The sequence below is a fragment of the Bos javanicus genome, chromosome 9 (assembly GCF_032452875.1).
Source record: "Bos javanicus breed banteng chromosome 9, ARS-OSU_banteng_1.0, whole genome shotgun sequence".
Taxonomy (NCBI): Eukaryota; Metazoa; Chordata; class Mammalia; order Artiodactyla; family Bovidae; genus Bos; species Bos javanicus.
This window is the reverse complement of record NC_083876.1, coordinates 56563802-56635890: the sequence shown is the minus strand read 5'-3', so window position 1 is coordinate 56635890 and position 72089 is coordinate 56563802. Positions and strand designations below refer to the sequence as shown.

The following is a 72089-nucleotide window of genomic DNA, read 5'->3' as shown; positions in this document are numbered from 1 at the left end:
CTCATACTGTCTTGCATAGTGACTGTATCCATTTACATTCCCATCAACAATGGAAGAGGTTTCCCTTTTATCCATCCACACCCTCTGCAACATTTATTGTTTGTAGACTTTTTTGATCTTGGCCATTCTGACCACTATAAGGTGATATCTCATGGTGGTTTTGATCGGCATTTCTCTAATAATGAGTGATGTTGTGCATCTTTTAATATGTTTATTAGCCATCTGTGTGTATTCTTTGGAGAAATGTATGTTTAGGTCTTTTTCCCACTTTTTGATTGGTTGTTTCTGGTATTGAGTTGTATGAGCTGCTTTTATATTTTTGAAATTAATCCTTTGTCAGTTGTTTCATTTGCTATTATTTCCTTCTAATCTGAGGGTTGTCTTTTCACCTTGTTTATAGTTTCCTTTGCTGTGCAAAAGCTTTTAAGTTTAATTGGGTCCCACTTGTTTTTGTTTTTATTTCCATTACTCTAGGAGGTGGGTCATAGAGGATCTTGCTTTGATTTATGTCATCTAGTGTTCTGCCTATGTTTTCCTCTAAGAGTTTTATAGTTCCTGGTCTTACATTTAGGTCTTTAATCAATTTTGAGTTTATCTTTGTATATGGTATTAGGAAATGTTCTAATTTCATTCTTGTACATGTAGCTGTCCAGCTTTCCCAGCACCATTTGTTGAAGAGGCTGTCTTTGCCCCAATGTATATTCTTGCCTCCTTTCTCAAAAATAAGGTACCCATAGGTGCCTGGGCTTCTTTCTGTGCTTTCTATCTTGTTCCATTGGTTAATATTTCTGTTTTTGTGTCAGTACCATACTGTCTTGATGACTGTAGCTTTGTAGTATAATCTGAAGTCAGGAAGGTTGATTTTTCCAGCTCCATTCTTCTTTCTCAATACTGCTTTGGCTGTTTGGGGTCTTTCGTGTTTCCATATGAATTGTGATTTTTTTTTTTAATTTTTTTGTTCTAGTTCTATGGAAAATGCCATTGGAAATTTGATAGGGGTTGCACTGAATCTGTAGGTTGCATTTGGTAGTATAGTCATTTTCACAGTGTTGATTCTTCCTACCCAGGAACTTGGAATATCTCTTCATCTGCTTATGTCATTTTTGATTTTTTCCATTAGTGTCTTATAATTTTCTGTGTACAGTTTTTTTTTTGTCTCCTTAGGTAGGTTTATTCCTAGATATTTTATTTTTTTGTTGCAATGGTGAATGGGTTGATTTCTTAATTTCTTTTTCTGATTTTTCATAGTTAGTAATATAGGAATACAAGTGGTTTCTGTGTATTGATTTTGTATCCTGTGACTTTGCTAAATTCACTGATTAGTAATTTTCTGATACTATCTTTAGGGTTTTCTGTGTATAGTATCATGTCATCTGCAAACAGTGAGAGCTTTACTTCTTTTCTGGTCTGGATACATTTTTTTCTTTTTTCTTCTATGATTGCTGTAGCTAGGTCATCCAAAACTATGTTGAATAATAGTGGTGACAGTGGACACACTTGTCTTGTTCCTGATCTTAGGGGGAATGCTTTCAGTTTTTTACTATTGAGAATAATGTTTGCTGTGGGCTTATCCTATATGGCTTTTACTGTGTTGAGGTAGGTGCCTTTTATGCCCATTTTTTTGAAGAGTTTTCATCATAAATGGGAAATAGATGGGGAAACAGTGGAAACAGTGGCTGACTTTATTTTTCTGGGCTCCAAAATCACTGCAGATGGTGACTGCAGCCATGAAATTAAAAGACGCTTACTCCTTGGAAGGAAAGTTATGACCAACCTAGATAGCATATTCAAAAGCAGAGACATTACTTTACCAACAAAGGTCCGTCTAGTCAAGGCTATGGTTTTTCCAGTGGTCATGTATGGATGTGAGAGTTGGACTGTGAAGAAAGCTGAGCGCCGAAGAATTGATGCTTTTAAACTGTGGTGTTGAAGAAGACTCTTGAGGGTCCCTTGGACTGCAAGGAGATGCAACTGGTCCATTCTAAAGGAAATGAATCCTGGGTGTTCTTTAGAAGGACTGATGCTAAAGCTGAAACTCCAGTACTTTGGCCACCTCATGCGAAGAGTTGACTCATTGGAAAAGACTCTGATGCTGGAAGGGATTGGGGGCAGGAGGAGAAGGGGACGACAGAGGATGAAATGGCTGGATGGCATCACCAACTCAATGGACATGAGTTTGAGTGAACTCCGGGAGTTGGTGATGGACAGGGAGGCCTAGCGTGCTGCAATTCATGTGGTCGCCAAGAGTTGGACATGACTGAGTGACTGAACTGAACTGAACTGAATCATAAATGAGTGCCTTTGTCAAAGGCTTTTTCTGCATCTATTGAGATTATCATATGTTTTTTATTTTTCAATTTGTTAATATGGTGTATTGCACTGATTGATTTGTGTATATTGAAGAACACTTGCATAACTGGAATAAACCCAAATTGATCACAGTGTATGAACTTTTTAATGTGTTAGCTTTTTTATGTGTTCTTGAATTCTGTTTGGTAGAATTTTGCTGAGAATTTTTGAATCTATGTTCATCAGTGATATTGGCCTGTAGTTTTCTTTTTTTTGTGTTGTCTTTGGTTTTGGTATCAGGGTGATGATGGCCTTGTAGACTGAGTTTGGAAGTGTTCCTTTGTCTGCAACTTTTTGAGAGAGCTTTAGAAGGATATGCATTACCTCTCCCATAATTGTTTAATAGAATTCACTGGTGAAGCCATCTGGTCCAGGGCTTTTGTGTTTTGGGAGATTTTTGATCACAGTTTCAATGTCAGTGCTTGTAATTGGATTGTTCATAATTTCTTCCTGGTTTGGTATTGAACTTTTCTAATAATCTGTCCATTTCTTTCAGGTCCATCTGTCCATTTTTTCCATTTCTTCCAGGCATAAAGGCACTCAGCCTTCTTTATGGTCCAACTATCACATCCATACATGACTATTGGAAAAATCATAGCTTTGACTATACAGACAATTGTTGGCAAAGTAACGTCTCTGCTTTTTATCATGCTGTCTAGGTTTGTCATAGCTTTTCTTCCAAGGAGCAAGTACCTTTTAATTTAATGGCTGCAGTCACCATCCAAAGTGATTTTGGAGCCCAAGAAAATAAAGTCTGCACTGTTTCTATTTTTCCCCCATCTTTTTGCCTTGAAGTGATGGAACTGGATGCCATGGTCTTAGTTTTTTGAATGTTGAGTTTTAAGCCAGCTTTTTCACTCTCCTCTTTCACCTTCATCAAGAGGTTCTTACAGCTTAAGATAAATATCTTTGGGACTTTTCTTTGTTTATCTTCGAGAAGAGACTATAGGAGACATTAAAACACTCTTTGTATGGTATTTTTACTGTTTCTGTGCTTTTTTTCATTGACACTTGGAAATAATATAGATTAATTGTTGTTATCCTCTTCTTGAGACAAAGATACTAATTTGTTAGTATTAGTCACTGTTCTTGGTCATTTGTTCAAGGTAACAACACCAATAAGAATAATGAAGACAGGCTTAGAATCCAAATATTTCCAGCCTTGAAAACCTTTTTTCAGACTACCATGCATGACTAACATCTCAAATTGGATGACTTAAAGCAATATAAACACATTCACTTCCAAATCTGGAGGCCAACAATGTAAAATTAATGTGCCACACTCCTTCAGAAGGCTGTATGTGAGAACCAAGCCTTCTTTGCCTCTTCCAGCTTTTAGTAGTTTCACATATTCTTTGGTTAATGGCTACATAACTTGCAACTCTAATTCTGTCTCTATATGGCCACCTTCTCTTCTCTTTGTGTCTTTTAGGTGTGTTTCTTATAAGAATACTAACAATGAGATTTAGGGCCCACTTGGACAATCCAGATGATCTTGTCTTGAGCCTTAGTTAACATCTACAAAGACCACTTTTCAAGTCAGGTCACATGCAAAGGTTTCCGGTATTAGGAAGCAGATGGATCTTTTAGGGGACCCACTAGTGTCATTTACACAACACATTTATTGAGTATTTAAAGAATAATGTGCAGATAGTGGGCCACTAAGTAGAAAGCTGACAGAATCAATATACAATTTTATAATTTTCTTTATTAATTCAGCAATTACTTATTGAGAACCTCTAATATGCCAAGAATTCTGATAGTACAAGGGTTCTGTTTGAACTGACGTAAGAAAAAACAAAACAGTGTCCTGGTGTTCATACATGAATATTTTCAAATTTTCTTACATTATCTCCAGCTTTGTATTTCAGTGCAATTGTATAACATGATAACTTGTATGGCTTCTATTCATGCAAAATAGAGCTAGCTTATGAACATTTGTTTGAATTATAGAATATAATGTTGCACGTGACCTTAGTAGGTATTTTTTCCCTTCACCTGTTTAATAATTTGTTCTATAGTATTATTGAACCATGAGAAAGTATGACACCCTGCCATTTGTGACAACGTGGGGGGACCTTGAGCATATTATGCTAAGTGAGATAAGTCAGAAATAGAAGGAAGAGTATTATGCAGTATCATTTATATTTGGAATCTGAAAAAAGCCAGACTCATAAAAACAGAAAGTATCATGGTGATTTCCAGGAATCAGGGGTAGGGGAATAGGACAGATGTTTAAGAGTATAAACTTTCAACAAGTAATAAATAAGCCTAGAGATATAGATCACAGTACTGTATTATAATAATCAAATTGCTAAAAGATTAAGACTTAATGATTTCAAACACTTAAAACAGAGATCATTATATAATGTGACAGAGGTGCTAATTATTCCCACTTGGTAATCACATTACAGTATATGAACTTAGCAAATTAGCCTGTACATCATATATTTGCACAATGTTATATGTCAGACATCTTTCAATTTAAAAAATAATTTATTCTGTGGTATTTTTGACAAGTAAAAAGGAACTGACAGTTGGGCAAAAATGAGGACTTTGGATTACATATTTGTAAGATTTATTTTTAATCCTTGAGTTTATTTGCTTAATCATTAAACAGCAAAATTTATTGTAATGACTTCTTCACAGCTCAAATCACAATTTTAATTTATCAGTGATACATTTAATATCTGTTTTTGTTACTAATCTAGAGGAAGGAAGAGAGGTGGCAAAGAGGAGGAAGGGAGGGAATAGAAGATATCTGAAGAAAATACAGCAAACTGAAAACTGCTACATCTAGGTGCTGAGTTCTTGGACTTATTTTTTAATAGTCTTTAAAATAGTTTTTCATATCATTAAAATATTTTATGATAAATTTAATACAGTAACATTAGAATATATTACCCTTTGGTTTAAATATTTTTTACTAAAATACTGTATATTATGTTATTACATTAAAGGCCAAAACAGTATTAGAAATTGTCCTTAAAATGACTCTAATTCCATAAATAAATTTGTCACTGCTGCTGCTAAGCCTCTTCAGTCGTGTCCTACTCTGTACAACCCCATAGACAGCAGCCCACCAGGCTCCGCAGTCCCTGGGATTCTCTAGGCAAGAACACTGGAGTGGGTTGCCATTTCCTTCTCCAATGCATGAAAGTGAAAAGTGAAAGTGAAGTCGCTCAGTCATGTCTGATTCCTAGCGACCCCATGGACTGCAGCCCACCAGGCTCCTCCGTCCATGGGATTTTCCAGGCAAGAGTACTGGAGTGGGTTGCCATTGCCTTCTCTGAAATAAATTTGTTACTTTTAGTATTTTTAGAGTATATCTACCTTCTTTCAATTCTTAGTAAATGTGATTACTCTTGTATTTTGCCTGCTACCTAACAGGGAAGGTTTTGGAGTCTAAGCATTTTATTTATTACTGTATTTTAAAGAAGGATAGGTTCAGAAAGGGAGAGGACAGATCTGCTGGTTTATACTTTTCATTAGTCTGGAAATAATACTATTCTTTCACCTACTGGGACGGTCTTAGGATTTGGTTGAACTGGTGGATATAATGTGACAATGTAAGCAGTAGTATTTCTGAAATGCAATAAATTTTGGAAAGATCAAATGTACTTATAATTCAAATGTAAGTACTGGATTTTGTTCCAAAGTCTATGTTGTTGATATTGGTAATGGTATTCTATGTATAATACAGCACATTCCTCTTATTTTGATATTCTTTAATATGGGTATGTGGCTGGAGTTACATTGTGAGATTTGATTAGTTCTACTAACAATTCTTGCTTCATTTCCTCTCCCTCCATTACTCTAATTTGGTTTCTTTCCATAGGTGAATTACATTTGGGTCAATATACATCTGCATTTAGGATACTGTTTTTTTTTTTACAAATGTTATAAAGTGATCCCAAATAATTTGAAAGCAACATAGTATCTATTTAAATTTTATAAAATATGGTTACCAAAACAGTCCATAAAAGTAGTTCAACTTTGTTGTAATTGTCCGTCAGTAGAGCCGAGCACACTTCTTTAGTAGAGAGTTATCATATATCCTGTTTAGGTTAACTTGCATATTTTCTGCCATACATGCTGCCCTAGGAGGAGGCAGTAAGGAAGGGAAAGTATAGTGCTGCAAAAGAAAGGGACTCTTTCTACTTGCATTGTGTGCGTTTTTTTTTTTTTTTTAATGAATCCAGAACTGCATGGATCATTCTGATACTTTTACTTGGAAACTGAAGTGTAAACTTATTCTGCTCCTATTAAACCATTCAAAGATTAAAACATGTTCAGTCTACTTTTTAAGGTTTATATTGGGAGTATATAAATATAATACTGAAGTTACAATTAAAAAAAAAAACAAAACAAAACATGATGCTCATTACTTTCTTGTTGCTGCTGCTGAGTCACTTCAGTCATGTCCGACTCTGCGTGACCCCATAGATGGCAGCCCACCAGGCTCCCCCGTCCCTGGGATTCTCCAGGCAAGAACAATGGAGTGGGTTGCCATTTCCCTCTCCAGTGCATGAAAGTGAAAAGTGAAAGTGAAGTTGCTCAGTCGTGTCTGACTCAGAGACCCCATGGACTGCAGCCCACCAGGCTCCTCTGTCTATTGGATTTTCCAGGCAAGAATACTGGAGTGGGTTGCCATTGCCATTTTATGCAATTATGAATTCATTCGTAAGTCTGTATTTTATTTATTTTATTGTTGAAATAAGAGTAATACTGGTAAAGCAGTTTTAAAATAATTTAACATATACACTAATACATTGTTAGTTTATTTCACTTTCATCCTACATTACTTTATGTTTGTGAGAAAATCCAAAAGAAGCTTTTTGGCATTGAAGGACAAAATGTCTAACTGGCATGCACAATGAAAGTTTTCCTAGCTTTTATCCTTTAGTTTTTTTTTTTTTTATTCCTCTTGAGTCTCTCATTGTTGATAAAGTATCATTAAACCTTTTGCTTAGGATCTTACCTTGCAGCAGACTTGTAGGAAACCCTTTTAAATATAGATAGATAGATGGATAGATGTATACAGGTATGTATTACACATACTTATTTTTGCAGTAGATTTTCTTGCATAGTAAATACGGTTGATAAAAGACTTCCTGACAATTCATAAAAGAACAAGCCTTGGGGATCTTCATTAATTTTCTAATAGTTTCTGCTCTTGTCTGTCCCTAAAGTTTCTTGCCTTGTAAAGTATCTGTGGTAAAGCAGAAGCACTTGGGCTTTCCACTCAGCAGTGTCATCCAGCCAGATCTCTGCAAAATCTATATCTCTCTCTCAAGTAGTTTTAGCCTCAGCTATATTGTTGGCTGGTGTTCTGAGCCATGAAAGGGAGATGGTATTTGTTTAACTATGCTTCATAATACAAACAAGCCAAGAAAATACAACTCCTCTGGTCTTCTTTTGTGTCTCCTAATAGTAATATAGTTTTACTCTCAGTGACTGCAAAATTACTTGGCAGACAGATGTTCAGCATTTCTTTTGTTTGTAAGCATTTCTTTAAATATTGTACCTTAATAACATAATTGTGTTTAGAGTTATCAGATTAAGACAGTCTCTCATTGGTTACATTAAAAAATAACATGTCAAACAATCTGTGAAATGAGTTCCACATTATGTGACAACCATGAGTGGCTGTAACAAAATTTAATATGGAAAATAATTTCTTACTGGCTTTTACACTTTTTATACTATTAGCCAATAAACATTTTTAATTCTAAGATTAGGTTTATAGGGTAATCTTCCTTGAAAAAAGGGGTGGTATATCTAGCACCAAAATTTTTTTTCTCAAAACCTGATGGGAATCGTGCTGTGCAGAATTTGATTTACAATATTCTAAGTGTATTTTAAAAGTGTGTGTGCCGGCATGCATGCTCAGTTGCTCAGTCATGTCTGAGTCTTTGTGACCCCATGGACTGTAGCCTGCCAGGTTCCTCTGTCCATAGAATTTTCCATACGAAAATACTGGAGTGGATTGCCATTTCTTTCTCCAGGGGATCTAACTCACGTCTCTTGCATCTCTTGCTCTGGCAGGTGGATTCTTTAGCACTGTACCACCTGGGAAGCTCTATTAAAGAAGTGACTATTCTGTAAAAGAAAAAATCATGGGACTAATCTAGAACAGTACCTTGGTTACTTCATATGGTTTTGTATATACTGTGGAAAGCTACAATGATTATTCCATATAATATTATCCATTAAGATAGAAGATCAACTTGAAGCATATTACCAATCTATTAAATAAATGAAAAATTCTTTCGAGTAAAATCAACCACCTAAAACTGATGGTAACATAGGAAGATTTATATATGTGAAGATATCCCTTCACTAAATTCTACATTTTATTTATTTTTTTAAAGTTTCGAATTCAAGTAGCCAAAAGATAAATTTATATAGGGCAACTATGCTTGAAAAGGAAGGTATAGAATTTAAACATTACAACCAAATGTAAAGTATTAAATAATATTAGTTAGCTGTCAGGAAAAACAACTAAAGACATTAAAAATGTAATGCAAATCCAAATGGTTTGTGCTTGATTCTAAGACTCGTGTAGCACACACCAGTTTGTCTTCTCAAAGTGTGATCTCCCAACTGGCAGCCTCAACATCACTTGGGACATGTTAGAAATACAAATTCCTCAGCCCTATCTTAAGCCAACTGAACCTAAAAATTGGGGCTAGAGTCCCTAATAAACTGAATTTTAACAAACATCCAGTTGGTTCTGATACACAGTAATGTTTGAGAACTGCTGCTTCAGACAGCATGCAAAATTGGCAAGAACTAATTCAGAGCTGAGATCAATGCAGTGTTCTTAAATTGTAAGTCCAGAGGAAGTACAAGCCAAACCTTGACAACTTGGTAAAATGAAGATAAAGATCTCTTGCTTAATTATTTCTCTCATAGTTTTCAAGCAAGTGTGATTTTTTGGAAGTCACATGCAGAAAAGGCTTACTGTTCAAGGACAAGATGCTGTTTTGCAAATCTGAGGATGTGTGACTCCAGAACACCGAAGTAAACTCCAAACAGATCACTCCTTACAGGATCATTGTTTTTTTTCTTGTATATTGTTGATGTAAAAATACTACTGGATATTTCTCTAGCAAGGAGGAGTTGATACTGGATTGGCACAAAACTGCAATTTGGGGTCTACAATCAATGCAAGCCATTTGCAAGTCCCAGCAAAGCAAAGAACGGAGAATGTTTTTTTAGAGGGGAAAAAGGAGTTAGGAGGGTTACAGTAAACAGAACCCATGGCTTTTCAGGGACTGAGACCCTGCCAGGAAAGGAGTCTTTCTTCCTGTTGGGTTCTGCTTTTGTCACAGGGTGCAGGAGCTCCCCCTTCTGGTCTCCTGAGCCTATTTAATTGAGACTTCGGTTTATTAACTTTCTAAGATATCTAGCTTTCCTCACCCGCCAAGCCAAGTGCTCATAGAAAAATATCACCACTACAGAAATTAATCAGCCTCTTGAAGCCTCTGCACTATGTATAATTCTAGTAAAATAGCTATGACCTAAGAAGCAGACTATCAAATTTTAATCACAATTTTAGTTACTTTGTTAGGATTTAGTGGGAGTACATTGAGCCAGTGGTATACTTTGAGGAAAACTTGTGTGTGTGCATGCTCAGTCACTTAGTCGTGTTCGACTCTTTTGAGACCTCATGGATTGTAGCCTGCCAGGCTCTTCTGTCCATGAGATTTTCTCGGTAAGAATACTGGAGTAAAACTTGGTAGAGAAGGCAATGGCAACTCACTCCAGTACTCTTGCTTGGAAAATTCCATGGACGGAGGAGCCTGGTAGGCTGCAGTCCATGGGGTCGCGAAGAGTCGGACACGACTGAGCAACTTCACTTTCACTTTTCACTTTCATGCATTGGAGAAGGAAATGACAACCCATTCCAGTGTTCTTGCCTGGAGAATCCCAGGGATGGTGGAGCCTAGTGGGCTGCAGTCTATGGGGTCGCACAGAGTCGGACACGACTGAAGCAACTTAGCAGCAGCAGCAGCAGCAGCAGCAGTAGTCACACTCAGTCATGTCCGGCTCTTTGTGACCCCATGGATTGTTGCCCACCTCTGTTCATGGAATTCTCCAGGCAAGAATACTGGAGTGGGTAGCTATTTCCTTCTCCAGGGAATCTTCCCAACCCAGTGGTCGAACCCAGGTCTCCTGCCCTGCAGGCAGATTCTTTACCAAGTGAGTCACCAGGGAATAGATAGCCTTTCATTGCTATCTATATTTCTGGTAGCTAACAAACTGAATGGTAATCTAGTAGTAAGTACATTAAAAATCAACTAAGTTATCTTACTCTGTAGGTATACATATAAATATTTTCCATTCTGTTAGTCATCAAATGTTGCTATTAATGACCAACTATGGGGTCGCACAGAGTCGGACACGACTGAAGCGACTTAGCAGCAGCAGCAGCAGCAGCAAGAGTATGTTATTAATAAACCTTGAGTGAGTGAGTGAGTGAAGTCGCTGAGTTGTGTCCGACTCTTTGCAACCCCATGGACTGTAGCATACCAGGCTCCTCCGTCCATGGGATTTTCCAGGCAAGGGCACAGGGGTGGGTTGCCATTTCCTTCTCCAGAGGATCTTTCCGACCCAGGGATCGAACCCGGGTCTCCCACATTGCAGGCAGACGCTTTACAGTCTGAGCCACCAGGGAAGCCTTAATAAACCTTGAGAAGGCAAAATACTTAATATCTTTGTCTTTCAGTTTTCTCATCTAGAAATTGGGAGTAAACTTACCCCTAAAAATGTATTCCCTAATATGGGGGTAATTTTGAACAATAAATGAGATTTTGAAACATACAACACTTAAAGTAATGAGTGGAAAATAACAAGCACTCACTTAATATTAGCTATGGCTATTATTTTTTTTATCTTACCATTTCATAATTCCGAAGTCAGAAATTTTAAAATGTCCTAGGCTCATTTTGCTGTATATACAAATATCAAACCCATAATGTTGTACACCTGAAACTAATACAGTATTATATGTCAATATACCTCAAAAATAAATACTAAAATAGAATTAATTAAAACATTTTTGTGCTTGGTTCTCAGTATTGTAAGGAGTCCTTTTTAAATATTAGGAAGTAGAATTTTTGTTTGGAAAAGAGATTCACATACTAAGATTCATTATAGGTTATGAAATAATTGTATTGGGCATCTGCATCACTAGTTATTAATTTACTTTGTTTTCTAAGGTTGTCCCATTAATCCTGAAACAGAGCTCGGAAAAGCAATAGTTAAAGGATAACTGCACAAAATAGTCATTTCTCAAGAGATGCAATCCACACACCTACTGTACATTTTTGGAATGCGCTTTAAGTCACTCTTTGAAAGGAGTATAATAAAGTGCACATCAGGAATGGGAATGCGTCCATTCTTGCCATCTGTTCCTAATTTTTTTGAGCCAAGGACTCTGTATTATTAAACCACTGTGTAAAATGTTAAAATGGCATTAGAAATCTGAGTAAAATCCAGAAGGGTTCAGATAACTTAAGGTTATTTGAAAAGATATTGACAGTGGCATTACAGTGATGAATAAAAAAAAAAAAAAGCCAGCCCCTTATTCTCAGGTAACCCTGAACTTCATTTCTCAACTTCCTGCAAGTTGAAAGTCCTTCCAAATACATTGTTACCTCAAATTGCATATATATTTAATTTCTATATAAACATGTACGGTTCTGCACCCTGCTTTCTTTACCCTCATTTTAGCTAATAAGAATTTTAACATATCCTCTAGCCCCTAAGTTATACAATTTTGACAGCTTACATGATCCCATGACAGATCTTTGGTGACTTTCTGAAGCCTTAACAGTTTCAGACTGTTTCTCCACAAATAGTAAGTTATTTGACTTATTTTCCCCAGGAAATGTGGACAGTATTTATTGTGGTGTCCTTCACAACTCCTAGAAACTTCTATATATAAAACCTGCCAGTGTTGAACTCTCATCCTAGGCTCATCCCACATACCAATTTCCAGTAGGATTTGACAAGATACAAAAGACTTCTTGACTCCAAAATATCTCCATCCTTAGTTCTGTCAATGTACTAGAAACCCCTTCCATGAATCAGTACTCTCTATTTGGATTAAAATGTATTGTTAAAATGTAAATGTGCTCTGTTTTAGAAACAGGTCACATTTATTCAGCATTTATACTCAGACAAGCACTTCAGTAAGTGGGTTTCTATGATTGTAAGTGCTTCAGCATTTGAGAGGACCTGCATTATCTTTGCCCCAATCAGGTGGGTCAGATGGGCATTCAAGTATATAGATTTATTTTTACTTCTCTCTGAGATATCATCACCCACTTTTAAATAGTTCTCTACTTTTTCCTTTAAAGGAAAAGTCTATCAAAGAACAATTTTAAGAAAAGACTGTCTTAATTGTTTTTAAGGAAGTAGCAGTATACAATTGCATTTTTCTCATAGTAGTGTTCAGGTTTTTCTAGATCTCCATATTTATTTATTCCAGGATGTGCTGCTCATTTTCTTATGTGATAAAGGGCCAGTTAATTAATTTACTCATAAGATGTACTTGGAAACATTTCACTACCTGATTGGGTTACAAAGGTCTGTCTCAAAACTCTCCCTGGGAGATTAGGCTAATTACTTGATCCCATTCTTTTATGAGCTCATATCACACTGGTTCCTAAAGAATATTGGTGTCTTAGCCTCTTTTGACTGAGGTTATATTTCTCTCTTATTTTAACTTGATTCATTTTCCATGGACTGAACTGTGAACACTTTTTTGCTCATGGTCTCCTTCAATTTTCTGATGTGTCTCCTGGGATGACCCAAATCTCTTCTGAGTTCACTGTCTTTGCTTTTTCACTGAGTTACTGCTTTGCTACCATATTCCTGTCACTGAAGAATCATTTTCTCTTATACCCACCCTTCAATCTCAGGAGGTTGGCTTGGAACTAGCTTAATTATCTCTGCCCATTTCCAAGGTTATCCTCCACGAAGCTTCTGCTGTGCTTGGTATTCTGCACCATCTTGCTTTCCATCTGACTCATGTATTTTTGACTCTCAGGGTGAGATCAAACAAATACTGAACATATAACACATCCCTTTGCTCATAGATATGGGACCTCCCTTTTCCACTTCGTAGAATGTTTTTGTGTTTTTCATTTTCTTCATTCATCTGCTAACTCCTGTATGGAAACATTATTTTCTCTTCATCTCATCTCACACCACTGCATAATCCATCCAGTATTTCATTCTACCTTAGTGTCCCTCAAGGGTAAGGTCAATAATAAAAAATAAGTAACAGCAATAATAATGACTAACACCATTTGGTTTTTTCGTGGGCAAGGCATTGTTTTAGTGTTTTGCATTTATTATTGTGTTTAATTCTCACAGCACCCCTAAGATGTTGATAATATTATCCCTGTCATAAGAAAACAGGAGAACATTTTGTGAGGCAAGATTAACATTGATCTGGGCAAGAACAGTGGACAAAAAGGAAGAAAAATACCTCTGTAAACTTGATCTTCCATTAACCTTCTGCTTTACTGCTAGTCAGTACAGCTGCTGTCTCTCCGTTGTTACCTCCCTCTTTTCCTCTACGCTTTACCCAGAGACCCGCCCAAGCACTGACTCAGCTTAGCATAGAAGAAATGCTCAGGTATTCTTAGAATGAATTTCTTCTCAAAAATATGACAGGCTATCTTTCTATTATTTGTCAACCCAAATCTACCAGTAGTCTTGTGAAGAGATGTTATTCTTGATTTTTATTTTTCAAAGCGTACAGCAAGGAGGTGAGCATTAGAAATAAAGTCCTTTATTCTTTCTGTCATCATTAGTAACAATAGCATTTTAATAAAACCTTCAATATGTTTTCTGCTTGGCTTAGGAAGAGATTGAGGGGAGAAGGCAGGAAATTATTTTTTATCATATTGCATCAGAAGATACAGAAATCTTTCTTAAGAAAGTGGTTGCAAAAGAGCGTTGCCAAGTAAACACTTGGGTTTCTTGAAAGAAAAAATAAGAGGGACAGGGATAGACAAGGTCAGAGAGAAAAAGAGAAAATATAATGATATAAAGGTATTCAAGTTTGAAGATTATCCCCACCGAAGTACACTGAAGGAGGACCTAGTTTCTCTGTCAGTCTCTCTGTGACCAACCTACTTGAACCAAATTATGAAAAACTGGAACTGGTGGCTCAGAGTAGCTTTGGGCTGCAAAGCTGTTTTCAGATTTATATTCTAAATACTTGAGTTTTCTTCTGCACACTTTTCCCCACAAACATGAAGTTGCATTGGCTGATTAGTTCCCTTGGTATCACAACCTATAAGAGTACACAAAATATTTTCTAGGAAGGAGTGGCTAACGTTTACTGAATACTCATTATATATGCCCTTTTCAAGCATGATTTTACATAATTGGATAGAATAGGACAGGTGTTTTGTCCCTTTTTAATGGATTAAAGAAACTTCATTTAGAGAGTTTCAATAATTTCTCTAAAGTCATACTTAGAGGGTGGCAGAATATGTCTCTAGGTCTCTTTATTCAAAAACCTATGCTCTTAGTTACTGTACCAGTAGCTCTCTATTTTTTTTTTTTTTTGGTCATCACTGCACAGTTCTGAGTACTAGAATTTTTGACAATACTCTTGAAGTGATTAAAAGACTCAAAAGAACACTAAACGTTAGCAGTAATGACAATGCAGTCACTACGACAGCATAACAATGTCTCCCAGTGTCTATAAAAGAATCCACTGTTCTCTAGCACAGGCCACGATTGGAGCTGGACTGTTTACTGCCCATCTAAACAAGCGCAGTTATATACTCACCAGGGAGAGTTCTCATACACCCTGCTTAACTCCTGTTTGTTCTCTGTCTCCAGCTTAACATTAAACTCTGCTTGACTCTTACACAGCACATCTTATGCCCAGCTATGAAGCCCAGCTATGAAGCACAGCTATGAAGGACTATAAGTGCAATATTCACTCTTTAGACATTGTTTAACATTACGTATATTCGGTTTTAGCAAAAATTGACTTGTATACATTGATCAAAATATACTGGTTGCATTAGTGCCTCAAAATACATTTCATTCCAGTGGCAGATGCAGACTAAGCATGAGTTCAGATGAGCAGAGAGGGGTCATGGAAGACTTGACAGAAGCAATGACCTTGCATCTGGGCCATGAAGGTTAAGTAGGATTTTATCAAATGAGGGTGGAAGGAAAGGCATTCCATAGAAAAGGGGGAGCTTTGACAAAGGGCCAGAGACATCATATGTGCATTATTTGAAATTGCTGAGTGGATTACATTCATACAGCCAGAAGTGCTGTATGGAAAAGAGACTGAAAGGTTAGGTAAGAGTTACATCATAAAATTGGTGACAATAAAACTCTTTGAAACTGGAACACTTTTAAGAGTAAAAGGAGGTGCTATGAATAATGACACCAAAACAACAGATTCAGACTGGGATTTCCCTAAACAAAACAAGATAAATGGTCACCTAATAACAGCCCTTGAATGTTACGGTATATTATGCTCAGGAAGTAACTGAGATATTTAATCGGAGGCACATTTCTGTGTTCATGGATTGGAAGAATTACTGTTGTTAAATGTCATTGCTACACAAAGCAATCTATATATTCAATGCAATCCTGATCAAAATACCCATGGCAGTTTTTAGAGAACAAGAATAAACAATCCTAAACTTTGAGGAAACAACACACCCTAAAAAGTCAAAAGCAGTCTTGAGAAGGAAGAAAGCTGTAGGTATCATGCCATAAACAGTATAGTACTGGCACAAAAACAGACACACAGATCAATGGAACAGAACAGAGAAGCTGCAAATAAATCTATGCTTATACAGTTAACTAATCATTTGGCAAAGGAGGCAAGAATAGAAAATGGGGGAAAAGACAGTCTCTTTAATAAAATGATGTTCTGAAAACTGGACAACTGCACAAAAGAATGAAACTAGACCATTTTCCTACATCCCATACAAAAATAAATTCAAAATGAATTAAACCTTAAATATAAGACCTGAATCCATAAAACACCTGGAAGAAAACATACAGAATTTGCTGTTTGATATTGGTCTTTGCAGTATTTTCTGGATGTGTCTCTTCAAGCAAGGGCATCAGAAGGAAAACTAAGCAATGGCAGTACATTAAACTAAAACGTTTTTGTGCACAGCAAAAGAAACCATACTGTCAAAGAAAAGGCAGCCTAATGCATGTGAGAAGGCATTTGCAAATGATGTATTTGATAAGGGCTTACTATCCAAACTATATAAAGAACTCATACAACTCATAATCCTCCAAGTCTACTTAAAATATGGACAAAAGACCTGAATAGACATTTTTTTCAGAGAAGACAGAAGACCTGCAGACAGGTGAAATGATGCTCAGTATCATTCATCATCAGGGAACTATAAATCAAAACCACAGTGACATACAATCTCGCACCTATCAGATGCCTATTATCAAAAAGATAAATAACAAGTGTTGGTGATGATGTGGAGAGAGGGGAACATTGGTGCACTGTTGGTGGGAATGTAAATTTGTGTAGTAACTGTGGAAAACAGTTGAGAAATTCCTCAAAAAATTAAAAAAAAAAAAAAGAACTAACATGGATCCAACCATTCCACTTCTGGGTATTTATTCAAAGAAAATGAAAACCCTAATTTGGAAAGACATATGCATCCCAAAGTTCACTGCAGTGTTCATTGATAGATGAATTAATAAGGAAGATGTGAGATACACACACAGGAATAACACATAAAACCAAATCTGGCCATTTTTAACAAGGTGGATGGACCTAGAGGGTATTATAAAGTGAAATAATTCAGAAGGACAAAGACAGCTATTATCTGATCTTGTTAAAGATAAAACGAATGAGAAAACAAAGCGAATAGAATCCTAAAACAGAAAACAACTCAGTAGATGCCAGAGAGGGAAGTTACAGGATGAGCAAAATATGACAAGTAGATTAAGAGGTATAAACTTCCAGTTATAAATTGAGTCACTGGGATAGAATATACAGTATAGGGAATATGGTCAGTGAAATTGTAATAACTGTGTGGTGACTTGGTAACTGGATTTAAAGTGGTGGTCATTTTGTAATGTACAAAATTGTTGCATCACTGTGAGCCACACCTGGAACCAGTATAGTATTTTAACTCAATTATACTTAAATAAAAAAGATAAAATATTCCTCTTTACTTTGAGCCACAGAAATACAATCACAAATATTTTACACTGTGATATTCATTCCTATTCCCTGGAGGTATGAAAATTAGTTGACTTTTTCTAACTTATAATTTTAAAATTCTTGAAAACTGTTACTGTATATTTTCTTCCTTGAAACTCTTAGCTCATATCTGATATATATATATATATATATATATATATATATATATATATATATGATTTTATGTTCATTCAGCCATGTCTCTGTGAACTAACTAGCTAGTTTTCAGTGTCTGCTTTAACTTGTATCATGCAGAATGGAATAGAAGTCCAAAAATTGTATTTTCAGTGCAGGAATGTAGGAGATATTTACGATGAATACTTGTAGTAGATGCCAACCGTGGTCTTTTCCAACTTCTAGAACCAACCAAGACTCTATTCCAGATCTTGTATGGTGCCAAAAATGATTGACCCAAAGCATAAGATAGCTCAATAAGATCCTTTCTTTTGGGAATTTGAAACCTCCCTGAATATTAGGAATGACCTGAATGAAGCACTTCAGTAGCAAAACTCTGAATAGAAATTCCAAGTTTCTATAGCTCAGCCCTGGGAAAATCTTAGTTTCTGCTTTTTCTCTAGCACATCTTTTGGTTTTGGATTCTACTTCTGGATCCTGCTTTTAGATTTTCTAACAGTTTCTTTTGTTTGAAGATTGATTGGGCCTTAAGGTATATGTCCTATTTAGATCCACACAAAAGCAGACTGGGTAAGGGGAAGCATCAGAGAAAAGAGAGAAAAAATGAATATTTTTATCATGACAGGCAGTTGAGGAGAAAGATTAAATAGAAAACAGGGGTTAACAACATTATGAAGGAAGTATGAAAAGCTAGGGCAAGTGTGCTCATTTAGGCAACCAGTAGATCATTGTTGGGCTTTAAAAATAATATTTCAAGGAACTAAAGCTGTACTGTATATTTTTTCTTCTATTTTTATTGGAATACAATTGCTTTACAATGTTGCATTAGTTTCTGTTGTACAACATTGTGAATCAGCCCTGTGTATACATATATCCCATCCTTTTTAAGCCTTCCTCCCATCCCTCCATTCCACATATCTAGGTCATCACAGAGCATCGAGCTGAGTTTCTTGTGTTATAGAGCTGCTTCCCACTAGCTATCTATTTTACTCATGGTAATGTATATGTGTCAGTGTTACTCTCTGAATTCATCCTCCCTCTCCTCCCCCCAATTTGTCCACAAGTCCATTCTCTACATCTTAGTATAACTCTATTCCTGCCCTGCAAATAGGTTCAACAGTAGCATTTTTCTATTAATAGATTCCATATATATGTGGTAATATACAATTTGTTTTTCTGACTTACTTCAATCTGATAGGGTCAAGGTTCATCCATATCACTTAAAGTAACTCAATTTCATTCCCTTTTTATGGCTGAGTAATATTCCATCACTGGAGAAGGCAATGGCACCCCACTCCAGTACTCTTGCCTGGAAAATCCCATGGACAGAAGAGCCTGGTAGGCTGCAGTCCATGGGGTTGCTAAGAGTCGGACATGACTGAGCGACTTCACTTTGACTTTAAAGTTGCATGCATTGGAGAAAGAAATGGCAACCCACTCCAGTATTCTTGCCTGGAGAATCCCAGGGATGGGGGAGCCTGGTGGGCTGCCATCTATGGGGTCTCACAGAGTCAGACACGACTAAAGCGACTTAGCAAGCAAGCAAGCAATATTCCATCACACACACACACACACCCCATATCTTCTTTATCCATTCATCTGTTGATGGACATCTGGCTGCTTCCATGTCCTAACTATTGTAAATAGTGCTGCAGCGAACATTGGAGTCCATGTGTTTTTTTGAATTATGGTTTTATCAGGGTATATGCACAGTAGTGGGATTGCTGGGTCATATGATAGTTCTCTGTTTAGTGTGTGTTTTTTTTTTTATGCTTTATACTTAGTTGTGTTTATTTTTTCACAATGATCTTGTGTATGGTACAATTTTATAACAAGATTATTTTAAGAAAATAAACATATCACTTAAATATGCTATTCAAGTTTACACTTCTAATATGTAGAGACAGGGCTTGAACTTAGACACTCTGAACACAAAACTTTAATTCTTAATACATATCATTCATGATATTTTTTCCTCAATTTCTTAATGAATATTGGCATCATGGATAAACTGAGACACAGCTCAGCACTCACTCTTTAGTGAAGGACTCCTATACTAGGTCTAATATACAAATGTTTTTGAAAAGCTTTCTATCATTTTCTCAGTCAGTGGCAGAGTAAATGAGATTGTAAAATTTGGCAAAGGTGTTACATCAATACTGCTCTTTCTTTATGGGGCATCCATCATTTTACCATGGAGTATGGAAAATTAAGATTTTCTAACACATACATGATATTGGGGAAAATATGACACAAGGGAAATTGTTCACCCTCCTAATGAATGAAGGATGTTCAAATGGAAAAAAAATAGAGAGGCAGCAAGGAAAAAGGGTAAGAATGTTGCAGATAAGCACAGGTGTGTCAGATGCACCTACAGTAAGAGGCACTATAGAGGAGTGAGTGTGAATGTAAGAAGACTCAACGGCTTGGTGAGAACAGAGTCATGGGGGCACCACAGTTCATAGGATTGAAATATGGAACTATGTTCTGAGGAAAGGAACATGAAGAGAATGTATAAATGGGAAACCCATGGTTGGTGACATTGAGAAATAAGACAGTGTGAGCCTCATAGTCTAGGAAAACCCCAACACGATGGGGAGAAACACTCAGGGACAGGCTTAAAATCACAGGACCTGAGAAGGAAGACTCAAAGGCATTATATACAGAATCATGTTTTAACCCTATGACCCAATAGCCATTTTTAGGTTGATATCTTGAATAAACATTGTGACAATTTCCACAATTTCTATTTTTAGGTTTATATCCTGAAAAACCAATTGGATAATTTCCATTTCCTCAATTTCCAAATACTGATGGTACTATCATGGTATTTTCACATTTTTCACCACATACCCCCAGGATCCAGGCACTTTTCTTTGACACGTCTACCTCCCAGTAATGTCTCCCTGATGTGATAACTGGGGAGCCCAGGACACCAAAAGTTTCATAATTATAATTCAAGTATGCATTATAGCCTTGGTCACTGGATGCATATCTAACTTGTGTCTGATCCGGAGAAATGACAACATTTGCACACTTGGGAGAATTCAGGGTCACCTGAACCCAGTAGCGTTGCACATCTGTCAGCTCATTAAACACATGCAGTATCTCTCTCAGATCAGGAGCTCGAAACACTCTCCTCTGTTCCCTGGGGAAAGATTTTGGCTTCTTCAGAGCCAAGGTTTCACTCCTTTTCATGATAACATTCGCATCCTGCAGCAGCTCCACTGTTGATCCCTGCAAATGGCGCTCCACATCTGAGATGAGATTGCTCACCAATAGCTTCTCTTGGACCAGATCATTCTTAGATCCTGCCAGCTCTTTGAGAATAACTCCCAACTCATCCTTCAGTTTTCTCAGTTCCTTAATCTCCTCATTGTCCAGGATTTGTCTTAGTTGTGTAAACTTTCCCTGGACATTTTGTATCTCATTTTGTATTTGAATTTTCCAAGTAGACATCTCTTCTCTGACTTTAATTTCCAACTCCTCAGCTTCCTGTTTTTTCCCCTTCAGCCTCTGCAGACATGATTGGAGCTTTTTCTGGTACTCTGGCACAATCTCCTCCATGAGGAATGTGTTGTAACCTCGGTGCTCCTGAGATCACTCGCAAAGCCAACAAATGACCTTCCCATCCTGCTCACAGAAGAGGTGGAGTTTCTCTCCATGGTGAACACAGAGATTTCTCTCTTGCTCCACCTCTGGGCTCACCTTAACCTCTCAGAGTCTCTGCACTATATTGGCCACATGCCTGTTAGGCCGCAGGTTCCCAGGCTTAAGGAACCTCCATACTGTTCTTTGTATCAGTTCAGTTCAGTCACTCAGACATGTCTGATTCTTTGCAACCCCATGAATTGCAGCATGCCAGGCCTCCCTGTCCATCACCAACTCCCAGAGTTCACTCAAACTCATGTCCATCGAGTAGGTGATGCCATCCAGCCATCTCATCATCTGTCGTCCCCTTCTCCTCCTGCCCCCAATCCCTCCCAGCATCAGAGTCTTCTCCAATGAGTCAACTCTTCACATAAGGTGGCCAAAGTACTGGCCATGATAAGTACTGGAGCTTCAGCTTTAGCATCATTCCTTCCAAAGAAATCCCAAGACTGATCTCCTTTAGGATGGACTGGTTGGATCTCCTTGCAGTCCAAGGGACTCTTTCAAGAGTCTTCTCCAACACCACAGTTCAAAAGCATCAATTCTTTGGCGCTCAGCTTTTTTCACAGTCCAACTCTCACATCCATACATGACTACTGGAAAAACCATAGCCTTGACTAGACGAACCTTTGTTGGCAAAGTAATGTTTTCATATGCTTTTCAATATGCTATCTCGGTTGGTCATAACTTTCCTTCCAAGGAGTAAGCGTCTTTTAATTTCATGGCTGCAGTCACCATTTGCAGTGATTTTGGAGCCCCAAAAATAAAGTCTGACACTGTTTCCAGTGTTTCCCTATCTGCTTTTCAATATGCTATCTAGGTTGGTCATAACTTTTCTTCCAAGGAACGAGCGTCTTTTAATTTCATGGCTGCAGTCACCATTTGCAGTGATTTTGGAGCCCCCCAAAATAAAGTCTGACACTGTTTCCAGTGTTTCCCTATCTATTTCCCATGAAGTGATGGGACCAGATGCCATGATCTTCGTCTTCTGAATGTTGAGTTTTAAGCCAACTTTTTCACTCTCCTCTTTCACCTTCATCAAGAGGCTTTTTAGTTCCTCTTCACTTTCTGCCATAAGGGTGGTGTCATCTGCATATCTGAGGTTATTGATATTTCTCCCAGCAATCTTGATTCCAGCTTGTGCTTCTTCCAGCCCAGCGTTTCTCATGATGTACTCCGCATAGAAGTTAAATAAGCAGGGTGACAATATACAGCCTTGACGTACTCCTTTTCATATTTGGAACCAGTCTGTTGTTCCATGTCCAGTTCTAACTGTTGCTTCCTGACCAGCATACAGGTTTCTCAAGAGGCAGGTTCTCTTGAAGAGTTTTCCACAGTTTATTGTGATCCACACAGTCAAAGGCTTTGGCATAGTCAATAAAGCAGAAATAGATGTTTTTCTGGAACTCTCTTCCTTTTTCCATGATCCATGGTCTGTATCAATTTACCTTCCCAACAGCAGAATAAAAGGGTTCCCTTTTCACCAATCCTCTCCTGTATTGTTTGTAGATTTTTTTTGTGTGGATGGCCATTCTGGTCAGTGTGAGGTGATACCTTTGTAGTTTTGATTTTGATTTCTCTAATAGTGATGTTGAGCATCTTCTCATGTGCTTCTTGGCCATCTGCATGTTTTCTTTAGAGAGATATCTGTTCAGGCCTTACACCCATTTTTTTTGATTGGATTGTTTGTTTTTTGGTATTAAAGTCCATAAGCTATTTGGATATTTTTGAGATTAACATTTGTTGCTTCATTTGAAAATATTTTCTCCCATTTGAGGATTGTCTTTTCATCTTGTTTGTGGTTTCCTTTGCTGTGCAAACTGGAGAAGGAAATGGCAATCCACTCCAGTACTATTGCCTGGAAAACCCCATGGAAAGAGGAGCCTGGTAGGCTAGAGTCCATGGGGTCGCAAAGAGTCGGACACGACTGAGTGACTTCACTTACTTACTTACTTTGCTGTGCAAAAGCTCCTAAGTTTAATTAGGTCCCAATTGTTTATTTTGCTTTTATTTTCATTATTTTAGGAAGTGGGTCAAAAAGATCTTGCTGTGATTTATGTCAAAGAGTGCTTTTCCTATGTTTTCCTCTAACAGTCTTATATTGTCCAGTCTCCTATTTAGGTCTTTCATCAATTTCAAGTTTATTTTTGTGTATCATGTTAGGTAGTGTTCTAATTTCATTCTTTTACATGTAGCTGTCCAGTTTTCCCAGCACCACTTGTTGAAGAAGCTGTCTTTGCTTCATTTTATATTCTTACCTCCTTTGTCATAGTTTATGTGACCATATGTGCATAGGTTTATTTCTGGGCTTTCTATCCTGTACCATTCGTCTATATTTCTTTCTCTGTTCCAGGACCATACTATTTTGATTACTGTGGCTTTGTAGTATAGTCTGAAGTCCTTCTTCACAGAATTGAAACAAGAAAAACTTCCATTTTGTATAGAAATACAAAAGAAACTGAATAGCCAAAATAATCTTGAGAAAGAAAAACTCCAGCTCCATTTTTCTTTCTCAAGATTATTTTGGCTATTCAGTTTCTTTTGTATTTCTATACAAAATGGAAGTTTTTCTTGTTTCAATTCTGTGAAGAATGCCATTGGTAATTTGATAGGAATTGCATTGAATTTGTAGATTGCTTTAGGAAGTATACTCATTTTCATTATGTTGATTCTTCCAATCCAAGAACATGGTATTTTTCCACATGTTTGTGTTCACTTTGGTTCCTTATATCAGTGTTTTGTAGTTTTCTGAGTGTATATATTTTGCTTTCTAAGCTAGATTTATTCCTAGGTAAACTTTTAAGGAGTAGTGTGAGTAGAAAGAAAATGAAAGCATTCTTGGGGTATCTGATTTAAATAAACACAGTTTGAGCTTGGTGAGTTATCAAGTAAGGATAGTTTTTTAGCTCACTATGTTTCAGACATATGACTATGTCTGAAGAAGTTAAAGATGAAATAATTAATGAAGTATACAAAAAATATTTCCTGAGAACTAGGAGGTAATGGAATTAATAACTCAACAGTAAACTTTCCTTGAAAAAGGAGAAGTGGATGACAAGTAAGGGATAGTGAAAGATATTTGAATTATTTTGAGGTGTTGTAACAGGTGGACATGGAAACTATTAGTAAGAGTATATTGATATCTTCATTAGGACACAGGCCCCACTACATAATTTGAGTGTCCAGTGCACAAAAGGGGGCCTATGGTTCAAAGTTAAAAATTTCATCATGGCAACAACAGAACTCAAAGCCAAATATGAGTCTTTCTGAGTTAAAATACTCCAAATTATTTTTAATTAAAGAAAACAAGATTTGGGGAGGGAACCTAAAATATAATACAAAGAGTATAAATTAACTTAATAGTGTTACAAATGAATAACATAAATTTATTGAAGGGATGGAGAGAAAAAAAAGAATATAAGGAACTTGCAAAACAATATTTTGATTAATCTAAAAACAGACAAAAACAACTTTACATAACTAGCATTTCTACTAGGAAAATGAGTTGATAATTGAGAGACTGTATTTTTAACTGAGCAAATAAGAAAACAGTGTGGGTAGTAAGTGTCAGGTTTCTTATTGTTGAGAAAAGGAGTTAGAATTAAGGAAAGGAGACTAGAAGTTGTTGAAGTAGAATTAGAAATATCAGTATAAATTCGGGTTTAATATACTTAGGTGAACAAATAGGATATACACACATATGGAGATAAATATGTGTGTGTATAACATATATGTATTTTCTAGCTCTGTCTACTGAAAGGGTCTGGAAACAAAATGAAGTAGCAATTGACATGCTTTTTGGTTTCTGAATGGTAGTTTACAACCAATGGAACCAGAACTCTCAGGAAAAACGGCAGATTCCAGAAAATGGAAAGTACATTAAAGTAAAGGAACATCTTATGGTGGTATAAAGTAAGGAAGTGCTCAAAAGATTATTGGAACATGCACCAGTGGCCAAATATCTGGTACAATTAGAGCAAGAAAATAAGTGACAATAGTAATGGATTATAAAACATAAAAAAAAAAATCCATGAGTTCATAATGAATGTACCTATATATGCATGTATACATATATCCATATATATATATATATGAATAAATAAATGAGAGAAAAATGACAATTCAAATTAATTGTAGAAGAAATTATGGAAAAAGAAAATTGAAATTTGTTGAAGACTGTAGGTATAACTATTTGGGGCAAGAATTATCAATGGGTGCTAAAGTTAGTGGGTGAAAGTATGATGGAAATGGGGTATTGACATAATCTCAAGTATGTTTCCATCAGATAATTATAAGAACAAAAGGGGAAATGATTACTTTTTAATGGAAAGGCCTAGCAGATCTTTGGAGAAGGCAATGGCACCCCACTCCAGTACTCTTGCCTGGAAAATCCCATGGAAGGCGGAGCCTGGTAGGCTGCAGTCCATGGGGTCGCTAAGAGTCGGACACGACTGAGTGACTTCACTTTCACTTTTCCCTTTCACGCATTGGAGAAGGAAACGGCGGCCCACTCCAGTATTCTTGCCTAGAGAATCCCAGGGACGGGGGAGAGTGGTGGGCTCCCGTCTATGGGGTCGCAGAGTCGGACACGACTGAAGCGACTTAGCAGCAGCAGCAGCAGCAGATCTTACTTGAGTGAAAGAGGTTAATTTGCCAGCAATGAACTATATCAATAACTTGAGCTTCCTGATAAGATACACCAAAGACAAAACATCACTTCTGTGATATACTTCCCCAAATATATAATCTGACCATCAGTTCAGTTCAGTCGCTCAGTCGTGTCCGACTCTTTGCGACCCCATGAATCACAGCACGCCAGGCCTCCCTGTCCATCACCAACTCCCGGAGTTCACTCAGACTCACGCCCATCGAGTCAGTGATGCCATCCAGCCATTTCATCCTCCGTCGTCCCCTTCTTCTCCTGCCCCCAATCCCTCCCAGCATCAGAGTCTTTTCCAATGAGTCAACTCTTCGCATGAGGTGGCCAAAGTACTGGAGTTTCAGCTTTAGCATCATTCCTACCAAAGAAATCCCAGGGCTGATCTCCATCAGACAACCTTAAATCATGAGATTTCTGTGAGATAACTTACTGATATTGTTCAAAAGATTCAAGATCACAGCAGATAAAAACAAGGAATTGTCCCAGATAAAGTGGTCTAAAGAAACATGACATATAAATGCAATATGTGGTCCTGATTGGGTTCTGGACAAGAAAAAGGATATTAGTGGGACGACTGAAGAAATTTCAATGATGTCTCTAGATTTTGACAAGTGTTGTCTCAAGGTTAATTTCCTAGTTTTGATTATTTTATTGTGTAATGGTGTTAACATTTGGAGAATATGGATACAATATTTTTGTATTAATTTCAAAATGTTTTTTATAAATCTGGAATTATTTTAAAATGAAAAGTCTAAACAGATAAATAACTGATCAATGGCATAGGATATGTTTTATTCATAATGCTTGATAACAGAAAAAAGTAGACTATAAATGAATATATTCATCCCACTGTGTGACTATTTTTAATGAGATTATATAATATACATTGGAAAGAATGTACATGAAAATATTGAGAGAAATGGGAAGTTGAGTTTTTTCTTTCCCTTCTTTTATTTTTTTTTTCTTTCTCTCCCTCTCTTTCCTTCACCTATCCTTCCCATCCTCTCTCCTTCCCTTCTCCTTCCTTCCATTCCCTCTTCCTTCCTTCATTTCTATTTCTTTCTTTCTTTTTTTTTTGCTTTTCTATGCTTTCCAAACTTTCCATAATTAGCATATATTGCTTTTGTAATCAAGAAAATATAGTACAATACTTATAAAATACACAAATTAAAGCATGTTCCATAGGAAATGCTAAAACCTTTTTATTTTAGTATCTGAGGATAAGTATTTCAAAATAATTTCATTTATATGTGGTTATTGTTTTCTATCCTGTCTATTTCTTTTATCTTAATAAAGCCATAGGTAGCTGTAATGAATTCTTGGACCAACACGAGTTAAAGATGGCCCAGTGTTGAGACTTTCCTCTAATTTCTTTTCATAGACTATTTTAATGATCTCTGCCTCTCTTCTCATGGTATTTCTAAAATGATTACATTCAACTGGGACAGCACACACTCATAATTACAATATAATAAGGAATACTTTTTGGTTTTGAAAAAAAAATCCTGCAAGTATTATCTCTCTGTGTCAACTATAGGTATTTATAACATTAAAATATTAATATATACTTAAATGAATGATAGGTTTCTATTGATTTTGCTCTTCTAGGACTCATGGTTCTTATAGTGTGGTTGCTATACATTTCAAGTAAAATTCTTGAAAGTGTAATGTTTCATTAAAGCCCAGAACAAAACCAGTTTATCTAATTTCAAATCCCAACTCCTAATCTCAATGTTTATGTGACCATGAACAAGTTACTTAACATGTCTGTGCCTTAGTTTCTCACATGCAAGATGAAATAAAAATATAACCTATTTTTAAGGTCATTTTAAAAGGAGATGAATGATTAAAAGTCACTTAAAATAGTCCCTGGCATATGGTAAATACAAAGTAGGTGTGAGCTATTTTTCTTTTCTATTATACAAACTGAGATCCTGCACAAAGGTGACCTCCAAATGATAGAGCAGTCTTATCTTCACATCAACTAAAATATCTTTGCTGTGATTTTTACCTATCTTTCTACATTAGAATTAACCAAATTTTTAGAATATCTTCATTATGAAACTATCTTGACATATATAACAAATCTTACCTTTAAAAATGAAGTGCTTGATATTAATTTAGAACTTAGAGTTAAAAAAAGAGTTTTCCATATATTATCTGATTTCAGTTTAAGCTTCACACTTTGTTACACCCTAAATAATAGAGTCCCTAGCTTGTAGGTGTGCTAATTACCTGAAAGAGTTCTGTTCATTCAAACTCCAAGTTGCAGTTAATTAACTTAATTAATTTTTCATCATAATTTGATCCCTAAAGCCCCATTTTGGTTGTAATTTCTTGTAGTGTTCTGAGTGAACCAATGAAGCACACAAAAAACAGCATAATATTCCAGCTGTGACTTTTATCCTTGTATAACAGGAGACAACCAAACAAAATTTATAGCTCAAAGATAATAAGTTACATAAAAGTAGAAAAAATGATGGAGAAATGGAGCTGGCTGATGTTGAACATAGGAAAAGAGGAAGGGGCATCCCAGGGAAAGGGGAGAAGATAGAAGAAATCAATAAATAAGGAAGAGGTAAGACAACAGAAAATATATGGATAGGAATCTTAAAAAAAAAAAAAAATTGTGAGAGTAGGAAGGAACCATTCTCAGTCAACAGAGCCAAAAAATAAGGGAAGAACATGGGGTCCCAAGATTTAGTTCACGTGAAAAGAAAGGGAAAAGGTAATATTCCTTTTAAATATATGTGGAAATGCTAGATTAAAACAGCTAAGCTAAAATAATAAAGTGAATCCATACCCACTTGAACTGTTAGAAAACCAGTACAAAAGTGATAGGTCAGGGTTGATAGCCAAGTGGTTGAGAGATTGGGGTTCTAGAAGGTCCTATAAGGGCTGGAGAAGTGGACTCTGAATCTCATGAAGATTTACCAGGGTTTGCAGTATGACCTCAGGGCTGCGCAAGGTAAGCACTTACAGAAAATTCAGCACTCCTCACTCCAACCCCTTTTCTTGGAAAAAAGTACAGGGATTTTTGTGTTTTGCTTTTAAGAGAAAATGTCACTTAAGGGGAATTTGGAATTCCAGGCATTTCTTACATGTAGGTATGGAGAGAAAATGCACATATTTTGCATGGTTGAGAACCTCATAGCAAAAATTCCAGGTGAAAGTTGGTCCAGGATCACTGAAGTCCTTGAAATTCCCTCAATTAAACAATCCAAAAATACTTCTAAAATAACATTTTTATGACAACTTCAGGGTCTCATATTGAAAACAATAAATAAATAAATAGAATTTCAACTAAATATAGCAAATAAAGTAACATGAGAATTGGCACATAGTATGAAGAGAAGAATGACCTAACTAGAAATATTGTAAGATTAAAAACTATTAAAATGATAAAAGAAGCAATAAAACCATAAGAAAACAAGAGTAAGAATAAAGTGACCTGAATTTAAAGCCTCCAAATCCTGGGATTGGTCAAGTTCACCAATAAGTAGTTGAAAATCTGGTGTTGAATTTCTTTGAGCTTGAATTTTTTCATGGAACTACTGATATGTTTATCTCATGATGTTTGCATAAAGATTGTATAAGGAAATGCATGTAAAGTCCCTAGAAAATTATAAGTAGTCAGTAAATATCAGTATTTATCTCCCATTTATGACAGAAAAAGATGTTGAAACATGGTCCACTGTTTATTTGCAGTTCTGAGTACCAAGATCTATTTAGTGTACATTAAATTTTGAAACATGATTTCCTACTTAGTAGCATTGTAAAAAATTAGTGTGGAATAGGGCATTTATCAAGATACACAGTTAATGTGATAACAGTAACATGCCAATTTTCCATCCATATATGTAATATCTTCCTCAGAGATGTGTAAAATATAGTCCAAATACTTCTCTCAAGCATGACTTTCTCTAGAGGATAGAGCATGGGGATAGCACCAACTATTTTTTCAGATAAGGCTTAAAATCATTTTTGCCAAGTTTTAAATACATCTTTTTTGGATATTGATTAGAATTTCATTATATTTACAGATAATTTTTAGAAATGGAAATCTTTTCATCCAGAAATTTGGTGTGTTTCTTTTATTTGCCTTTAAAAATACTTTATTCCTTTGTAAAGCTTTGTGATACCTTTCATAAACATTTCTTAATAAATTAATTCCTATATATTTTAGACCTTGGTTGCTATAGTGACTCACATCTTACATACTATTAGGTATCCATGGAAACTTTTTATTTCTTTATATTTTATGTCTAACATATATACCATTTTTCAAGTATTTTTAATTTTTCCCTTTGCTTTCTTTAGGTAAATAGATAGTGACATATTCTAGATGCCTTCCTTTACAAATTAGTTCTACTATTATTTACCACACTGACAAGAAATTTCAAATAGTATGGCCTGGTAAGTGAAAAGCATAGAACTTATTGTCCTGTACATGTTGAATTCGGTTTTCTAAAGATGATAGTTTCTTTGGCATCTTGGTGTCACATAATATATTAAAGAATTTTATTAACAAAATTTCTAATTGGAACCACCCTTTTCTTACTATATATATACACACACAAATAAAAATTGATTATGAAAACTAAGTCTTTTAATAATCTTCTGAAAAACATGTCCTTGTATTTTGGACAACTTCGAAAGATCATACCATAGTTTATTTTCACATGTTACATGTTACTTTGTTGGGTCTAAGTACCAAGACTAAATTCATGGGCCTGAGAATATGTTTCTTTACAGTTTTAAGTAATGCAGCTGTAAAACTGTACTGTAAGTTGTGAAGGCAAGGATATTTCCTGTGGTAAACAACTCAGAAGCTTAGAGAGATATTCATTGCTTAGGTAAGTTACAACATAAACACAAAACATCAGTGTTACTAAAATAATTTTCTTCTGATGAATCAGTGCCTTTCTATTTAAACAAATTTGGATGTTTACCAAAGTAAAAATGCTCAATTGTCTTCTCCTGTCACTAATAGCCCTTGGTGGAAAATTTTGTTTTAAAAATATAAAATTTTGCTTTATGTATTTTGAGACTGATGTTTGTCAGAATCTTAGGGCTTCCCTGATGACTCAGACAGTAAAGATTCTGCCCGCAATATAGGAGACCTGTGTTCGATCCCTGGGTTAGGAAGAGCCTCTGGAGAAGGGAATGGCAACCCACTCCAGTATTCTTGCCTGGAGAATTCCATGGACAGAAGAGCCTGGCAGGCTACAGTCCATGGGGTTGCAAAGAGTCGGACATGGCTGAGTGGCTTTCGCTTTCACTTAGGTTCTTAGAATACTTTGAATTTTGATGATCTCCTTCAGTCATTAATTTTATGTCATTTCATAAATAGCCAGTATTATTTTGTCATCGTTGATATTATTATTATTTGTTAACAGGCAATGCTTTTGTAAAATTGTTTTCTTGCTTTCCAATGCCCTTGACCTAACTTACCTGCCTTCCTTTTAGTTTTGTGTACTTTTTTTAGATATAGTATCGATCTTTGAATAATGCAAGGGTCAAGCTGAAACTCCACTCCACTCAGTTTAAACTCCACTCAATTGAAAATCCAAGTATAACTTATAATAGGCCCTCTATATACAGGGCTACTGCTTATTTGTGGTTCCTTCATATCTGTGGTTTCCAATCCACAGGTTCAACCACCTACAGATGGTGTAGGACTGTTGTTTTTATTGTTGAAATAATCCTCCTATAAGTGGACCCACACCATTCAAACCTATGTCATTCAAGAGCCATCTGTATCTCTTTTATAACTTGTAAAAGGTAATATCCTTCCATCTCTCTGAGGATATCTTTATTTCCCTTTTGGTCTTATGAAAATTTATGTAGGTATATAGTGCTAAGTTCAACATGTTGAAGATATGTCTTCAGCCTTTATTGTTGATAAAAATTTCTGCTCTCAACCTAATTCTTCTTTGCATGCAGTTCTTGTTTTTATTCTTAGGAAATTTTAAACAAATGTTTGAATTTTAATTTATTTTTATTTATCCATTACATGTTTTTTTCTGTTTGGTTAATACAAAGATTTGTTGTGGAAATTCTCAAGCAATATACACTTTCATTATTTTTCTCTTAGTTCTATTGAGATATTATTGAAATTATGTAATTTCTAATTATGTACAAAATTATGTAATATGAGATATTATTGAAATTATGTAATTAGTATATATAATGTGATGATTTGATACATAGGTATATTGCAAAATGACTTTAAATTAGCTAATACCTACATCCCATTACAATATTACCATTTTAACTTTCAAGTGTATGATACACTACTGTTAACTATAGTCACTATCTTATATTCTATCTCCAGAACTTACTTCTTATGAGTTCAGTAGCTCAGTCATGTCTGACTCTTTGCAATCCCATGGACTGCAGCATGCCAGGCTTCCATATCTATCACCAACTCCTGGAGCTTGCTCAAACTCATGTCCATCGAGTTAATGATACCATCCAACCATCTCATCCTGTCATCCCCTTCTCCTCCTGCATTCAGTCTTTACCAGCATCAGGGTCTTTTCCAAGGAGTCTGCTCTTCCCATCAGGTGGCCAAAGTATTGGAGTTTCAGCTTCAGCATCATCAATCCTTCCAATGAGTATTCGGTACTGATTTCCTTTAGGATGGACTGGTTGAATCTCCTTGCAGTCCAAGGGACTCTAAAGAGCCTTCTCCAGCACCACAGTTCAAAAGCATCAATTCTTTGGCACTCAGCTTTCTTTATACTACACCTCTCACATCCATACATGACTACTGGAAAAACCATAGCTTTGACTAGACGGACCTTTGTCAGCAAAGTAATGTATCTGCATTTTAATATGCTGTCTATGTTGGCCATAGCTTTTCTTCCAAGGAACAAGCATCTTTTAATTTCATGGCTGCAGTCACCATCTGCAGTGATTTTGGAGCACCAAAAAATAAAGTGTGTCACTGTTTCCATTGTTTCCCCATCTATTTGCCATGAAGTGATGGGACCAGATGTCATTATCTCATTTTTTTAATGTTGAATTTTAAGCCAGTTTTTTCACTCTCTTCTTTAAATTTCATCAAAAGGCTCTTTAGTTCTTCTTTACTTTCTGCCATAAGGGTGGTGTCATTTGTATATACTTATCTTATATATAGCTGGAAGTTTGCACCCTTTGACCAACATTCCCCTACCCCTTAGCTCCTGGCAACTCCACTCTCTTTCTATGAGTTTAGGTTTTTAGATTCCATATATAAATAAGAATAAACACGTTTGTCTTTGTATGATTTATTTCACTTGGCTTATACCCTCAAAGTCCAACTGTATTGTCACAAAAGGTAGGATTTCCTTTTTTCTTGTAATTAATGATTATATTCAATTCTTTAATCCATTTTGTGTTAATTTTTGTGTAATAAAATGAGTTGAGTTTTATCCTTTTTCCTGTGAATATACAGTTTTAACACCATTTGTTGAAGAGACTATGCTTTTCCCATTGAGTATTCTTGTCTCTCTTATCAAATATTCATTCACTGCACATGCTTGTATTTATTTCTGAGCTCTTGATTCTGATTTTTTGGTCTTTGCATCTATTTTTATGCCAGTTCCATACTATGATTACTTTTGGTGTCTGACTTAAAAAGAGCATACAGATTTTAGTATTGTTTTCTCCTTCTGTAAAAAATGTCATTGGAATCTTGATAGGGATTGCATTGAATGTATAAATGGCTTTGTGAATGGACATTTTAACAATATTAATTATTCCAATTCATAAAACATAGGATATCTATTTACATGTGACTTCTTCCATTTCATTGAACCAAGTCTTTTAATTTTCTGCATACAGATTTTTCACCTTTGTTTTTGTGCTGATCCCAGTCTATTGAAAGTATTGATATTGGCTAGAAATACCAGAGTGTGGTTCTTACTTGGGCCTGAGGCAAGTTTCTCATAGACTTATCCCCTTTTGGAACCATTGTTGTGGCTGGACTGGCACTGTAGTTCTTATGATTGCAAGATGCTTTCAGTAATTAACATGAAGAGACTATGAAACAGCAGAGCTTATTACTCACAGCTCTTGGAGGGTACATGGCACACCAGGGGTCACATAGGGAGGCCTCAGGTGGAATGAGAAGAGGTGGGGGAGTGGGCACGCAGGCCTGGTAGCTCTGCTTCTATTGCAGTCAGTAGTGGGGACCTATGATTTTGTGGGTTCACTTTTTATTGGTGAATTTAAAGCATAAGATGAGGAATTAACGTGCAAGAAGAGAAAATCCACCAGCCACTAGTCAATTATCTAAGTGAATCAAAGATCTCTAAAACAAACTTTGGTGCTGTAGGGGCGTGGGGCAAAACCTAGCTCTTTATCTAGTCATGGGACCCTCGATGTGTTTAGTAGCTGTCTTTGAACTGGATTTCTTAATCACAGCTTAAGTTAGGCATTTGCATTATGATAAAAACAAAAAAAACACTCAGGTACTTACAATGCAAGCTCCTTGGTTAAAGTATTTTATTATTTGTGATTCTATAATAAATGATTATTTTAATTATCAGGTAGTTAGTTGTTAGTGCATAGAAACAGCTGATTTTCTATGTTGACGTTTGTATCCTACAACTTTTCTCAATTCACTTTTTAGTGTCAGTAATGTTTTGATGTCATCTTTAGGACTTTCTATGTGTAAGATCATGTCGCCTGAAAACAGAGACACTTTTACTTATTCGTCTCTAATTTGGATGCCTCTTATTTAATTTGTTCTTACCTAATTTCTCTGACTAGGAATTTTAGTATTATGTTGAATAGGAGTGGTAAAATGAGCACCTTTGACTTGTTTCTCATCTTAGTAGGAAAGTTTTAACATTTCACTACTGAGTGTGATGTTAACTGTGTGCTTATTATATATGATCTTTATTATGTTGAGGCATGTTCCTCCTATACCCACTTAGGTGAGAGTTTTTGTCATAAAAATTTGTTGCTTTTGCTGCATCCCATAAGTTTTGATATTTTGTATTTTCACTTTCATATGTTTTCAAATAATTTTATTTCCTTTTTGATTTCTTCTTTGACTCATCGGTTTTTCAGGAGTGGTGGTCTAATTTCCACACATTTGTCATTTTTTCAGTTTTCCTCCTGTTACTGATCTCTAGTTTCACACCATTGTAGTTGGAAAGATACTTGGTGTGATTTCAATCTTGCATTTGCTATGGCTTATTTTATCTCTAAACATACACTCTATCCTGGAGAAACTCCAGGTGCACTTGAGAAAAATATGTATTCTGCTGATGTTTGGTGGATTCTTTTATACATGTCTATCAAGTCCACTTGGTCTAAGGTGTAGTTCAAGTCCAATGTTTCATTACTGATTTTCTGTCCGGGTGATCTCCCCATAGTTTATGTGAGGTATTGAGGTCCCCTACTATTATTGTATTGTCTGTTTCTCCCTTTGCATGTCAGTGTTTGTTTAATATATTTAGGTGCTCCGATACTGGATGCATATATAAGTATAATTAGTATATCCTCTTGGTGAACTGACCACTTTATCATTATATGATGGCGTTATCTGTCTCTTGTTAAAGTTTTTGATTTAAATTCACTTTGTCTAATATAAGTGTAGCAATTTACTGTCTTTGGGGTTCTATTTACTTGGAATATAATTTTCCATCCCTTTGTTTTGAGCCTATGTGTGTCCTTAAAGTTAAAATGAGACTCTTCTAGATAACATAACATTGGGTCTTATTTTTAATCCATTCAGCCATTTCTCTCTCTTGATTGGAGAAGTTAGTTCATTTACATTTAAGGTAATTTTGATAGGCATGGATTTACTATTGCCATTTAGTTATTCTGTAGCTGTTTTATAATTTGTTTATTCCTTTTTCTGTTGCTCTCTTACTTTGTGATTTATGATTCTTTAATAGTGCTGTGCTAAGTTGCTTCAGTCATGTCTGACTCTTTGTGACCCTGTGGACTGTAGCCTGCCAGGGTCCTCTGTCCATGGGATTTCCTAGGCAAGAATACTGGAGTGGGTTGCCATTTCCTTCTCCAGGGAATCTTCCTGACTGTGTCTCTTAAGTCCCCTGCATTGGCAAGTTGGTTCTCTACCACTAGCGCCATGTTATGTATTCATTCTTTTCGTCTATTAATTATCTTCAGTAGGCTTTTGCTTTGTGTGCCATGCGGCTCACAGGAAAAAAAAATTATAATGATCAATTTGAAGTTGATAATAACTCTAAACACATAGAAATGTTCTACATTTTTTTCCTCTCATATATTCTGTTTTTGATTTCACTTTTCCTCTATATATACTGTATATCCATTTACAAATTATTGTTCTGTAGTTATTTTTGTCTTTAAACTTCATACTCAAATTATAAGGGATTTACCCTCTACCTCTTTTTTGATTTTATTCAGTATTATTGTGTGTCTTGGAGTTAGATTGTTTTGAGTGGAAATTTTGTGGTGACTTATTACCTTCATGAAATCGGATATTGAAATCTGTCCCCAGATTTGGGAACTTTTTAGCCATTTTTTCTTTACGTTTTCTGCTCCTTTCTTTGTCAGTTCTCCTTCTGAGACTTAGATTGTTTCTTTTAATGATATCCCCAAATTCACTCTTTCATTCTTTTTTCTTCTTATTCCTTTGTGTGACTTCAAATGACCTGTATTTTAGTTTTTTTCAGACAATTCATAGATTTTTATTTCCTTAGGATTTATCATGGAAGCTTTATGGTTTCCTTTGGCAATGTCCTATTTCCTTCATTAGCAGTGATCCTTGTGGCCTTGTGTTTGTGTCTTTCCATTTGAGAGGCACGTCTCCTAGTCTTTACAGACGCTTCAGTAGGCAAAGCCCTCCATGTTCAATCTGTCCAGAGCTTCTGAGTGGGCCAGCTGATGGAGTCCATGGATGAATTTGCTGCTCAGAGTCTTTGGGCAGGCACAACTAGTGCCTGGATATGCAGTCGCAGACCTAGATATTGATTCTATAGGAGTCAACCAATACTGAGATGAACTGGCAGCCAGGTTTTGTAGGACCCAGTCTGGAAGCTGGGGTTTTTGAGATCATTCTCCTAGCAGGATGAGGTAGAGACTGTGGCTCCAAGAGTCAGCTTATAACCTGGGGTCTCAGATGCTGACCTGGGCCTAGCCTGGCACCGTGAGCCTGGGTCAGTCAGCTGGTCTAGAGTCTAGGTCTGTGGATACTGGCCTGCAACTGGTATGGGTCAAAAGTCTGGTTCTATCGTAGCTGGCCTGGCATAGGACTTAGCTGGGAGCCTGTATTCACAGGTGCCCACTTGGAGCCTGGTGCCATGAAAGTTGCCATGGGACTCAGCTGGCACCAAGGTAAGCTAAGAGCCTAGCTTCAAAGAAGTCCACTGAAAGCCTAGAGCCATAGGAGGCACCCTGGGTCATAGAAGCCAAAAGCACTGGGGTGGGAGCCTAGGAACTAGAGTCCACTGACAGCGTGGTGTCATGGGAGCCACCTGGGGCCTCAGGAACTGCCCATGTCTTCAGGAGCTGACAGGAGTAGGGGTGAGCTAGGGGCCTGGATTTTGGGGAGCCTATGGGGACCCTGGTGCTGTATGTGCTGCCTGAGACTTCAGGAGCCACTGAGGCCACTGGAATTGGCAGATGCCAGAGAAAGTGAGGGGCCTGAGTTAGTAGAAGCATGCAAAGAGAGACCTAAGGTCCAGGGATTAGTCTGGAATTGGGTTAAGTCTGTTCTGGACTCCATGGTAAAGTCGAGTACTTGCCTCACTCTCCATTTCCCACAGGGAGCATATCTTTGTCCACACCAGGCTGCCCAGGCTTGGGGAAAGGATGATGGAGGTAATGTGAATATATGCTTCTTAACCTTTCTCATTTCATCTTTTCTTATTTTTGTGCTTTACCCAAGTGCTGTAATCCCTTACCTTGAATTTTTCACTCATATGAAGATATTTTTGAATGCACATAGTTAATAAAGTTGATGTTTTTGTTGGGGTAGAGCTAGAAATTCCTATGCTGTTATAGGAAATTCTCTTGACACTTTTTTCCTAGAGTTATCACTAATTCAGTAAATATATACATATTTATTGAGAGTTACCATGTTACCAATACTTTACTAGGTGTTATGGAACTACCAGCCTTGGATTCATGTCAGATCCTCCTTATCTCATAACATCTCTCATATTATCTGTGATAGATTATCTATCTAGCTGTCTATGCTATTTTCTGTATTATTTTACTAAATCCATTTTTTTCTAATCATTAATACTCTTTTCACTTCTGTATGCTATTTTATGGAAAAAATTTTTATTTCAAAATAAAATTTTTATTTATAGAAGTATAGTCTTTTTCTAACCTACTTGTTTTCCCCCATTATCCTGTAGTTTCTTCAATAAATATTATAGATAGTCCTTTATGATTATCTTTCAGATTTAATGCTGTTACTCTACTTATTAAGGATAAAAATGTAGGAATCATCATAGATTCCTTTTTGTTCACCCTGCATCTAGTTCTTGACTTCTCTCCAATATTTGTCCAAAATCTTTCCACTTTCTGCCACTTCCACTGGTACTGTGTGTGTGTGTGCATGCTCAGTCATGTCCTACTCTTTGTAACTCTGTGGACTGTAGCCTGCCAGGCTCCTCTGTCCATGGGATTTTCCCAGAAAGAATACTAGAGTGGGTTGTCATTTCCTGCTCCAGGGGATCTTCCCAACCCAGGGACTGAACCCACGTCTCCTGTGTCTCCTACATTGGCAGGCAGATTCTTTACCACTGAGCCACCTGGGAAACTGTCGCAGTCTGGTATGTCACTATCATTTGTGCCTGGGTTGTTACCATAATCTCCTAACTAATCTCTACCCAAGACTTGTTCACTGACTGCTCCACCATCCTGCCCACTCCCCACCTACTCACCCAATAGCAATGTATTTGGAGCCTCAGCCAGAGTGACTGTTTCAAACTCTAAATCAGGTTATGTCACTTCTGAGTTTAAAATTTGCTCCTCATCTTTTTCAACATAAAACCCAAAGTTCTCTCCATGGCTTATTGAGTCCTATACATCTGGCTCCTACCTCTCCACTTAACTCCAGTTCTCTTTTTCCTTACTCAGATCCAGCTAGTTTGGCCTCCTTATGCTTCTTCAAACACACCAGGCATATTCTTATCTCAGAGACTAACCCTTGCTGCTGTTTCTGGTTATGTTTCTGAATGTTCTTCCTCTGGATATCTGCATGTGTGTTGATTATCTACTGCTGCCTAGCAAATTATCCCTGAAACTTAGTGATTTAAAATTTTAAATATTAGCAGATTCTTTGGCTCCAGAATTCGAGGGCATCTTGGCTGAGAAATTCTATCTTCCCTTTTTACAGGATATAGCAAGATGTTAGCTGGAACTCTATCCATCCGATGTATGCATGTATTTACTGGGCCTGGGAGGTTAACTTCCAAAGCGACTGCTTACATGTGTGGCAAGTTGATATTGGCTATTGGTGGGAAACATTATTTCTTCTCCATGATGGCCTCTTCATGGGCTGAGTGAGTGTCCTCATGCCATGACAGCTGGCCCTCCCTAGAGAGTGAACTAAGAAATCAAGACAGAAGCTACCATGTCTTTCACAGCTTGGCTACAGAAGTCACACAGTCTCTTGTACAACATCAAGTCTTTCTAGTGTCACTTTCTCAGTGAGGACTTCTTTGACCTCCTGCATGGTAAACCGCAATCTCACTGTCATCCTTGCTCTCTACTCCCTCTTTTTTTTTTAATAGATTTTTGATTACATGTGTCATCTTCCGGTAAAGCAGATGTTTAATTGCTCCTTGTGTCTGTCTCTCTTTCTCCAGTGGAACATACAGTCCATGAAGAGAAGGGCTTCATCTTCTTCATTTCTGTTTCCACTGTGCTAAGAAGACTGGCTCACAGTGAAAATTTGTTTTATTAGTTTCTGCCTTTTTTTTCTTCTTAAATTTATTTATTTTAATTGGAGGGTAATTATAATAGTTTCTGCCTTTTCAATCTGCTAATATCTGCTTCACTGAGGTTTCTAATTCAGTGATTATATTGTTCTCTGTGTAGTTGCTTCTGATTCATATTTTCCCTGTGGTTGTCTGCACTGTTGCCTTGACTTCTATAAAGGGACACTGATTAAACATACTTTCAAAATGTTTAGGATTTTGTCAGAAAACCTAACTCTTCTGACTGCTCTTCTGAGTTACACTGTTTTGAACTTTCATGTAATTTCCTATAGCCAGTGATTTTTTAAATACTAGTTTCTCCTTATAGAGAACTCTTTTGGGTCATTCTGCTCTGGTGTGAATTGGGGCCTGTCGGAGGTTGTGGGACTAAGTCTTTCAAGCTGAAATGAAGGGATAAGAATAAAGTTCCCATGTATCATAGTTTTACTTTGTCAGTTTAGAGCTCCATTTCCAGAGTTATCTAGAGAGAGACCAATGTGATGGGCTTTGCAGTGGGAGCCTCTCTCCACTCAAAGACCACCTCTCTTTGTTTACCATGGCAGCTATTATTTAGCAGGGGCACTTCCCAGGATACACCATGAGTGAGTGCCACGGGATCAGATGTGTAAGGCAGACAGAAATTGGGCACTTAACTGAAATTCTGATGGAATCACAAATTACTATCTTACTGTCCTGATACCTGGTTTTTCTGCAAGTTGCTGCTAGTGAGTTCTTTTGGGATCTCTTCACTTATTTCCCAAGCAAGGTATTCATTTGCATGCAGACAAGACGTTGTCTGTGCAGATTGTCCTTGTATAGAGAATTTCCCTGAAGTTCCTGGTGTGAGACAGTTATTCTTCCATGTTTTCTAATGCTGGATACAGGATTTTCTCTGTATATATTGTATATTCAGATAGTCCTTTTAATATGATTTTGAGAAGGAAGTTAAATGTATGTCTCATTCATTATTTAATCAAGATATCAGCATGATACCCTTAATATCAGGTATTAAGAGAGGGTACCTCTGACCATCCAAAGAAGGTCCTTTCTTTTCATTCTGAGGCAGATCCATTTATATTTTTCCCTTGGAGCACTTAAACAATTTTAAGGTATTTAATTATTTGTTTACTTATCCTTTGCTCTCTTTTATGTTCAAAGCTCTGTATGGTTAGAAATTCTGTTTTGTCACTATATCTCCATTGCCTAACATAGTCCCTGAAAGTCAATAGTTTTAGATGAGGCACCAGGGATATGAGTAAGGTAAACAGCGCAGTTAGTCTTTCAGGCCACAAAACTTCACAACTTTTAGCTTTAACTCTGCCCATGTTGTGGCATTCATTTCTTGAAGAGGTTGAGAGAAACATGAAAATACAAAAAGAAAAATGCCTCTAATTTGTCAGAAACAGCTAAAGGAGTGTTATTTTGCCAGTAGTAAGATTTATGAACTAAATATATGCACCATTATGAAAATATAACAATAAACCTGATTGTATTTTCTCCAGCATCATTAAAGACACAGCAAGAGGAATTGGCATTTACTTGTACAGAAAAAAACACAAAAACTGAAGTACAACAAATAACTTCACAGTAAGATCATTAATGACAGGAAAAAGTGCCGAAGGGCATTAACGAATATTCTTTTTTACAGTATCCTCTGGAAAAAGGAGAAATACCAGTTAGGTGTTTCAGATTCAGCCTTTGTAAAGGCAAGTCACCTCTGAAAAATATTTTTAGATGAAGAGATAAACCAGAGTAAAGTATTTCAGACATATTTTTGACACAAGCTAAATGTAAGCCTAGAATAATTTGCTAAATGTCACAAAAGAGAAAAAAAATTAGTCAGAATAAATAGCTGTCTTTAAGCTTAACTGGAGTATTTTCTTGTATCTGTGCTTTAAAAAATCACCCCTGTTAGCTAACAGAACACATTAAATCAAAAGGATTTAGCATCATGGTTAATGTTCTTTATGAGCTGCATGGGCTTAGATATTACAGCACATATTTTACATATGTAATTCTGCTTTGGGACTACTTTCAAACCAATGTACAATATGCTGAATTAATAATGCTTATAAGTGTAATATATATGAAGAGAGTTTGAGAAACTCTTGACGAAAGGTGATATATATTTATGAGGTGCCAGATGTTTTCCTTTAAAAGTAATTTTTTCTGACTAACCCACACTTTGGAGATTTGTATTGAAGTGGTCTCTCTGTGGTAATATATTATTTAAAATATGTTCTGTGAGACCTAGGCACAATGGGGTGAATAAAAGAATAAGTACCTGTCTAAATTTTATATATTTTTAAAAATTGGACCATTGGGGTGCATTTCTTAATGCAGGTGCAGTGAATTAGATAGAAAACAATAAAAAGAGTTACATATTTCATATATAACTGCAGGTGTTGAAAATGCACATATTATTTTTATTTTAATATTTTCTTTTTATTATGGAGGTAATCATGATATCATATGCTTATATATCATATTTCTTCCAAGGTGTTCAAACACATCACAGTCATGAATTATTTTACATTTCATAACTTTCCCAGAGGAAAGCAGAGACAAGTATTATTGCCCCATTTTACAGATGAAGTACCTTGTTACCAAATGACCACTTTCTAAATGTCTGCAGAATCTTTTCAAGCATTTCTCAGGGACTTTTTCCTCTGGCCTTCCATAGTGTACAAGAAACTGGGCTGTTTCTGTTGACTGCCCCCTGCCCCTCACCTCCCCCCCACCCTGCTGCTGTAGTACCACTTATCTGATAACTGTCTTGCCACTGTGACTGGGACACTCAAGAATGTGCTCACTTCTTCCCAAATATAAGGCAGAGTTCACATTGCAATTTTTTTTTCTGTTATTACATTAAAAAATGTTTATTTTATATTGAAGTTGAATTGATTAAAAATGTTGTCTTAGTTTCAGGTGTACAGCAAAATGATTCAGTTACATATTCATATATCCTTATTCAAATTCTTTTCCCATTCAGGTTATTATAGAATATTGAACAGTATTTCAAGTGCTATACAGTGTAGGTACTTGTTGATTATCTATTTTAAATGTAGTAGCGTGTACGTGTCAATCCCTAACCCCCAATCTGTCCTCCCCATCCTTCCCGCCTTGAAACCACAAGTTTGTTCTCTAAGTCTGTGAATCTCTTTCTGGTTTGTAAATAGGTTTGTTTGAGTCATTTTTTCAGATTCTGCATATAAACAATATCATATGATATTTATCTTTGTCTGACTTGACTTAATATGATAATCTCCAGGTCCATTGATGTTGCTCCAAATGGCATTACTTCATTTCTTTTAATGGCTGAGTAATATTCCTTTGTATATATGTACCACATCTTTATCCATTCATCTGTCAGTGGAAATGTGGTTGCATCCATGTCTTGGCTATTTTAAACAGCACTACACTGAACATTCAGGTGAGTCTATGATTTTAAACCATGGTTTTCTCTATATATGCCCTGTAGTGGGATTGCTGGATCATAGAGTAGCTCTGTTTTTAGTTTTCAAAGGAATCTCCATACTGTTCTCCATAATGGTTTTACCAATTTATACTCCCATCAACAGTGTAGGAGGGTTCCCTTTTCTCCACACTCCCTCCAGCATTTATTGTTTGTAGACTCTTTTTGACCATGCCGCATGGCTTATAGGGGTTGGTCTCAGTTCTCCAACCAGGGATCAAACCCAAGCCACAGCTGTGAGTCTGAAATCCTAATTAGTAGGCTACTAGGGAACTCCCATGTAGACTCTTTGATGATGGCCATTCTGACTGCTGTGAGGTGATACCTTATTGTAATTTTTATTTGCATTGCTCTACTAATTAGTGATGTTGTGCATCTTTTCATGTGCCTTTTGGCTGTCTGTGTGTCTTTTTTGGAGAAATGTCTATTTAGGTCTTCTGCCCATTTTTTATTATTATTATTTTTTATACTGAGCTGCATGAGCTGTTTGTAAATTTGAGGGATTAATCCCTTGTATGTTGCATTGTTTGCAATATTTTCTCCCTTTCTTTGCAGTCTTTTCATTTTGTTTATGGTTTCCTTTGCTGTGGATAAAAGCTCATAAGTTTTATTAGGCCCCATGTTTAATTTTATTTCCATTACTCTAGAAGACAGATCAAAAAAGATATTCCTGTGATTTATGTCAAAGACTGCTTCATTTTCACATTTTATAGCATCAAGTCTTATGTCAGGTCTTTAATCCATTTTGAGTTTATTTTTGTGTATGGTGTTAAAAATGTTCTAATTTTATTTTTTTACATTTAGCTATCCTATTTTCCCAGCACCATTTATTGAAGAGACACTCTTTCCTTCATTCCGTATTCTGACCTGTTTTGTCATAGATTAGTTGACCATAGGTACATGGGTTTTTCTCTGGGCTTTGAGCATCTTTTCATGTGCCTCCTGGCCATCTGTATGTCTTCTGTGGAGAAATGTCTGTTTAGGTCTTCCACCCATTCTTCCTCTGTAATTTTTTGGAAGAGTTTCAGAAGAGTAAGTGATTCACAGAATTCACTTGTGAAGACATTTAGCCCCGGATTTTTGTTTGGGAGTTTTTAATCACAGTTTCAGTTTCAGTACTTGTGATTAGTCTGTTCATACTTTCTGTTTCTTCCTGGTACAGTACTGGAAGTTTGTACCTTTCTAAGAATTTGTGCATTTCTTCTAAGTTGCTCATTTTATTGCCATAAAGTTGCTTGTAATAGTCTCTTATGATCCTTTGTATTTCTGCATTGTCCACTGTAACTTTTTCATTTCTAATGTTATTGATTTGAGCTCTCTCCCTCTTTTTCTTGATGAGTCTGGCTACAGGTTTATCAGTTTTTATCTTCTTAAAAGATGCCAGGTTATCCCTGGCAGGTATAGGATTTGATTTTATCAGGATTACGCCCATTTGTACTTCTATGGATTCTTCTTTGTCTTTGGATGTAGGATTTATTTATTTATTTATTTATTTGGTTGGCAGTTAATCCATAGTTAGTTGTGATTTTGGTATTTCTGTAAAAGGTGACCTCATCTTTCTACTCTGCCATTTTGTCTCCACCTAGCTGCTCCACCACACTGTGTCTTTCTTTAGTTCCAGGAGATATTCACCAGTGATTTAAGGTGGAGGAAAGATCCATTAGTCCTGGAGCTCTGAGGGTAGAGAGAATGTCTCACAAACTCCTCCAACAAATGCCGTTCTGTGTGTGTCTGGGTGGAGGGGCTGGCTGCGTGTGTCCTGCCCCACTTGCACTATATGCTGCATTTGGCCCCCTTCTCTCTCTCTGAAACTTGGCACTGACCTCAACGATGCTCCATGGCCAGACTATGGGCTTCACACTGCAAATTGTAATGACATTTTTAGCAAGCTTTGATAAAGTAGGTCTATGTTTAAAAAAAAAAAAGAAGAAGAAGAGTATTTTCAACAATTGTGCAGGTTGTTGAAAATACTCCTTATGGCCTTTCTCTCTTACTCCTCACTGCACTTCTGGAAGCTAAGGCAGTTTTTCCCTTCCTGCATCTCAGAGTCAGATCTACTTGAGGCCCTCGGGAGACTAGAAGAAACTTTCTTTCCCTAATCTAAAATGCACTGCCATAGGTGCCAGAATTAACTTCTTCCCATTTATCTTAAAGGAAATTTCACCCTCACCTATACAAGAGTATGTCCCATCATATGGCCATAATACCAAATTTATGCAGTAGTCCAATTCATTGTCTATTGTCTGGCTTATTTGCCTTAAATGACATCATCTATGTGACAGAAACTGCACAGCCATGTCTATTTTCATCATCAGGGAGTTAGTGTACATTAGTGTTGTCTTACCTAAGAATCCTGGTTTTTGTGACACACAATTTGTGCATGCAGGACAACAAACAACTCAGCAGAATCTGAAGTTCTAAGGCCATCAGTATGTTGGGACCCCGATTGAGTCTCATGTATCCTTGTATCCATTCACTTAATGACTGATTCATTAAGCAAACATTTATTTCAGTGTTTGTCTGTGATGGTTGTTACTAGATTATGCCATAAAAATCAGGCAGGTCCCTGTCTTCACACATCACCTTGCAGAGAAAGTAAAATACAAGTAAATAACGAATTTTCTCTTTAAAAAAAACCATTTCAGATCTTTGGGAAGATGGCAGAGGAATAGGACAGGGAGACCACTATCTCCCCCACAAATTCATCAAAAAATCATTTGAATGCTGAGCAACTTCCACAGAACAACTTCTGAATGTTGGCGGAGGACACCAGGCACCCAGAAGGGTAGCCCATTCTCTTCAAAAGGAGGTAGGACAAAATATAAAAGACACAAAGAGAGATAAAAGAGTTAGGGACAGAGACCCATCCGGGGGAGGGAGGCGTAAAGGAGGAAAAGTTTTCAAACACCAGGAAACCCTCTCACCAGCGGGTCTGTGAGAAGTTTTGGAATCTCAGAGGGCAATATAACTGGGAGAGAAAAAAAAAAAAAAGCCCACAGAGTATGTGCATAAACTGTGGAGACGTAGTCCAGAACTCACATCAGCCACCAGTGAGTGGGGGCTGAACAGGGAGGCGCAGGTTGCTTTCTTAGGGTAAGGACCAGGACTGAATGCCCTGAGGACAATCAGGGAGCTAACGTGAGATAGCAACCCAAACTGTGGAATAGCCAGAGAGAGAAGGAAAAAAAGAGAGAGAGATAACTTTCCCATGAAAAGCTCTAACATAAAGGGCATCCTGGAACACTCCCAGAACAAAGAATTGAGTGAATACCAAAGGAGAGTTATCCGTCTGTGGACCAGCCCATCCCCCCACCGGAGGCAGAGAGGCAGGCCTGCCGACATCCAGACATCCAGGGAGGTGATTAAGACGCAAAGCCCACCTAGGACAGTGCACTCACCAAGCACTTGGTTGCCTGAGCTCCTCGGACCTGGGAAGGGCACAAACACACGCCCAACAGAGTCTGTGCCTTTGTGGAGTACCCCAGAAACTGAACCTGAACCTGAGCAGCTTAGACCTGGGAAGTGCATGAAACCTAGGGCCCACTTTGAACAGTTCCCCTGCAGAGCAACCTGGAGCCTGAGCAGTGTAGACCGGGAAAGCACATGTGCCATGAGCTGGGGCAAACCCAGTGTGGTTCATAGACTGCTAGCATTTCCCACACATGCCAGTGATATTTGTTTGCAGTGTTCCTCCCTCCCCACAGCACAATTGAGCAAATGAGCCTAAATAAGTGACCACCTTCGCCCCCTGTGTCATGGTGGAAATTAAACACTGAAGAGACATACAAACACAGGAAGCCAAACAAACAAACAAACAAACAAACAAGGAACCACTCTGGAAGTGACAGGTGACAGGTACAACAGGTTAAAACCCTATAGTTAGCATTGACTATGCATTGGAAGGGGCCTATAGACCTTGAGAAGAAGTATAAACTGGAACAAGGAACTATCTAAAACTAAACTGACCCCACACTGCCCTCAACAGCACCAGAGAAATTCCTAGATGTATTTTTACTATTATCATTTTTAATTAAAAAAAATTTTAAGTTCTTTATTACTCCTTTCATTTTCATTTTTATAACCTACTGTGGCTGCTGCTGCTAAGTCGCTTCAGTAGTGTCCAACTCTGTGCAACCCCATAGACAGCAGCCCACCAGGATCCTCCACCCCTGGGATTCTCCAGGCAAGAATACTGGAGTGGGTTGCCACTTCCTTCTCCAATGCATGCTGCTGCTGCTGCTAACTTGCTTCAGTAGTGTCTGACTCTGTGCGACCCCATGGACAGCAGCCCACCAGGCTCCACCATCCCTGGGATTCTCCAGGCAAGAACACTGGAGTTGGTTGCCATTTCCTTCTCCAATGCATGAAAGTGAAAAGTGAAAGTGAAGTCGCTCAGTTGTGTCCGACTCTTCGCGACCCCATGGACTGCACCCACCAGGCTCTCCCGTCCATGGGATGTTCCAGGCAAGAGTACTGGAGTGGCTTGCCATTTCCCTCTCCAACTTATAACCTACTGCTGCTGCTAAGTCGTTTCAGTCGTGTCTGACTCTGTGTGACCCCATAGATGGCAGCCCACCAGGCCCCGCCGTCCCTGGGATTCTCCAGGCAAGAACACTGGAGTGGGTTGCCATTGCCTTCTCTGTATAACCTACTATTACCTTGCAAAAACAAATACCCTATTTTAAAAGCAAATTTGATATATATTTTTTATAATTTTTGTGATTGATTTTGTTTTATATTTTTAATATTATATTTTTGAGTGTCTAACATCTCTAGATTTTTAGTCTTCGCTTTTTGATATTTGTTATCAATTTTTTACCTATAAGAATCTAATCTTCAGTATCCATTTTTACTTAGGACTGTGATTACCGGCTTGATTGCTCTCTCCCTTTTGACTCTCCCTTTTCTCCCCAGGTCACCTCTATTTCCTCCCTCCCCCTTCTCTTCTCTACTTAACTCTGTGAATCTCTCTGGGTATTCTGGGCTGTGCAGAACACTCAAGGAGCTGATTACTGGCTAGACTGCTCTCTTCCCTTTGGATTCTCCCCCTTCTCCTCCCTGTCACCTCTATCTCCCTCCTCCCTCATCTCTTCTCCTTGTCACTCTTGGAACCTCTCTGGGTGTCCCTTACTGTGGAGAATTTTTTCACCATTAACCTAGATGTTTTATCATCTGTGCTGTATGGATGGAAGTCTCGAGGCTACTGTAAGAATAAGACTGAAAGCGAGAGGCAGGAGGCTTAGATCCAAAACTTGAGAACACCAGAAAACTCCTGACTCCAGGGAACATTAATTGAGAAGAACTCATCCAAAAGCCTCCATACCTACACTGAAACCAAGCACCACCCAAGAGCCAACAAGTTCCAGACCAAGACATACCACACTAATTCTCCAGCAATGCAGGAACATAGCCCTGAGCATTAATATACAGGCTGCCCAAAGTCACACCAAACCCATAGACACCTCAAAACTCACTACTGGACACTCCAGAGAGAAGAGATCCAGCTTCACCCACCAGAACAATGACGCAAGCTTCCCTAACCAGGAAACCTTTACAAGCCCCTAGTCCAACCCCACCCACAGGAAGCAACATTCACAATAAAGAGAAACCACAAACTTCCAGCATACAGAAAGGCCACCCCAAACACACCAATCTAAACAAAATGAAAAGGCAGAGAAATATTCAGCAGTTAAAAGAACAGGATAAATGCATACGAAACCAAACAAAGGAGGAGATAGGGAGTCTACCTGAAAAAGAATTCAGAATATGATAGTAAAGATGATCTCAAATCTTGAAAACAAAATGAAGTTATAGATAAATAGCCTGGAGACAAGGATTGAGAAGATGCAAGAAATGTTTAACAAGGACCTAGACGAAATAAAAGAGTCCATCAATAATGAATAATGCAACAACTGAGATCCAAAGCACTCTGGAGGGAACCAACAGTAAAATAATTGAGGCAAAAGATAGGAAAAGTGAGGTGGAAGATAGAATGGTGGAAATAAATGAAGTAGAGAGGTAAAAAGAAAAAAGAATTAAACAACATCAGAGACCTCTAGGACAATGTCAAATGCCCCAACATTCGAATCATAGGAGTCCCAGAAGAAGAAGACAAACAGAAAGGCCATGAGAAAATACTTGAGGACATAATAGTTGAAAATTTTCCTAAAATGGGGAAGGAAATAGCCACCCAAGTTCAAGAAACTCAGAGAGTCCCAAACAGGATAAACACAAGGTGAAACACCCCAAGACACATATTAATCAAATTAACAAAGATCACACACAAAGAGCAAATATTAAAAGCATCAAGGGAAAAGCAACAAATAACACACAAGGGGATTCCCATAAGGATAACGGCTGATCTTTCAATAGAAACTCTTCAGGACAGAAGGGAATGGCAGGGCATACTTAAAGTGATGAAAGAGAAAAATCTATAACCCAGATTACTATACCCAGCAAGGATCTCATTCAAATATGAAGGAGAAATCAAAAGTTTTACAGAGAAGCAAAACTTGAGAGAATTCAGCACCACCAAGCCAGCTCTTCAATGAATGCTAAAGGATCTTCTTTAGACAGGAAACACAGAAAAGGTTTATAAACTCAAACCCAAAACAACAAAGTAAATGGCAAAGGGATCATACTTATCAATAATTACCTTAAATGTAAATGGTTCGAATGCCCCAATCAAAAGACAAAGACTGGCTGAATGGATACAAAAACAAGACCCTTATATATGCTGCCTGCAAGAGACCCGGCTCAAACCAAGGGACACATACAGACTGAAAGTGAAGGGCTGAAAAAAGATATTTCATGCAAATGGAGACCAAAAGAAAGCAGGAGTAGCAATACTCATATCAGATAAAATAGACTGAAATAAAGGCTGTGAAAAGAGATAAAAAAAGACACTACATAATGATCAAAGGATCAATCCAAGAAGATATAACAATTATAAATATATATGCACCCAATATAGAAGCACCGCAATATGTAAGGCAAATGCTAACAAGTATGAAAGGGAAATTAACAGTAACACAATAATAGTGGGAGACTTTAATATCCCACTCACAACTATGGATAGATCAACTAAACAGAAAATTAGCAAGGAAACACAAACTTTAAATGATGCAATGGACCAGTTAGACTTAATTGATATCCATAGGACATTTCACCCCAAAACAATGAATTTAACCTTTTTCTCAAGTGCACATGGAACATTCTCCAGGATATACCACATCCTGGGCCATAAATCTAGCCTTGGTAAATTCAAAAAAGTTTGAAAACATTTCAAGCATCTTTTCTGATCACAGTGCAGTAAGATTAGATGTCAACTTCAGGAAAAAAAAAAAAAAAAAAAAAAAACTATTAAAAATACAAGCATGTGGAGGCTAAAGAGCACACTTCTGAATAACCAACAAATCACAAAAGAAATAAAAAAATATATAGAAATGAATGAAAATGAAAACATGACAACCCAAAACCTATGGGATTCAGTAAAAGCAATGCTAAGGGGAAGGTTCATAGCAATGCATGCTTTACCTTAAGAAACAAGAGAAAAATCAAATAAATAGCCTAACTTTACACCTAAAGCAACTAGAAAAAGAAGAAATGATGAACCCCAGGGTTGGTAGAAGGAAAAAAATCATACAAATTTGGGCAGAAATAAGTGGAAAAGAAACAAAGGAGATTGTAGCAAAAGTCAACAAAGCTAAAAGCTGGTTCTTTGAGAAGATAAATAAGTTAGACAAACCATTAGCCAAACTCATCAAGAAAAAGGGGAGAAAAATCAAATCAACAAAATTAGAAATGAAAATGGAGAGATCACAACAGACAACACAAAAATACAAATGATCATAAGAGGCTACTATCAGAAACTATGCCAATTAAATGGACAACTTGGAAGACATGGACGAATTCTTAGAAAAGTATAACCTTCCAAAACTGAACAGAAAGAAATAGAAAATCTTAACAGACCCATCACAAGCACAGAAATGGAAACTGTAATCAAAAATCTTCCAACAAACAAAAGGACCAGATGGCTTCATAAGTGAATTCTACCAAAAATTTAGAGAAAGGCTAACACTTATCCTACTCAATCTCTTCCAGAAAATTACAAAGGAAGGTAAACTGCCAAACTCATTCTATGAGAATCAGTTCAGTTCAGTTCAGTCCCTCAGTCATGTCTGACTCTTTGTGACCCCATGAATTGCAGCACGCCAGGCCTCCCTGTCCATCACCAACTCCCGGAGTTCACTCAAACTCACGTCCATCAAGTCAGTGATGCCATCCAGCCATCTCATCCTCTGTCATCCCTTTCTCCTTCTGTCCCCAATCCCTCCCAGCAAGAGTCTTTTCCAGTGAGTCAACTCTTTGCATGAGGTGGCCAAAGTACTGGAGTTTCAGCTTTAGCATCAGTCCTTCCAAAGAACGCCCAGGACTGATCTCCTTTAGAATGGGCTGGTTGGATCTCCTTGCAGTCCAAGGGACTCTCAGAGTCTTCTCCAACACCACAGTTCAAAAGCATCAATTATTCGGTACTCAGCTTTCTTCACAGTCCAACTCTCACATCCATACATGACTACTGGAAAAACCATAGCCTTGACTAGATGGACCTTTGTTGGCCATCTAACATGTAATGTCTCTGCTTTTGAATATGCTATCTAGGTTGGTCATAACTTTCCTTCCAAGGAGTAAGTGTCTTTTAATTTCATGGCTACAATCACCATCTGCAGTGATTTGGGCCCCCCCCCCAAAATAAAGTCAGCCACTGTTTCCACTGTTTCCCCATCTATTTCCCATGAAGTGATGGGACCAGATCACTACTGTCACCCTAATACCAAAACCAAACAGATATGCCACAAAAAAAAGAAAACTACAGGCCAATATCTCTGATGAACATAGATGTAAAAATCCTTAACAAAATTCTAGCAAACAGAACCCAACAACATATTAAAAGGATTGTACATCATGATCTAATGGGCTTTATCCCAGGGATGCAAGGATTCTTCAATATTCACAAATCAATCTGTGTGATACACCACATTAACAAACTGAAAGATAAAAACCATATGATTATCTCAATAGATGCATAGAGAGCCTTTGACAAAATTCAACATCCATTTATGATAAAAACCCTCCAGAAAGCAGGAATAGAAGGAACATACCTCAACATAATAAAAGCCATATATGATAAACCCACAGCAAACATTATCCTCAATTGTGAAAAATTGAAAGCATTTCCCCCAAAGTCAGGAACAAGACAAGGGTGCCCACTTTCACCACTACTATTCAACATAGTTTTGGAAGTTTTAGCCACAGCAATCAGAGAAGAAAAATAAAAGGAATCCAGATTGGAAAAGAAGTAAAACTCTCACTGTTTGCAGATGACATGATCCTCTACATAGAAAACCCTAAAGACTCCACCAGAAAATTACTAGAGCTAACCAATAAATACAGTAAAGTTGCAGGATATAAAATTAACACACAGAAATCCCTTGCATTCCTATACACTAACAATGAGAAAACAGAAAGAGAAATTAAGGAAACAATTCCATTCACCAATAAAAAGAATAAAATACTTAGGAATAAGTCTACCTAAAGACACAAAGACCTATATATAGAAAACTATAAAACACTGATGGAAGAAATCAATGATGACACAAATAGACACAGAAATATACCATGTTCATGGATCAGAAGAAGCAATGTAGTGAAAATGAGTATACTACCCAAAGCAATCTATAGATTCAATGCAATCCCTATCAAGCTACCCAATGGTATTTTTCAGAGAACTAGAACAAATAATTTCACAATTTGTATGGAAATACAAACAACCTCCAATAGCCAAAGCAATCTTGAGAAAGAAGAATGGAACTGGAGGAATCAACCTACCTGACATCAGACTATATTACAAAGCTACAGTCATTAAGACAGTATGGTATTGGCACAAAGACAGAAATATAGATCAATGGAACAAAGTAGAGAGCCCAGAGATAAGTCCACGCACCTATGGACACCTTATCTTTTACAAAAGAGACAAGAATATACAATGGAGAAAAGACAATCTCTTTAACAAGTGGTGCTGGGAAAGCTGGTCAACCACTTGTAGAAGAATGAAACTAGAACACTTTCTAACACCATACACAAAAATAAACTCAAAATGGATTAAAGATCTAAATGTAAGACCAGAAACTTTAAAACTCCTAGAGGAAACATAGGCAAAATACTCTCTGACATAAATCACAGCAGGATCCCCTATGACCCACCTCCCAGAGTAATGGAAATAAAAGCAAAAATAAACAAATGGGACCTAATTAGACTTAAAAGCTTTTGCACAATGAAGGAAACAATAAGCAAGGTAAAAAGACAGCCTTCAGAATGGGAGAAAATAATGGCAAATGAAGTAACTGAAAAAGAATTAATCTCAAAAATATACAAGCAGTTCATGCAGCTCAATTCCAGACAAATAAATGACCCAATAAAAAATGGGCCAAAGAACTAAACAGACATTTCTCCAAAGAAGACATACAGATGGCTAACAAACACATGAAAAGATGCTCAACATCATTCATTATCAGAGAAATGCAAATAAAAACCACAGTGAGGTACCATCTCACACTGGTCAGAATGGCTGCTATCAAAAGTCTACAAACAACAAATGCTGGAGAGGGTACAGAGAAAAGAGAACCCTCTTATACTATTGGTGGGAATCCAAACTAGTACAGCCACTATAGAGAACAGTATGGAGATTCCTTAAAAAACTGGAAATAGAACTGCCATATGACCCAGCAATCCCACTGTTGGGCATACACACTGAGGAAACAAGAATTAAAAGAGACATATGTACCTCATTGCAGCACTATTTACAATAGCTAGGACATGGAAGCAACCTAGATGTCCATTGATGGACGAATGGATAAGAAAGGTGTGGTACATATACACAATGGAATATTACTCAGCTATTAAAAGGAATGCATTTGAATCAATTCTAATGAGGTAGATGAAACTGGAGCGTATTATACAGAGTGAAGTAAATCAGGAAGAAAAAACACCAATATAGTAATATATGGAATTTAGAAAGATGGTAACAATGACCCCATATGCAAGACAGCAAAAGAGTCACAGGTGTAAGGAACAGACTTTTGGACTCTGTGGGAGAAAGTGAGGTTGGGATGATTTGAGAGAATACCATTGAAACATGTGTATTACCATATGTGAAATAGATCACCAGTCCAGGTTTGATGCATGAGACAGGGCTCTCAGGGCCAGTGTACTGGGATGACCCTGAGGAATGGGATGGGGAGGGAGGAAGGAGGAGGGTTCAGGATGGGGGACACATGTATACCCATGGCTGATTCATGTCAATGTATGGCAAAACCCCCTACAATATTGTAAAGTAATTAGTCTCAAATTAAAATAAATAAATTAATTTTTAAAAATAAATAAAAAATCATTTCAGTTTTTGTCTAAAGATTATCTCTTTTCTACTAGATACCATCCAGAGGGACTGTTAACCAGAAGCTCCATTAAGGACTGGACATCACCAGTTCCCTTGATCGCTGTCTCCCTTCCTCTTTGTCTCACTGTTGAAGTTGAAAGTTGTGCTTTCAGACATCTCTCTTCCCATGTGATGATTCATAGCATCATTCATAATACCACTTCTTCCAACTTATCCAGAGAGATAGCAATAAGACTGGGCAGCTGTTGCATCTGTAAATTTTCTCAAACAAGGTCAATATTTTTCTGAAGTTCAGTGTCATCAATAAACCTAAAATGAACAGTAACCAAAGATTCTGTGGAAATGTAGACTGAATTGTTTTTATGGAAATTCTTAGGAATATAATTAATAGAAAAGGGGCATTTAAATGGCACTGTCTTTCTTCTTACACAAATAAAACATTTAATTTCTGCACATTGATCATAAAGATATTTATTTTAAAATTTGTAATGTTAGGTAATTCCATAGGTTATTACAAAAACTATGAATTAGAAGAGACTTCCCTGGTGGCTCAGATGGTAAAGCATCTGCCTACAATGCAGGAGACCCAGGTTCGATCCCTGGGTTGGGAAGATCCCCTGGAGAAGGAAATGGCAACCCACTCCAGTACTCTTGCCTGGAAAATCCCATGGACACAGTCCACAGTGTCGCAAAGAGTCAGATACGACTGAGCGACTTCACTTAAGAGGGAAAAAAAAAAAGATTTCTGAGTATGAGCAATACCTACCATTTAAATAGCAAGTATGATTTATTTTAAAATTTTCTTATGTAAATCATTTCTCATTTTTGCATATCAAAGAGAATAGTTTTGCTTTCTATCTTTATATAGATTCATAGATTCACAGAATCGAAAGAGTTGGAAGATGCCTCAGAAGTCCTTTCATTTTAACTTCTGTTGAACACAGATATCTCTTTATCCCCATAATGGACAATTTTTTCCCCTTCTTTGGAACACACAAAAAATTGGAAAAATCACTGTTTGTCATTCCACAGTTCTCACAGTTCATTTTACTGTTGGACTACCTTGATGGCTGTCAGAAATTCCCCATTATACCTGAAATTCTGCCCTTTTAGTCTTCTAAACATTGGCATAATTGGTGCTCTCTCTCTACATATATGAAAAGAAAAATAATATGCCTTCCATCGCCACCCCCCCTTTTTATTTCCAGGCTAAAAACCTTACTTTATAGTAAGAGAAGAATCCTTTATGTCAGGCAGGGAAGCAACACAACAAATATACAGAACAAGCACTTTGTGAATTCAACTCACAGTACTGGTTAGAGCATGGAATTCATGAGCAGTAAGAGAAAAGAGAAAAATTGGAAATGAGACCGGAGTCTGATTGTGGGTGGCTATGGGCAAGAGGATCTTTGCCGTGTTTATTAGGCAGGTTCCTGATATGATCAGAGAGCTGCTTCTGGAAGATTGATCAGAACATGACTAGAGCATGAGTCCCAGATGAATATGAACTTTTGGTCATTTTTCCTCCATAGCTTTTCAACATTCCAATCCTTGTGTAACTCCTTTTGTTGAGTGTGGGCTGAACATAGTAACTAAATTCTAACCAACAGAAAGTACTGTAAGTGCTAGGCTGTCACTTTATAACTAGCTTACATAAAATTATTACTTTCATCTTAACAGCAGACTCTCTCTCTATTGCCTGCTCAGTTTGCATGGATTCATGAAGCAAGTTGACTCCTTGGAAAGATCCACGAGCAAGGAACTGAGAATTCCCTCTGGCCAACTACCAGTGAGAAACTGAGGCCCTCAGTCCAAGAGCTTGCAAAGAAGAGAATCCTGCCACCAACCACATGAACTTGGAAGTGGGTATTTCCCCAGTTAAACCTTGAGATGACTACATCCCAGCTGACCGAGGAATTACAACGGGTAAGAGACTTTTAAACAGAGGACCCAGCAAACTCATCCTGGATTCTTGACTTAAGTAACTTAGCTAAAAATGTGTCTTGTTTTAAGCTGCTGATTTTTATGGTAAATTGATTACTTCTGAGCATATGAGCTATAGGAGCTTAACTTGATGCAGAGGTTGTGAGGTTGCAAACATTGGACAAGAGTATAGTGATGCCCAGAAATGATGGGAGATTATAAATGTTTAGATTATGGATTTTGATGGTTCTGTATATGTACATTCATAGAGTTCATTCATATTCAGCAATAAAACAGAACTGTATCATCTGGACTGAGGTATTACTGACAGCAAAAGGGAGTACTTTTGTATCCCTAGAGAGCACATTTGATAAATTTTTATGAGCAACTTTGTAGACGCAAAGTATGTACCATGCTAAAATGTTCATTTTTTTTTAACTGGTAGAAGACCAGTCAATGAAACCTCTAAATAGGACCTCAAAAATTAAGAAAGAAGTTAGCCCTCATATTTTAATGTGTTCTTGCTACCATTTTTCAACTGTAAAACTCATTCCAAATACTTGAACTTACAGAGCAGATCTTTGGCATGATAGCTGAAAGCATAACAAGTAAACCACCACCACCAGAAACAAAACGAAGTGCTGCCAAACCAAGTCAAATTGCTTTACTCTGCCAAGTCCAAACACTGATATAGTCTTTCTTGTGAAAATACCTCATTAATGAATGTTTCTAGGATTCTGCATTTTGTTACAGAAATTTCACAAGGGAATATTAATTTCCCTTATTGGGAGAACTTGAAATGCTGAGGAAAAACATATAAAGAACAATCCCTTTGAAGCACGGGAGTTCTAACAAGGCAAGAAGAATTATGGGACCAACAACCAGGGGGAGATAGAAACTCCAAGAGGTAAACTCAGTATTTGGGGCTACTTTTTTCCTAGGTTTAGAGGCATCTGTAGATTCTATTCTATCTGTAGATTCCTACGCTGGAGTTGGAAATGACAACCTACTCCAGTGTTCTTGCCTGGGAAATTCCAGGGGCCTGGTGGGCTACAGTCTGTGGGGTCACAGAGTCAGACATTACTGAGTGACTGAGCACAGACACATATACAATAGATTCTATTAGAGACAAGCTGAGCAGAACTTTTGATAAATTAACAGTTCTAAGGAACAGAAATTCAAATATAAACAGCCAAATTAGAAACCCTAGAAAACCCCTATGACTTGAATTAGAACCTCCAAGGGATACATTCCAGAAGAGAGAAACCAGAAATAAGAAATATCCTGTCCCTAACAAGGGTTGACACTCTCAGTTTAAACTGTCTCAGGCTCAGTAACTGGATTAAGATGATCACCACTTGCTAGTTCACCAGCTGATGGTCTAAATCAAACATAAATCCTCAAAGGGATTCACTTTTGGGTAAGATGGAACATTTTGAGGCAGATCAAAACAATTATTAAACAGAAAACCTAGAAGAGTTACCAAATTATTTTCTTTTTTATTTTATTCATTTCTGGACAATATTTTATTCTAAGATGGATTCATTAAGAGCCGTTAACTCACCCGGCTCTTGAAGGCATCAGAGAACTTCAGCAGCTGCAAAGACTAAAAAGAGTAAGATTCCAACAAGAGGATTCATTATGGAGAAGAGCTAAGGGCTTGAGCATCCTTGAAGGCATTTGTTGGTTGTAGATTTGAGACCAAATGGAGATTCCTAAGCAAACCTGCACACAGGGTTGCTACTAGGAGGACAGACAGAGTGACTGGCAGAGATTGGAGGGGTCACATAGAAGAATCAGAGGTTTCAGAAACCTCAGATATAGTGCTCTCTCCTGCAGTGTATGTCTTAAACGCTAAAACAGCACAGAGCTGGAGGCCAAAGAACTAAGACCGAAGATAAAGTGCCTAAAAATCCAGGGACTGTATTGGAAGATTAATTGTAACTTTGTCCATTTTTCCTGAGCTTGTTTAGTTGCTTCAGTCGTATCTGACACTTTTGCGACCCCATGGACTGTAACCCACTAGGTTTCTCTGTCCATGGGATTCTCCAGGCAAGAATACTGGAGTGGGTTGCCATTTCCTTCTTCATTCCTGAGCTTAACTAAGGATTTAATGCAATTCCAACCAGATTCCTCAAGGGTAATTTTTAGGAGAAACTGACAGATTAAAAACGAATATGGAAATGCAAAAAAGAAAACCAAAATTAAATTAGGGAATGTACACTAACATATACCAAAACTCAATAACTATTATAAAAATGTAGTTAAGACAGTATGTATTGGTATAGGTACCAATACGTAGGCCAATGAAATGAAGAGTCCAGAAACCTACCACCTGTTTATGGTCACTTGATTTATGACATATATGATGGCAGGGGGCAAATATTATCTTTCCAATAAATTATCTTGTGTCAACTATATACCCATAGGAGAAAAAATGAAATCTGGCACTTGCCTCACACTTACATATAAGCCAGTTCCTGGTGGGTTAAAGTGAAAAATATGAAAATTATACCAATAAAGTTTTAAAAGATCCAATTAAAATAAATAAATTTATATTAAAAAAAAGATAATAGAAGGAAATCATCTTGACCTTGGGAAAGGAAAAGAATTTTTATATTAAAGTGATAACCATAAAGAACAGACCTGGGGTCTGTGATACAAGTGAAGTAAGTCAGAGAAAAACAAATATTATATATTAATACATGTATATGAAGTCTAGAAAAATGGTACAGATGAACGTATTTGCAGGGCAGGAATAGCGATGTTGACATAGAGAACCAAAATGGGGACATGGGGTCAGGGGAGGGGAGGGTGGGAAAAATTGGGAGAGTAGGATTGATATATATATATATCAATATATATATATACTGTCATGTATAAAATTGATGGCTAGTGGGAACTTGCTGTAGAGCACAGGGAGCTCAGCATGGTACTCTCGGATGACCTAAGGCCAGGAGCTGGAGGATCAAGAGGGACAGAATATATGTATACATATAACTCATTCCCATATGGCTTCCATAATGGCTCAGCAGGTTAAGAACCTGCCTGCAATTCAGGAGACACAAGAGATGTGGGTTCGATCCTTGGGTCGGGAAGATCCCCTGGAGAAGGAAAGGGCAACCCACTCCAGTATTCTTGCTTGGAGAATTCCATGGACAGAGGAGCCTGGTGGGCCCCAGTCCATGGGGTCACAAAGAGTTGGGCACGACTGAGTGACTATTACTAACTCATTCACTTTATTGTACAGAAGAAACTAACAACATTATAAAGCAATTATCTTCCAACTGAAAAACAAGGAATTGTTGTGTGATATGGTAATTCTACTTCTGGGAATATACCCAAAAGAAGTGAAAGCAGGAACTCAAACAGACATTTGTATACATACCCACATTCATAGCATCAGTGTTCCCAAGAGCTGAAAGGCAGAAACAATCCAAATAACTATTGGATGAATGGATAAACAAAATGTGGTGTATATATATATATATATATATATATATATATATATATATATATACACATATATATGGAATATTATTCAGCCTTAAAAAGCAAGAAAAACACCAATACAGTATACTAACGCATATATATGGAATTTAGAAAGATGGTAACAATAACCCTGTGTACGAGACAGCAAAAGAAACACTGATGTATAGAACAGTCTTATGGACTCTGTGGGAGAGGGAGAGGGTGGGAAGATTTGGGAGAATGGCATTGAAACATGTATAATATCATGTATGAAACGAGTCGCCAGTCCAGGTTCGATGCATGATACTGGATGCTTGGGGCTGGTGCACTGGGATGACCCAGAGGGATGGTATGGGGAGGGAGGATGGAGGAGGGTTCAGGATGGGGAACACATGTATACCTGTGGCAGATTCATTTCGATATTTGGCAAAACTAATACAATATTGTAAAGTTTAAAAATAAAAAAAATTAAAAAAAAGCTAAATCACAACCCCCCCAAAAAAACAATATATATAAATCACAGAAATGATATTAAAAAAAAGGAAGACAGTTATTTTGATATAACATGGATGAAACTTGATGTTATGAACCTTAACATTATGCTAAGTAAAATAAGCAGACACAAAAGGATAAACATTGCTATTCTATTCATATGAGATACATAAAGAAGTCAAATTCATAGAGACAAAAACTAGACAAAAGCTAGAACTGGGGGAAGGGAGGTGTGGGGCATTGTTTAATAGGTGCAAAGTTTCAGTTAGGGAAGATGAGAAGTTCTGGAGATGGACAGTAGTTCTGGGTTCAATTCAGTTCAGTTGTTCAGTCATGTCTGACTCTTTGTGACCCTATGGTCTGCAACACACCAGATCTCCCTCTCCATCACCAAATCCCACAGCTTGCTCAAATTCATGTCATTGAGTCTGTGATGCCATCCAACAATCTCATCCTCTGTCGTCCCCTTCTACGCCTGCCTTCAACCTTTCCCAGCATCAGGGTCTTTTCAAATGAGTCAGCTCTCCACATCAGGTGGTCAAAATATTGGAGTTTCAGCTTCAGCATCAGTCCTTCAAATGAATATTCAGGACTGATTTCCTTAAGGATGGACTGGTTGGATCTCCATGCAGTCCAAGGGACCCTCAAGAGTTTTCTCCAGCACCACAGTTCAAAAACATCAATTCTTTGTCACTCAGCTTTCTTTATAGGCCAAATCTCACATCCATACATGACTACTGGAGAAACCATAGCTTTGACTAGACAGACCTTTGTTGGCAAAGTAACATCTCTGCATTTTAACATGCTGTCTAGGTTGGTCATAGCTTTTTTTCCAAGGAGCAAGCATCTTTTAATTTCATGGCTGCAGTCATCATCTGCAGTGATTTTGGAGCCCCAAAAATAAAGTCTGCCACTGTTTCCATTGTGTCCCCATCTATTTGCCATGAAGTGATGGGACCGGCTGTCATGATCTTAGTTTTCTGAATGCTGAGATTTAAGGCAACTTTTTCACTCTCCTCTTTCACTTTCATCAAGGGGCTTTTTAGTTCTTCACTTTCTGCCATAAGAGTGGTGTCATCTGCATATCTGAAGTTATTTATATTTTTCCTGCTAGTCTTGATTTCCAGCTGTGCTTCATCCAGCTTGGCATTTCACATGATGTACTCTGACTGTAAGTCGAATAAGCCAGGGGACAGCCTTGATGTACTCCTTTCCCTATTTGGAACCAGTCTGTTGTTTTATGTCCGATTCTAACAGTTGTTTCTTGACCTGCATACAGGTTTCTCAGGAGGCAGGTCAGGTGGTCTGTTATTCCCATCTCTAAGAATTTTCCACAGTTTGTTGTGATCCACATAGTCAAAGGCTTTGGCATAATCAATAGAGCAGATGTTTTTCTGATATTTTCTTGCTTGTTCAATGATCCAATGGATATTAGTTTGATTTCTGGTTCTTCTGCCTTTTTTTAAATCCAGCTTGAACATATGGAAGTTCATGGTTCATGTACTGTTGAATCCTGGCTTGGAGAATTTTGAGCATTACTTTTCTAGCATGTGAGATGAGTGCAATTGTGCAGTAGTTTGAGCATTCTTTGGCATTGCCTTCCTTTGGGATTGGAATGAAAACTGACCTTTTCCAGTCCTGTGGCCACTGCTTAGTTTTCCAGATTTGTTGGCATATTGAGTGCAGCACTTTCACAGCATCATCTTTTAGGAGTTAAAATAGCTCAACTGGAATTACATCACCTCCACTAGCTTTGTTTATAGTGATGCTTCCTAAGTCCCACTTGACTTCACATTCAAGATGTCTGACTCTAGGTGAGTGATCACACCATTATGGCTATCTGAGTCATGAAGATCTTTTTTGTATAATTCTTCTGTGTATTGTTGCCACCTCTTCTTAATATCTTCTGCTTATGTTAGGTCCTTTATTGGGTCCATTTCTGTCCTTTATTGTGCCCAATGTTGCATGAAATGTTACCTTGATATTTCTAATTTTCATGAAGAAATCTCTAGTCTTTCCCATTGTATGGTTTTCCTCTATTTCTTTGCATTGATCGCTGAGGAAAGCTTTTTTATGGTGATGGTTACACACTATGAATATACTTAATGCTACTGAACTATACTAATATAAATTGTAAATTTTATGTAAAGGACGTTATGGCAGTAATAAGGGGGAGAAAAGAATAGACTGAAAAATCAAAATAAAACTGCTTATTAGAAGGTACCATTTGAAGAATAGAAACACAAGCTCCCCTGCCCTCCACAAATGGCTTTTATGATTTTAAATACATATAGCTAAGACAGGGTTTGTGTCCATACAAATTGATGAGGAAAGGACAAATCCATAGAGTAAGTGGCAGAACTCTGCACTGAATTCAAATAAGACCCAACCACATTAGTCATCAGGAAGATGTAAGTTACACCCACTGTGAGATGCCACTCTTCCCATGGAAGAAGAGCTAAAATATGGAAGCTAAAATAGCAAAGTTGGGTGAGGATGTGGGACAGTGGGAACTCTAATACACTGCTGTTGGGTTTGTAAATCAGTACAACTACCAGAAAACAGTTTGCACTAATTCACAAACATTAGAAACATGACAACTTTTTATACAGAAATTCTAATTGAAGGTTTATACTAGTGAGAAATAAATCTGAGTACTAAACAATATACATAAGAATTTTAACAATAATAACTGTAAGAATCCCAACTGAAACCATAGATTAATGAAAATGAATCTCATGAATATAATGTGAAGCATAGGATGCTGGACACAGAAGAATATCATCTGTATTGTTGGAAAGATAAGCATTTAAAAGCCAAAAATTAAAAAAGACTGTGTTAAAAGTAGGACTATGGATCAACAAAATGAAAGAAACCCCACAGGATAGAAGAATATATTTGAAAATGAAGCAACCAGCAAGGAATTACTCTCCAAAAATATACAAAGCACTCAAACAGCTCAAAGTAAAAAGAAGAGCCCAATCAGAAAATGGGCAGAAGATTTAAATATACATTTATTCAAAGACCTACGATAGTCAACAAACACATGAAAAGATGCTCAACACCACTAATTATTAGAGAAATGCAAATAAGGCTACAATGAGGTATCATCTCACACCAGTCAGAATGGCCATCATCAAAAAACCTTCATACCATAAGTGCTGGAGAGGGTGTAGAGAAAAAGGGAACCTTCTCACAACACCATTGGTGGGAATGTAAATTGGTTCAGCCACTATGGATGTTCCCTAAAACACTAAAAATAGAACTACCGTTATGACCCACAAATTCCATTCCTGGGCTTATATCCAAAGAAAACCATAAGTCAAAAAGTAGACTCACCTCAGTGTTCACTGAAGCACTGTTTACAATAGCCAGGATATGGAAGTAACCTAAATGTCCATCAACAGGTAGATGAATAGATAAAGAAGATGTGGTACATATATACAATGGAATAGCACTCAGCCATTAAAAAAAAAAAATAATGCCATCTGCAGCAATATGAATGGACCTAAAGTTTATCACACTAAGTGGAGTATGTCAGACAGCAAAAAGAAATATAATATTGCTAATATGTGGAATCTAAAAAAAAAAAGTACAAATAAACCATTTCCAAAGCAGAAATTGAGTCCCAGATATAGAAAACCTATGGTTACTAAGGAAGAAATGCAGGGGAGGAATAAATTGGAAAATTAGGATTGACATATGTACACTATTATATATAAAATAGATAAGAACTTACTGTTTAGCACAGGGAACTCTATTCAGTACCCTGTACTGACCTATATGGGAATAAGAATCTAAAAAGTAGTGAATATTTGTATAACTGACTCACATTGCTGTACAGCAGAAACTAACACTATATTGTCAAAGCAATTATACTCCAATTAAAAAAATTAACATTAGGAATATGGGTTACTGTGGGGGACAAGGTAGTAGAGAAGGGAAATGAGTAGGAGGGGACAGAAAGGGCTTTTGAGTGATGGTGTATCTACTGCTTGAAAACATAACAGTTCTAAAATTATTAGCTTCTATGAATCAGGAATCAGGGCACAATTTACCTGGGTCCCTCTGTTTCAGTATCATTCTTACAGATGAGATTAAAGTGTCAGCCAGGACAGTCTTTTTGAGCCTCAGCTGGAGCTAAAATATCTTCTTCCAGACTCAGGGCTTTGGTTCTGACAGTCCCCTGAATTCTGCTTCCAAGCTCATTCATGTGGGTCTCTCCCCAGGGCTGTCTGGTGACTTTAGAGATGACTTGAATCACTGTGAGTGCTTTAAGTGGAGAACAAGCGAGAGAATGCCAAGAGGGAAGCCACAACCTTTATATAATCTAATCTCAGAAGTGACTCTCCATCACCTCTGCCTCATTCTTTTTGTTGGAAGCACATCTACCCCAACACATTCAAGGACATGAATCAACAGGAAGCAGGTATCACCGAGGTCCATGGAGCTTGCTGGCCCCAGATGGCGATGTCAGTTTCTTGACCTTGGTGGAGATTATGTAATTGCTTTATGTTTATTCATTGGACTGTATGTGTTCTACACACTTTTCTATAAAATGTTATCTTTTACAAAAAATTTTTTTAATTAAAGTCATATTTTCAGAAATGGCAGATATCATGTGAAGGTCTTTTAGAATATACCTTAAAAATCTCTTTATGAGATTTAGTTAAATGGGGCGGAAATGAATAATGGGAAAATATGAATAGAAGATGTAGAGCAGTACTATGAATAGTTTGTGGACTGGTTTATATGAAACACACTGCTTGTCTTATTTGTCTTGCAATTACTTTTGGTGATGCTACAGATATGGTGATTTCCTGCAGTACTAAATTCTCCTTGACATGTAAGTTAACGTGATGTTTGGCTTGTCTTAATAAATTCGTATCTTTCAAAAAAATAAACAGTCATAAAATTTCTTCAAGTTTCCTGTTCCTGATTCCTTGAATGTACTCACGATGCTATATAACTCCAGAGAACCTCTTACCCCACTCATTTAGAAATATGGACTGCTTTAAGAATATTTAGGAATTTTAACTAAGGATCCCATTTACTAACAGGTAAATTCACCAGTATTCAGAATAGAAATTGATAAATTGATCTGATCTTTTACATGGGAAGCAATTGTTCTTGAGACCCTATTCAAAGTTTTCTTACTTAGGACATTTTTTAGCTATATGAAGACAAAGTATACTTAAGAGACAGTCTCAAATTTGTCATGAATGCCACTATCAGTATGAACTTATTAAATCATAATACCTTAATTACAATTTTCTCAATTTCTTTGAAAAAATTCTATTTCACAGACATTTGCAATACTGATTGAATAGAGAAATAAAAATGTCAACTAATCTTGTATTTTGCCACATATAAACATTTTCATTAGTACCTAACCATGAATATTATGCCTTAATGGAATATAAATGGTGCATATGGCATTAATAGAAAAATAAATCTTTAAATTTGTACTAGTCATTCAATAACAATACATGTAGATAATTCTTTCATGGATAGAAGAGGAGAAGCTTACAGTTTGAATGAACTGCTCACTCATTCCTTGACAAACTTGACATTTGGCACAGCCCAGCCAGTCAAGCTGCCCTTCTTGATGGGAAAGAGCACAGAAGTGAACATGGATGTGAAACACCACTGTCACCTCCCCTCAAGGTGAGAAATAGAGAGGTTAAAAACTATCAAGGAAAATGCAATGTTTCTTTTTTATGTAATATTTTACTATAAGTAAAAATCATTAAATACCATTTATAAAATGTATACAAATAATGTACAAAGTTGACTTTTTAAAAGTATATTTTAAATCATGAAATCTAAATTCTTAGATTTTAAGAATTTCACAGTAATAACAGTAATAAATGTGTCAGTTATTGAGCTCTTCTTTCTCTTAACTTCAAATCATCCTTCTATACTTTGATGCAAGGGTGGAGATCTTGCAAACCACACTGTCAGCTGCTTATCAACAGATTCCATCAGTAGGGTCATAAGAAAGAACATGGAAGGGTGGAGGGGAAAAGGGGCTTATTCTGTCCTCTTTGCTGGCTGGTCCTGATAGATGGCTTAGCAATAACCCTTAACCCCAGCAGCGGCAGTTGATTCCAGCCTGTATTTGTCCCCACTCCTCAGACCCCTCAGACGTACAAGGGACATGGCTCTCAGGACCCTCCATCCACCTCTTCTCGTTATTACTCAGCCCTGGAGATGGTAGCTACTTCCAGCAGACAAGTGTTTTGTGGTACTTTGGTATTTTTATAGTTTCAGTTCTCTAGCATATGTGTTAGCAATTTCATATACTGACTTCTGTGTTCAAATAATAAATATGATTTCTTGTTTCCCTGACTGGACCCCAACTGTTATAGTAGTCTACACAATCATTTTATAATTATTATAAAATTGTATTATGGCCATATATGATCCTATTCCATGATTTTCTGAAGAGGAAACTGCTTTCCTCTGCCAGCTTAAGTGAAAATAATTCCACTGGTTTAAGAAGAAAAACTACTGATTACCATTTAGATTTTGGGAAGACTACACACAAATAATTTCTGAACTCGAGACCCATATTAGTGCTCCATAAAAATCACAAGATAGATAGTAAGAATAAGTCTGAGCTAAGATTATTAATATATATCATTCTTAGAAGTCCTGTTGCCATACCATGCATGAGAAAACAAATCTATAAATATAATACAAATAAGAGGTTTTTCTACTATTAACAATGATACACTAATTTTTGGTATTGAACAAAACAAAAAATTTTTTAAAATTACAAAAATACTTGGCAGTTGACCAACCAAAATACTGTGTTTACTTAGATACTTGATATTTTGAAAATACTAGATATTTTTGAGAAATACCAATACAAAGTTTGTTTCCATTGTGTAAATATACAGTTTTCATACATTCTCCTTTTGAAGGCAAAAGGAGAAGCAGGTGGAAGAGGATGAGATGGTTAGATAGCATAACAGACTCAGTGAACATGAATCTGAGCAGATGGACAAGGGAGCCTGGCGTGCTACAGTCCATGGGGTTGCAAAGAGTCAGATATGACTTAGTGACTGAACAACAACAACAAATACTACATATTTCTGATAACAAGGTGAATTCCTGTGAAATGTGTTCGTAAGAGTTCCAGAGACATTTAGTACACACACCAGTTTTTTAATAAAAATTACTTTCTATGATTCACACTTCATATTTATGGGTGTTTTTTTTTGCATTTTTTTGTTTGTTTTTAACGTAGAACATAATGGTGATTTTGAAAATAAAGAATTAATTGAAAAGCATATGTGAAGGGATTGGGACATAGAGTTCTAAATTTTAATAGATTACTCATCAATTTCCATTTGGATACTTGGAGACATTTTTTCCCAATAATATGAAGCTAACTAATAGCTCATGCAGCTCAATACAAAACACACACACACACACACACACACACACACAAAAAGTGGGTGGAAGACCTTAATAGACATTTCCCCTAAGAAGATGTACAGATGGCCAGGAGGTACATGAAAAGATGCTCAACATCACTAATAGAGAAATGCAAAACCTACAGTGAGGAACCACCTCACACGGATCAGAATGGCCATCATCAAAAAAATCTAAACATGTGGCTTCCCTGGTGGCTCACTGATAAAGAATCTGCCTGCCAGTGCAGGAGACACAGGTTCTATCTTTGGTCCAGGAAGATCCCACATGCCGCAGAGCAACTAAGGCTGTGCGCCACAACTGCTGAACCTGTGCACTAGAGCTCGGGAACCACAATTACGAAGCCCATGTGCTGCAGCTACTGAAACCTGCATGCCCTAGAGCCCGTGCTACCCAGCAAGAGAAGCCACTACAATGAGAAGCCTATGCCCAGCAACTAGATAGAAGACCCCCGCTTGATACAACTAGAGAAAAACCCACACAGCGATGAGGACCTGGCACAGCCAAAAGTAAACAAACAAATCTTTACAAAATAAAACAAATGCTGGAGAGGGTGTGGAGAAAAGGAAATCCTCTTATGCTATTGGTGGCAATGTAAATTGATACAGCCTCTATGGAGAACAGTGTGGAAGTTCCTTAAGAACTAAATATAGAACTACCATATGACCCAGAAATCCCACTCCTGGACATATACCTGGAGAAAATCATAATTTCAAAAGATACATGCACCTCAGTGTTCACTGAACCACTGTTTACAATAGCCAGGACATGGAAGCAACCTCATGTCCCTCAGCAGAGGAATGGATAAACATGTGTGTGCAAGGGGTGTGTGTATTTATATATGTATATATAGTAGAATATTACTCAGCTGTAAGGTGGAACAAAACTGTGACAGTTGCAGAGACATGGATGGACCTAGAGACTCTCATACAGAGTGAAGTAAATCAGAAAGAGAAAAATAAATATTGTGTATTAACGCATATATGAAGAATCTAAAAAAATAGTATAGATGAACCTATTTACAAAACAGAAATAGAGACCCAGGCATATAGAACAAACATGTGGATGCCAAGGGATTGGAAGGGGGATAGGATAAATTGGGATATTGTGACTGACATATATACACTGCTATGTATAAAATGAAAAAAAGTAGTGAGTGTTGTTAGTCGCTCAGTCATGTCTGACTCTTTGCTACCTCATGGACTGTATAGCCTGGCAGGCTCCTCTATCCATGGAATTCTCCAGGCAAGAATACTGCAGTGGGTTGCCATTCCCTTCTCCAGGGGACCTTCCTGGCCCAGGGATTGACCCGACTGCACTGTGGGCAGATTCTTTTTTTTTGTCTGAGCCCCAGGGAAGCCCACTATGTATAAAACAAATCACTACTGAGAACATACTGTGTAGCATGGAGGGGGCGGGAAGTATAATGTTTGTAGGACATATATTAAGTTAACCTCAAAAATGCATTCCATCATACATTAGGTGCAGACAAAGACTGTGATTCCACTTATCTGAGGTACCTAGAATAGTCAAATTCATAGAGTCAGAAAGTACATTGGTAGATGTGGGGAGGAGAAATGGGGAATTAGTGTTTAATGGGGGCAGAGTTTTAGTTTAGAAAGGTGGAAAATTTAGGAGATGGAAGATGGTGAGAGTTGCACAACAATGTGAATGTATCTAGGGCTGCTGAACTGTACAGCTACATATGATTAAAACCGTATATTTGATGTGACTTTTGCCAAAATCAAAATACTGCAAAACTGACCATTTTAATATGTGACAGATATGACATGTAGGAGGATATAAGATTGTATTAAAGTACTTAGTAAATTAATTGAGAAAAATGATAACATAATTATGGAGCCTATGGATTTAACTTTTTCTGTTCTTGAGAACTTTTCATGTTGGATTTTGCTGTTATTGGAAACAGCCATCTTGAGTGAAAGCTTCTGCTTATATTACTGATTTCACTGCAGCTGCTCTCCAAATTGTTCAGTAATATATCATTGCCTAACTCATTCTTTCTTTCTGGTCCTCATCTTAGAAGAGTATAAGTAATGATTTCAAGTCCATAATGTCATTGGTCTTGCTATTTATTGGGTCATGAAAGAATTTAAGTTTCTATGTGGACACCATGAGATCCTTGTCAGAATATAAAATTCATGACTGGGGTAAAGAATATGGAATGCTTGGCCCATGGGGTCACTACACTGACCCTAAAGAAGTCCTGCAGTAAGTGTCTGGAGGAGGTATAGGAGCACATAGCTAACTTAGGTAGGGAAAGCCACCAGGTAGCTTGTGATACGAAGAAGTGGCAGCAGTCCACCAGGGTGTATCGCATAATATGCTAAAATCACTCTGGGACATTTTGTGTGGGGATTTTAAAAACTGATGCTGGAGCTCAGTGAGTAAATCAGTATGACCATAAAGGGAACATGATGGCTGCAGTGTTGTAACTATGACTATAGTGAAACGTGATTCCTTTAGTTCAAGCAGTGTGCAAACAGGAATTTACTGCTATCACCCTCAAGAGTTTAACCACCAACTGTCTTCATTTTTTAAAAAACAATCCACTGATTTTGATTCAGAGCCACCAGGATAAGTAATTTAAAAAATATATATTTGTTGAAGGTACACTGTTATTTCAGTGAGTCTTAGACCCAAAAAAAGCAATATTTATATGAATAATGGTGGAGATGTGGTCCAGGATAAACGACTATTCACATCACCTCATCCCTAGGAAAATGACATAAGAATACACAGTAGTGATTCACAGTAAGGAAAAAGGAAGGGGCTAATCCTATACTTCTGTTTACATACTATGCTTCTGTCTATACCCAACCCCTGGGTACACCTGATGGAAGATGCCTTGAATTAATTCTTCCCTTCTATGAAATACACATGAGAATTACTGGTTTCACTACAGACATTAATGCATGTTCACAGGCTTGTGAGCTTCCAAGGTACTTTGGAGACTGTGAAGACTTTGAGACTACAGGTTCAAAACCACACTGAATTTATCAGGCTCTGTCATCAGAAACTGTCTTTTCAATCTCTGAAATGTGAACTACATCACACATTATGTAGATTTTCTTGTTTTGTTTTCTTTTTACAAATGAGCAGATGCCTATGTGATTAAATCAGACTGAGCCTGCATTTGCATTGGTGGTAATGATAGGTCTACAAATTTGCTGAAAATTGATAGGAAACTGAATATTCTCTCACAATGACAGTCTGTGAGTGGTAAAGATCCTGATTTAGACCTGGAAAGATAATCTGCAATGAATGTGCTGCTCTCTTTCCTCCCTTATAAAATTTTGAAGGCAAAGGTTGAAAATTACTGACTTATTGCCTCATGAATTCATTTGAGATGGCATATATTGAATTTGAAAGCACTATTACATGGGTAGCCCATTGTACATGTTGATAAGGAAGCTATTACTTAACTTGGCTGAACATCTGTCAAGGATTGCTCTTGAAATGAGTCTGTGCACACTTAGCTCTGCCACAAGGAAAACAAGTTCATTCTTTACAACAAGAGATATTAAGTCATGATCCAGAAACATGTGCATGTCCTCCTGTCTATGTCTCTTGTGAGAGGGACTTCAGGGTCTTGTGAAAATTAAGCACTGGGAATTATAGGTTATAAAATAGGGATAGTTAATTCTTCTTTGATAAATCGTTGCTATAATTACTCAGAGTGGATAGCTGTGATCAGCCAGAATAAATTAAGTAATTCTGTGGTGGCAAATGACCTCAAAAACCTCAGTCGCTTAAAAAAAAAAAACTGGCTTAATTTTTGCATATTTTATATGTCCATCACTGGTCAGCTGTACCCTCCTCTCTCTGACCGCTTCTCTGTTTTCACCTTGGACGCA

The 72089-nt window shown here is 37.1% G+C and overlaps 1 non-coding gene and 1 pseudogene across 1 annotated transcript; one reads left to right on the top strand and one right to left on the bottom strand.

Annotated features, from left to right (window-relative positions):
- Positions 1-19712: 19712 nt before the first annotated feature.
- LOC133254345 (tripartite motif-containing protein 5-like) lies at positions 19713-22908 on the bottom strand (annotated as a pseudogene).
- A 32513-nt stretch (positions 22909-55421) lies between these two features.
- TRNAC-ACA (transfer RNA cysteine (anticodon ACA)) lies at positions 55422-55493 on the top strand. Its single transcript has one exon. It is a non-coding gene; the product is annotated as a tRNA-Cys (tRNA).
- Positions 55494-72089: the final 16596 nt, after the last annotated feature.